We start from the raw sequence: 72089 nt of genomic DNA, 5'->3' as shown, positions 1-72089 counted from the left end.
TTGATTAGGCTAACTGATCCCCTCAGTGGTAAGAGACCCATAGCTGGATCCGGGAAACAAGTCAGAACCATATCCAAACATAAGCTCGCTCTCCATTATCAAGCAACCACCAATCTTGGGCTACAAGAGGGCCTACACCTATTAAATTCTCTACAAAAAAAGTAAGGGTTATCTCATTTGTCTGGTGCTAATTTACTCCCGTTGGATAATCTGCTTCTCTTTTTCAGATAGATGTAGATCCTAAGGAGAGAGCCATCCCATCATACCTCAAAAGGGCCCCAGCTGAAACTAAGAACAATTGGTGAAATAAGCAAGGATGCTGTTTTCTTGGTGAACCCGGTACCAGCACAAGGGTGAAGGAGATCAACACAGAGAATAATCAACTCCTACCAAATCAGAGATCTAGAGACCCAGAATCCCCCAAGACCTCATCACTGAAGCAGACCAAAAATGAACCCAACATGGCTGAGGGAAATTTTGCAAAAGAGAGGGAGGAAAGAATGTCAGAGCCACATGTTGGGTCATGATATGCAGAGACATTTGTCCTAACCATAACTGTGAGCTAACTCCACAATGCATGACCCATATACCTCAACAAGGAGGGGCCAGGGGGAGGAGGTAGGACATGGATGAGCCTAACAATGGTACCAAATTGACTATATTCGTTGAGTATAAGTCTAATTAATAATAAAGATATCAGTACTGCTTTAGGATTAAGCTTGTACAATAAAAATTCTTGTTATAATGCTCTGGATAAAACCAAAGACCTTGGGACATTTCAAACAAGGTCTCTTCCTTTGAGGTTTCTCCTTTGTATTGCAAAAGTGATATTTTTAGATGCTTTTATCCTTCACCTCAATTATTTTAAGGCCATAATACAAAGTTTCCTTTTGAAACTTTCTTTTCTTTTTAAATTTTTTAAAGTAGCATTTATAGATAATATGGGACAGAAGAAATATTTAAAATTGAATAAGTTGTCACTGTACCACTAACCATGTCAAAAATAAAAATATTTACAACTCTTCAAAGGTGTTCTCAGACTCTCTTTAGTTCACTGTCCTTCCCTTTCCTTTCGGAAATTTGTGGCATGCTGACACTCATAGCAATCATTTGATTGTTTATGTTTATAAATTTACGCCCTCTCTATACATCAACAAATAATGAAATAATTTTCTTATTTTTGATGAGTTATATGTTTATATATACATACATATATCTGTGTGGAAATGTAAATAATTTGACCTATATATGTACACAAACACATATATTATATAGCTATCTGTATAATACCTACATAATCATAGTCCTACTATAATATGTATGTATACTCACATGTCTGTAGATACAATACTATATAATATATAAAATATATGTAATACATAATGAAACCCTTTATAATCTATGATATACTAACATATATCCTACAGGTCTGCAACTCAGAACTTGAGTGAATGTCCCTTTATATGTTATTTTTTATTGATTATCATTCATGTCTTCTCATATCTTCATATACTCATGTCTATATTTCTTAGTACAGGTTTGATTGTGCACATGCAAAGCTATTTGTGGAAATAATTTGAAGCCTCATCTATTATGATTGTACTACAGACAGAATATACAGGTCCAGAGATCACTAATCCTAAAATTCTTCAACCACTACCATTCTGGGGTAGTCTTAATACAATCAAATAATTTAATTAATTTTAAAGTAGGAACTATTTCTGAGCACTTGCTGTTTTGGTTTAGTTTGACACATGAGAATTAGCATGGAGTCTGAAAGCAAATGCATGTGCCCAGCAGGGAAACTAGGATAGGTTTTTAAAATTTTACCATCAGGGCTGGAGAGATGGCTTAGTGGTTAAACGCTTGCCTGTGAAGCCTAAGGACCCTGGTTCGAGGCTCGGTTCCCCAGGTCCCACGTTAGCCAGATGCACAAGGGGGCACATGTGTCTGGAGTTCGTTTGCAGTGGCTGGAAGCCCTGGTGCGCCCATTCTCTCTCTCTCCCTCTATCTGTCTTTCTCTCTGTGTCTGTCACTCTCAAATAAATAAATAAAAATTAAAAAAAAATTACCATCAAAGATTCTCCATCTATGGTTTAGTATGGAAAAAATATTCTCTCTCCCTCTCTCTCTTTCTTTCTTTCTCCCTTTCCTTCTTCTTCCCCCAACAGCACTCTATGACAAGAGTTAGCTGCTGTGTTATGTTTATCGTGGTGTATACATACAAATGCAAAAAGCCCATACCAGGAATGACATCCTGTCAATTGAAATACAACTGTGAAACCTGTGAAAGATAGTGTTCTCAAAAACAGAAAATTGATCTCCTTCCTTTAGAGTTTTGACATGAATGTAGCTCTTCTTAATCACTTCATTTTTACATTATGAGACACTCTGCATCAGACGCATAGCTAAAATACATCTAACGTCTTGACAGTGTAAGGTCATAAGAGATTAGTTGCTGTAAATGTCTAATGTTATGGTAATTTACTGAATGGTAATATATAACTGGAAAAACCATGCTAATATTCTCATATCATGTCCCAGCAATTTGTGTATTTGTCAAAAGCACTATTCACCTCATGTTTGTTTCTCAGGAGTCAGTACAGTGATAAATAGGATGGAAACTCTATATATTCTGTTAATTTCCTCAGCTCTACAGATAGATTGTAGTTTATAAGTAGGTGGAAAGTTAGAGATATACAAGTAGATAGATAAATAGATAGACAATAGATAGAAAGATAGAAACATACACACATACATACATACATTCCTACATTTACACATATATAGCTACACACACAGGGAGAGAGAGAAGGAAATTATATAAAGTTCAGCTTTTTTATTTGTTATCAGGTGACATAGTTTTCTATTATCTGAGTTTTTTCTATTGCACAAAATAATTAATATTTTATCATCTCAATAATTATTTATATGCTTGAAATATACAATGCCAAAAAGTAAAATATAGTAGAATTATATCTATGATCACATATATTTCTAAATTGTAAATTTCTTAAATATAAATTATTCACATAAATGTTTATCTTTTTTCTTCATAATTTAATCTGACTGGAACTCATTAGGTGGAATAAGGATTTCTCAAAGAAATAAATTGCAAGTGGGTTTTCCTTTCTATTTATCTCTAAAGTTCATACAATAAACATCTAGCAAAGTAGAAACATCATGATTTGCTCAAGTAACGTTTCTTTTTGTACAACTATTGCCTATTCTTCTTTGCATATGTACTCAATGGAACTAACATTCAAATTTAAAGAACTTAATGTACTATTTTGTTTGTGCATATTCCATACAATTACATATTACTTTCTATTTAACATTAGCATGCACCTTGAAATTTTATATATGAATACATACTTTAAACTACTAGATATTTCATGCTTTAAAGTGTTCAAAAGACATTATATTTCTTTTTGTTTCAGCTAGTCTTTCTGTACATTAGAAGCATATGTAGCAAAATACAAATTCCAGGGCTGGAAAGATGGCTCAGTGGGAAGACCTGAGTTCAGATATTCATTATCTATACAAAATTAGCACACATTAGTAATCCCTGAATACATACAATGAGGTGGGGTTGGAGACAAGAGAATCCTGCAAAGCTCACAGACAATTTCAGTTAGAGAAGAGGAATAAACTCTAGTAATTTTTACACATCATGGTGAATATAGTTATCGATAATGTATATTAAGAAATTAGAAAGAAACAAAAAGAACAATCCAAAGAATTAATGAAACAAAGAGTTGGTTCTTTGAAAGGATAAACAAGATTGATAAACCCTTAGCAAATCTGACCAAAAGAAAGAGAGAAGAGACACAAATTAATAAAATCAGAAATGAACAAGGTAACATCACAACAGATTCCAGAGAAATTCAAAAAATCATAGGGACATACTATAAAAGCATATACTCCACAAAGTATGAAAATCTGAAAGAAATGGATGATTTCCTTGATTTATATGACCTACCTAAATTAAATCAAAATGAGATTAATCACTTAAATAGACCTATAACAAACATGGAGATCCGAAGAGTTATCAATAATCTCCTAACTAAAAAAAGCCCAGGCCCGGATGGATTCACTGCTGAATTTTACCAGACTTTTAAGGAAGAGCTAACACCATTGCTTCTTAAGCTTTTCCAGGAAATAGAAAAAGAAGGAATTCTAGCAAACTCCTTCTATGAGGCCAGCATCACCCTGATACCAAAACCAGTCAAAGATAGAACAACAAAAGAAAATTACAGACCAATCTCCCTCATGAACATAGATGCAAAAATTCTCAACAAAATATTGGCAAACAGAATACAAGAGTATATCAAAAAGATCATTCACCCTGACCAAGTAGGCTTTATCCCAGAGATGCAGGGATGGTTCAACATACGCAAATCTATAAATGTAATACATTACATAAACGGGTTGAAGGACAAAAATCACATGATCATCTCATTAGACGCAGAGAAAGCATTTGACAAAATCCAACATCCCTTCATGATAAAAGTCCTACAGAGACTGGGAATAGAAGGAACATATCTCAATATAATAAAGGCTATTTATGACAAGCCTACAGCCAACATATTACTAAATGGGGAAAAACTGGAAGCTTTTCCACTAAAATCAGGAACAAGACAAGGGTGCCCACTGTCCCCACTTCTATTTAATATAGTTTTGGAAGTCTTAGAGCCATAGCAATAAGGCAAGAGACACACATAAAAGGGATACAAATTGGAAAGGAAGAAATCAAGTTATCATTATTTGCAGATGACATGATTCTATACATAAAGGACCCTAAAGATTCTACTAGCAAGCTGTTAGAGCTGATCAAAACCTACAGCAATGTAGCAGGATACAAAATAAATACACAGAAATCAGTAGCCTTCATATATGCTAACAACAAACACACAGAGGATGAAATCAGAGAATCACTCCCATTCACAATTGCATCAAAAAAAAATAAAATACCTTGGAATAAACCTAACCAAGGAAGTAAAGAATCTATACAATGAGAACTTTAAAACACTCAAGCAAGAAATTGCAGAAGACACTAGAAAGTGGAGAAACATCCCTTGTTCCTGGATTGGAAGAATCAATATCGTGAAAATGGCAATCTTACCTAAAGCAATCTACACATTTAATGCAATCCCTATCAAAATTCCAAAGGCTTTCTTCATGGAAATAGAAAAAAACACCCAAAAATTCATTTGGAATCACAAAAAATCTCGAATATCTACAATAATACTGAGCAACAAAAAAGAGGCTGGTGGTATCACCATACCTGATTTTAACCTATACTACAGAGCCATAGTAACAAAAACAGCATGGTACTGGCACAAAAACAGACATGTAGATCAGTGGAACAGAATAGAGGACCCAGATGTAAGCCCAAGTAGCTATAGCCACCTGATATTCGATAAAAATGTCAAAAATACTCATTGGAGAAGAGAGCCTCTTCAGCAAATGGTGTTTTGAAAACTGGATAAATATCTGCAGAAGGATGAAAATAGATTCTTCTCTCTCGCCATGCACAAGAATTAAGTCCAAATGGATTAAAGACCTTAACATCAGACCGGAAACTTTGAAACTGCTAGAGGAAAAAGTAGGGGAAACCCTTCAACATATTGGTCTTGGCAAAGACTTTCTGAATACAACCCCAATTGCTCAGGCAATAAAACCACAGATTAACCACTGGGACCTAATGAAATTACAAAGATTTTGCACCGCAAAGGACACAGTGAAAAAAGCAAAGAGGCAACCTACAGAATGGGAAAAAATCTTCGCCAGCTATATATCCGATAGAGGATTAATATCTAGGATATACAAAGAACTCAAAAAGTTAAATAATAAGGAATCAAATAAGCCAATCAAAAAATGGGCTATGGAGCTAAATAGAGAGTTCTCAAAGGAAGAAATACGAATGGCATATAAGCATCTAAAAAAATGTTCTATGTCACTAGTCATCAGGGAAATGCAGATTAAAACTACATTGAGATTCCATCTCACTCCTGTCAGATTGGCCACCATCATGAAAACAAATGATCATAAATGTTGGCGGGGATGTGGAAAAAAAGGAACCCTTCTGCACTGCTGGTGGGAATGTAATCTGGTCCAGCCATTGTGGAAAACAGTGTGGAGGTTCCTAAAACAGCTAGAGATTGATCTACCATATGACCCAGCTATAGCACTCCTAGGCATATATCCAAAGGACTCATCTCATTTCCTTAGAAGTACATGCTCAACCATGTTTATTGCTGCTCAATTTATAATAGCTGGGAAATGGAACCAGCCTAGATGTCCCTCAACAGATGAGTGGATGATGAAGATGTGGTACATTTATACAATGGAGTTCTACTCAGCGGTAAAGAAAAATGAAGTTATGAAATTTGCAGAAAAATGGATGGACCTGGAAAGTATTATACTAAGTCAGGTAACCCAGGCCCAGAAAGCCAAGCACCACATGTTCTCTCTCATATGTGGATCCTAGCTACAGATGACTGGGCTTCTGTGTGAGAATGAAAATACTTAGTAGCAGAGGCCAGTAAGTTGAAAAGGAGACATAAAGGGTGGAGAAATGAAGGGAGGAAGATACTTAATAGGTTGATATTGTATATATGTAATTACAATGATTGTAATGGGGAGGTAATATGATGGAGAATGGAATTTCAAATGGGAAAGTGTGGGGGTGGGGAGGGAGGGAATTCCCATGGGATATATTTTATAATCATGGAAAATGTTAATAAAAATTAAAAAAAAAGAAATCAAACAACCCAATCAAAAAAAAAAAATTAGCACACATTAGTAATCCCTGAATACATACAATGAGGTGGGGTTGGAGACAAGAGAATCCTGCAAAGCTCACAGACAATTTCAGTTAGACAAGAGGAATAAACTCTAGTAATTTTTACACATCATGGTGAATATAGTTATCAATAATGTATATTTTGAGTTTGCTAAAAATGTAGCTTTAAGATGGTTATAGTGACACAATCCTTTAGTCCTAGCACTTTGGAGCTGAATAAAACATTCATTCTTCAATAACTATCTCACTTTTTAATATTTATCCCTTATTTTCAACTTATATTCACCATCATTTACCCTCTTCTGAAGAAAGAATACAAGCACACATTACCTGCATAAATTAATGGGTTTCATTATAATATTTTCATACATTGTTGTAATGTGCTTATATCATATTCTTCCTTACCCTTCACCTTACTGTGCCTTTTCCCCTTCCAAACTAATCCTCCACTACTATGACATACTTTTTTTTATTTTAAGTTTATAGTATGCATGTGAGAGAACAAAATATCATATTAGTCTTCTGAGTCAAGCTAATTTTGATTGACATGATGCTCTAGTTTTACATTTATTGAGATATTGTTTTTTTTTTTTAAATTTCTGTTATTCCAGTTTTCATACATTTCTGGAGAACAAGCCACAAAGATTATCCTGGTGATAAGTATATTCAGCTAGGTGGCCAAGCACCATACACAAGCAGAAGAGTATGTGATGTTTAAAAATAAGTAAAGTGTTTGCCAAGAAGAGTGTGAACCACCAATATAAAAATAATACAATTCACCAAATAAATTTAACATAAATATGTCTATAGAGCTTGATGAGATTAAACCTACTTTGTATTTTAATTAACATTATTATCTCTCAATAATTCTGGATGTTATAGTTATCCTGTTCATATTTTCTTTTGTGAATTTTTTTTTTTTTTTGAGGTAGGGTCTCACTCTGGTCCAGGCTGACCTGGAATTAACTCTGTAGTCTCAGGGTGGCCTGAACTCACGGCGATCCTCCTACCTCTGCCTCCCGAGTGCTGGGATCAAAGGCGTGCGCCACCACGCCCGGCCTGTTCATATTTTCTTTAAATTGTTTATGCAAAGGATCTTGACGTTGGGGTTGGAGGATAAAATGTTTCAGAGCATGTTGATATCTTAACATTATTCTGAAAAATGTTTTTGAGGAAAACTCACAATTTCATCACTAAAGTAAATTTACTAATAAAGGCTGTTAGGGCCTTCTCACATCACATGCTGTCTTTATGATATTAAAGGTGGAAGCTTTGCAAGCTCTGAATCCAAGGCTAATAAGCATACATGCTAGGTTTTTTTTTTGTTGTTTCTTTTGATTGCTAAACATTCAAAATTACTTTTATGTTCATGTTATTAATAATACCTCACACATATTTTTACTAATCTCACTGTAGAATATGGCTTCTGTTTTACTGCTATGAAAGTAAGTTTTTGAAAGCCAGTTTTCATCTCCTTTTTGCATCCACAACATGGGATAGTTGTGAGGACTTAACTCTTATTAAGTTATTCTTTTTCCTTACCTTCATACCTTCATATCCACCTGGATGTGTAGATTCTCAATTTTGTTTTGTCTGTTTGTGGGCTAACTGCTACACACACACACACACACACACACACGTATATATATATGCACATGCATATTCACTAGCATGTATGCTCTGTAACTCAGATATCTCCACAAAGGAAATCTAGATTTCTATAGTTCTGGCCTACTTATCTTTTAAGATATTATTATCCCCGATGAAAGAACATATCTATCTTGATAATTTCAATTCAATTGAAAATTTCTACTTTTTTATCCATGACAGCCAAGCATATTTGTACTTTGCTTGAATTGTTCTTCCATCTTAACTTCCTGGGCATCACACTGCATACAATTCAACAAATCCTGTAAAGTATGTGACTTATGAAGTAAATAGATACAAGGCTGCATTCGCTTAGTCTCATATTGCCAAACTTTAGAATACATCTAGTGCTATTCTTATAGAAGACAACTCTGAGATGATAACATAACATGAATATCCCTTCTTAAAAACCTCACCATATCTAATTCCTTAGCTTCTTTTCCAATTCTGTTTTCTTTGCTTAAGGGATTTTCATATATTTGACGAGAGTATATTGTTTAGAGAACATACATTACTTGATTATAAATTTTGTGAAGTTGTTCTTGGTTGATACCTAGAAAATAAATTGAGTCCTTGGCATTTTATAGATAAAAATATAAAATTTTACTGTTTTTATTTCCTGATTCTTCAGTGGCAGCGTCCCCAAAACAATGAATATCATTATTTCAGATTTATGAAAGTTAGAGTGCCATAGAATCCACAAGACTCTAGAAAAATATGCAATGTATATATAATGGCATTGTTCACAGGGTTCATTCATATATTATTTATTAAATAAATATTTAATAAAGCCTTTTCAGAAAAATATCCTACTTAATATCATTGGTCTTATTCTACTGAAATACTTGTATACACCATTGTGCTTAGAAAATATGATGGTGAATCTTGTCAAATTGATGGGATTGGAAAGCACAGTAGAAAATTCCTGCGGATATATCTATGAGGTAGTTTCTACATTAGGCTGATTGGTGTGGAAAGACCTACTCTAAAAGTTCTCTGAATCATTCCATGAGCTGGGTATCCTACACTGTATGAAAGTGAGCTTAGCCACAGCATTCATCTCTTTCTGAATTCTAACTGCAGATGCAATGCGACCAGCTACCCCCTACTCTCATACCACAATGATTTCTCTACCATGATAGCCTAGTCCCTCTAATTGTAAGCTTGAATAAACACTTCCTGCCATAAACTGATTTTGTTACAGTAACAAAAAAGTAATTAATGGGCTGGAGAGATGGCTTAGCAGTTAAGCGTTTGCCTGTGAAGCCTAAGGACCCCGGTTGGAGGCTCGATTCCACAGGACCCATGTTAGCCAGATGCACAAGGGGGCGCACGTGTCTGGAGTTCGTTTACAGGGGCTGGAGGCCCTGGTGGGCCCATTTTCTCTCTATCTGCATCTTTCTCTCTGACGCTCTCTAATAAATAAAAAATTAAAAAACAAAAAAAAAAAATTAAAAAGTAATTAATACAGAAAATAGGCATGAAGGAATAGTGCCATTGTTGTGACAAACCTGACCATGTAGTTCATAGGCATTGGAAATAGTTTGTGTAAAAAATGGGGGAAATTTTGAAAATTTGGGCTAGAAAAGCCTTACTGTGCTATATGTATAACTTATTGTGTTATTCTAGAGGGAAATTGGAAGACAAGAAGTTGAAATACAGGCAGTAGAGTCTTAGGAGGTTTCAGAGGTGACTAAAGACTCTATCAGAAGTTGGGTTTGAGGACACCCAAATTATATCCTGGCAAAGAATTGGGCTGCATTCTGCCATGTCCTGAGAATTTGAGTGAGGCTGAAATCAAAATCTGGTGGAATTTCTCTGATGGAGGAATTTAAATACAGCATAATCTTAAATCTGTGGCATGGTTGCTTCTCACTAATCTACAGCTATAAATAGCAAACAAATATGATAAACAGGAAGTTTGAGGGGAGAAGGTTATAAACAAGTTAAAAACTGTGGACAGGAGCTTGAAAAGGACAAATCATATGTAATTACTAAAGTGTAGAGCACATTAAAGAGAAACTTCACTCTCCTCTCTGTACAGTTGAGAATGCAAATACACTTGACAGGAGAGAGTCTAAACTGAGAATTCCAAGGGAGAAGTTCTCTGCTTGAAAACAATGGCCTGGAAAGAAAGAGATAATTCTATTATAATTGAAGGAAGGGCAGATGCATCTCATGCTGGCAACAGAACTTGGCAGCATCATATATGTGGTACTGATTTTGGAGGCATGAAAGATGCAGGATTAAAGAAGTCATGGAGTATGTCTCATTCTATGATGTTGCTGAGGTCCCACAATCTGTGTGATGTCAAAGTGCCTGGAAGGAAGCCCTGGCAGGCTACTGTGGAAAGCTATGAAGGTATAACCTCCATTGCAAGTTAGACCACTGAATATTGGAGGTGTCAGAACCATGAGATGTCCACTGAGAAAAGCATCAGACTGGCTTAAGAGAGGCTCTGTGTGCTGCAAGGAGTGAGGCTACCCAGGCCTTTAAAAGTTAGATGAAGCCGGGTGTGGTTGCGCACGTCTTTAATCCCAGCACTTGGGAGGCAGAGGTAGGAGGATCACCGTGAGTTCGAGGCCACCCTGAGACTACATAGTGAATTTCCGGTCAGCCTGGGCTAGAGTGAGACCCTACCTCAAAAAACAAAAACAACAACAACAACAAAAAGTTAGATGATTCCATTAAGAGCCTCAGATAGAGCTGCAGGATTTCATACTTTCCTGTCTGGATTTCAGTCTTGCTTTAGTCTATTTTTTCCTTGCTATATCCCCATTCATCCCTTTGGAATGCAAAAGTTAATTTTGTACCCTTGCATTTTGAAAATATGCATCATGTTGACATTAAAAGAGCTCACAAGTAAGAGATTGCTTGAAGCTTAGAAGAGAATCTGCATTTAGACATTTGAAAAGTTTTAGAACTGGTAAAGATTGGGGGGCATTTTTTTAAGTTTTATTTTTATTTACTTCAGAGAGAAGAAGAAAGATGAAGATAGAGAAAGAGAGAGAAAATGGGTGCTCCAGGGCCTTCAGCCATTGGAAAAAAAAATCTTCAGATGCATGTGCCACCTTGTGCACCTGAGTTATATGGGTTCTGGGGAAATGAACCTGGGTCATTAGGCTTACAGGCAAGTGCCTTAGTGGCTAAGTCGTCTCTCTAGCCTTGTGGTGACTTAATGGTTGGTCTGAATGCATAACAAGGAGAAGGCTGTGAATTGAAGAGAATATTTTCAATTTCTAATAATTTAATAATACACAAACTAGCTAATTAAAACTATGTCTGGGGCTGGAGAGGTGGCTTAGCGGTTAAGTGCTTGCCTGTGAAGCCTAAGGACCCCAGTTCAAGGCTCAGTTTCCCAGGACCCACGTTAGCCAGATGCACAAGGAGGGGCACGTGTCTGGAGTTCGTTTGCAGTGGCTGGAAGCCCTGGCGCACCCATCCTCTCTCTCTCCCTCTATCTGTCTTTCTCTCTGTGTCTGTCATTCTCAAATAAATAAATAAATAAATGAACAAAAAATATTAAAAAATAAAATAAAATAAAATAAAATTATGTCTGGTATTTTATTATAGTAAAAGTTGTTTTGAATTATCCATTACTGGTCTAGCTAGTATAGAAAACTATATAAAAGTTTCTCAAAAATTACAATTAGAACTATTATATGATCCATAAATCTCACAACAGTTTATGTATCCAAAGGAAAATGATGTCAGCATTTAGGAATCTTGACTGCCAATTTTATTGGATAACTAGTCATAATAGCCAATAAAAATCAAAACACATATCCATAAACTGATGAATGCATAAAGAAAATGAGACACATGTATGCAATGGAACAATATGGAGGCAGAACATGAATGAAATCTTATCTTTTGTACTCAGGTAGTTATAAATGGAGACCATTGCACTGAGTGAAATAAACCAGGCACAAAAACCCAAGTACGCATGATTTCACACATATATACAGTATTCAACAGTTATTCTCATAGAAGTTGAGAGTATAGTTGTATTTTTCAGTGTATAGAAATGGATGGGGAGGGATGAAGAGATAGCCTAGTGGTTAAGCGCTTGCCTGCGAAGCCTGAGGACCCCAGTTCAAGGCTCGATTCCCCAGGACCCATGTTAGCCAGATGCACAAAGGGGCACACTCATCTGGAGTTTGTTTGCAGTGGCTGGAGGCCCTGGCGTGCCCAATCTCTCTCTATTTCTCTCTGCCTCTTTCTCTGTTGCTCTGAAATAAATAAATAAAAATAAACAACAGAAATTTTTTTTTAAAAAAAGAAAGGGACCGGGAAAAGTTAATAAATGAGTGCTGCATTCCAATTATATAAGCTCAGATGTTCTGCTCTGCTATTATGCAGTAGCATAACTACAGTTGGAATAATATAGAATACATTTCAAAAATCATGAAAGTAGGCTGGAGAGATTGCTTAGTGGTTGTGGTGCTTGATTGTGAAGCCTAAGGACCCATGTTTCACTCCCCAGGACCCATATAAGCCAGATACACAAGCTGGCGCATGTGTCTGGAGTTAATTTGCAGTCACTTATGGCCTTGAAACATCCATTCCCTATCTGTCCCTTTCTCTCTTAAAATAAATCAATAAAATATATTTTCTAAAAATCATGAAAGCTTATGAAAATTTTCACCAAAAAACAGTGACATTTTACACCATAAACAAAGACATGCTTTAAATATTGCACACTGTATGTATATATTAAAGAGTTACATGGTTGGGCATGTAATATCACATTTTGTCAACTTGATTGGGTTAAGCATACTTTCAGGGATGTTTTTATGGCATTTCTAGGGACAATATGATTCTGAGGGCTTTGACCTAATCAATGAATTAATTCCCTGATACAGTCATATAATATGATTCCATTAATGGGAGGTAGTGAAAGGTAGGAATTGGAGCATTGTAAAGGGGCTATTTCCTTTAAAGCTTGATCTTTTTCAGGTCCATGTCTGCATTCAACATTTGTTTGCTTCCAGTCTGAATAAAAGTGAAGTGTACCCTGTGTCATATACTCCCACTGTCACCCTATTCTTCTCAAGCACATGGAGCCAAAAATCATGGACTGAACCTTCTAAAACTGTGACACAAAGTCTTTATTTTCCTTTTAATAGTGTCTATCAGATATTTTGGCCACAATGGTACAAAATTAATAATAAAATTTCTCATTAATGTGTATATCAGTCAAAATAAATTTATATGAAAAAGTACCCAAGGTTTTAAATAGTTTGCTAACTGAACATTTATATAATTATATGATCACATTACCTTTGCTAGAAGTGATTAAACATGATTAAGTTCAGGGCTGGAGGGATGGCTTAGTTAAGGTGTTTGCCTGCAAAGCCAAAGGATCCAGGTTCGGTTCCCCAGGACCCATGTTAGCCAGATGCACAAGGTGGTGCATGTGTCTGGAGTTCCTTTGCAATGGCAGAAGGCCCTAGTGTGCCATCTCTCTTTCTCCCTCTCTCTCTGTTTCTATCAAACAAAGAAATAAAAATACAATATTAAAAAAATGATTAAGTTCAGCCAGGCGTGGTGGCACACATCCTTAATTAAGCCTAGCACTCGGGAGGCATTTGTAGGAGGATTGCCATGAGTTCAAGGCCACTCTGAGACTATGTAGTGAATTCCAGGTCAACCTGAGCGAGATTGAGACTCTACTGTGAAAAAAAAAAAAACAAAAAAACTGATCAAGTTCAAAAGCAAAAGATAATTTCAAAACTGGAAGGCTGAAAAACAGAATCAAGTATATAATTAAGTCTCTTTAGAGATGTTATATTTCACTATGCTAATTTATATTCATAACTACATAGCTCAAACAAATATTATCTTAATATGTTCTAAACTGTTTTTGAAAACCCCAAAGGTGGTGTAAGTCTTATGATAATAGCAAAAAAATTACATAGATATATAGTGGACAGTATATCATTGCAGTCTAGGGAAAAATAGATACCAATCAAGCAATAGCACAAATGTTTACTCAAAACTATGAGAACTACAAATTACTTATAAAATGTTTACCCAATTAGAATAATTTTAATAGCACAACTTCAAATTGAATTACAAATGTTATGTTCATTTTTCATATTTAGAAGATTATGAATATATACTCCATGATTAGTCCTAAAATTGAAATGTCCCTTTCCTTTTTCTTGGTATCATTAATATCATGAAATCCCCTAAATTTCCTTTCCCAAGTTGATGCTTGTCTAATTTGGATGGGTTATATTTTGACCTGCTACCTTAAGTCAGTCCCTGTTCTCTGTTGTACAACAAATCATATTTTCCCACAACACATGTTTTCTTGTGAGTCAGTTTTACTATTTCAGCATTTCTTTTGTCTCTGAAAATTTATATTACTCATATATTTTCTTGCTGATTATGAAAGTAAATGATTAGAAAGAGCACTTGAGAAGGAGTGTGGACTTTTACCATGTATATCATGTTATTTTTCTTAAGATGCCTGAAAATTTTGGCATTTTTTGGAGATTGTACTATGAATAAGCAGGTTGAGTGGAATAGATTGTAGAAAACAATGCTTAAAGTTGACACTAGAAGTCTCTAGCATGAGTCCATAATAAATATTCATTATTTCTTGATTCATGCCATGCATATTTGCATCTATGTAATTCTGTGGATGACCTATCTGTATCCATCCATTTATGAAACCACTGATAGAAGACATTCTAAACTTAAATAGTAATAAACAGTAATTATGAGAAATTGTAAATTCACATATTAATTCTAATTATTATCTTCCCCATTATTAACTTTTCCTAGAGCAGGGAAGTCTTGAAAATGAAATCTATCCTTATGGATTTCTTTTTCTAAAACTCACTGTGAGAACTTTTAAAATTATATACAATTATGAATGTCTTTGTATTTCTATGCAAGTCCATCTTTCTTCTATTAGTGGGGTGGTGTCATCTTCCAACTTTGTTTTTTTTTTTGATCCAGGATATTGTCATACTTGTGTTAACAAGAAATACATGAGAAGTATTTCAATTCCTACTTAGTTTAAAGTTTCATAGCTTAGACATTTCCAGAGGATATGGTAATACTGAATGATACTAGATATTTTAACTCTTCAAGTTAAGATGTGGCAATAGTCTTCTCCAAGTACAATTTAAATTTTTTTGATAATCATTACACTCTATGAAAGTGAATTGTGTTAAAAAAGATAATAATACTCTTGTGACTTCTGTCACTGTACTATGCTTTAGTTGACCAGGAAATAGAAAACAAACTAATAAAAATGCAAAAGTAGTGAAAATAATTACATCCAGACTATCTTGAAAAATTTCATGAAATAATACTTTCTTTTTTTAATTAAGAACATACTTAGGATGTATACATTATGCATCAGTACCATCTTTTCCCTCCTCTCTACCCCCATTCCACTGGGAGCCCTCCTCAGTATGGTTGCTGGTATTTGCCATGGGGTTGTGGGTTATGTATTGTGACAGCAGTAGTCAGTTATTGGGGGCAGGGTGCCTCTGGGTATGACATCCCAACCTGTGGCTCTTAGAATCTTTCCACTCTCCTCTTCCTCAAAATCCCCTGAACCGTGGTGGGTGAGTTTTAAATCTACTTCAATGATGAGCTCTCAGGAGCCTCTGGAATGAAATGATATTTTCTAAGATTATAAGTCCATCTTTCAGATAGCCCTCAACATTAAATTCAGAGAAATTGCTTTTCAGATATATGAACATCAAGACCACATAAATCCAATCCTCTCTTAATTTTGGAAAGCATGTAATTGTTGCTTACCTTCAGAGTAAAACATCCCAATAGTTAAGCTACAATTTGGTACTAAATGATATATCCAAATCATAATGAGAATCATAACTGGAAGGGCAAAGAAAAGCCAATTTAATAAACCCTGAAGTCCATGAAACTAAGAAGATGATTTCAAAGGAAATGAAAAATGTTTGAGTGATCAGGAAATGTTTCCCCAGTAATTTAAATCTGAGCTCATATTTGAAAAATAGTTTACATCAAATACTCATTGTGCTGAGGTAAGAGCTACAGAGGATTCATATATCGTAATATTACTGTATATAACATGCTTTTATATCATGTATCATGTGTATTCTCCTCTGATAGTCAAATCATATGTGGCATCTTTTGGTTAGTTGGGAATTTATTCTTTATTTATTGTTTAGGAAGAGGCAATTAATTTATGTGGGGCTTTGTTTGGTCTGTGCTATGGATCAAACCCAGAGCCTACTGTATGCTACACATGTGCACTCTACTACAAAGCTACATCCAGAGAACTTCTTTTCTCAAGACAGTGTGTAGTTCAGCTAGGCTTGAGCTTCTGATGCAGCCTCAGACCACAGAGTTCTGAAATTATAGGAAGTGCCAATATGCCTAGCTCCATGCACATTTTCATATAATGAACCTCCAATGACAATCAAATGTGTGTTTGTGTAAAACATACTACATGTATTACAATCATGCCTATATAAATATAGAATTTTACAAAGTTCTCAATTATGTAAAAGAAAAATCCATTTTCGTTTCAACCTGTTGAAAGTGTGCAGATATTTTAGTTTGCATAGTATCTTGTACTTTTTAGTTATATATCAATAGTTTTCTGTGTAATATAGTTTGAGGTATATGTCATGTATGGTATTAAGAATAGAATTAAAATAAAGAAACTAGACTATTAAATGCATTAAATATGTATAAAGGATTTTCAACAAATCTAGAATTATTAATAAATAGTTGCTATCCAAATTGGGTGAAAGGTAACCTCTGGAGTAGTGGAATATGGATATTGAATAAGCACTTATCTTTTTTTTCTACCATTATTCATTTTTCTTCAAAGAGGCTTCTTATATTGATGAGAGCTAATACAACTCACCATGAGCTTAAAGTGTCTTTAAAACCCCCTTATTGAAGAAAATGTCTTATCTTGGATTTATCATGTTGACAGAAGTAACTTTCATGTAAAAGACAATAGCCAACGGCAATGATTTCAATGTAAGTACTTTCATTCCCTAAATAAAATTATAATATGTATAGTTACTTGCAAAATATCCAGAACCTATGTCCTTAAATTTCAAGGATCTGTATTAACACAATAATATTAGAACACCTAGTATTAGAACACATTAAAAATATATTAGTGGGCTGGAGAGATGGCTTAGCGGTTAAGCGCTTGCCTGTGAAGCCTAAGGACCCCGGTTCGAGGCTCGGTTCCCCAGGTCCCACGTTAGCCAGATGCACAAGGGGGCGCACGCATCTGGAGTTCATTTGCAGAGGCTGGAAGCCCTGGCGTGCCCATTCTCTCTTTCTCCCTCTATCTGTCTTTCTCTCTGTGTCTGTTGCTCTCAAATAAATAAAAAAAATTAAAAAAAAATATTAGTAAGGACAAGTTTTTTTGATATGGGTAGCATTTATAAATTTCACTATTGCATTTATAAAGAAAATAATAGAGAAATGTTTTGTTTTGTTTTGTTTTTCGAGGTAGGGTTTCACTCTGGTCCAGGCTGACCTGGAATTAACTCTACTCTCAGGGTGGCCTTGAACCCATGGAGATCCTCCTACCTCTGCCTCCCGAGTGCTGGGATTAAAGGCGTGCGCCATCACACCCGGCTCGAGAAATATTTAATAAATTCTTTCCAGAAGGAGAGCTACAGGAAAAAGAGATACAGCCAGAGACAGACAGATGTAGGGGGATAAGGATATGGGTTTCTGTAGGGGTATGTGTATATAATCAGTGGATACCATTACCTATGATTGCTTATGTTAATACATTTTTACCATAAAGACATGTCAGAGTAATGTTAATAAACTGGTGAAGAATCCTTTCAGAGTTGGTTTACATAGTGTTACTAGAGACATTTATGTGTGAGCTCATCCTGGGGGAAAGAATATAGAACATATCAAGGCTTATAGATAGAAGTGATGGTAATTTTGAAGAAACCATTAGGAATGACCCTTTAGTTTATTACCTGTTTAATACAATTTTAAAAGTCTAGATTATATAAACAACAAATATATTGAAAATACAAATTAAAACATATTTTCATGGGCAAAGATGTATTGTTATTCATTTGACCCTAGAACCCTGTAAACTTTTGGCCCCATCCGGGTCATGATAAATGAATGCTGGTAGCTTAATGTCCATGGGCTTCTATGTGCTGTGAAGATGCAAGACATAATTAGCTACATGGAACAATGAGCAAGAAAACTCATGCCACATAATCCTTCATAAGACTCTGAGAGTCTTAAGAGCCACAGCTAACACCTTAAGCTCCTACCCTAAAAATATATAACCTCAAATCAATTGATACAGCTAAGAATACCCAGCTCGCTAGAAAATCCAAGCATTAACTTAATCCAAGATGAAAAAATATATACATTATAACACAAGAAACACTAAAAAGCAAGACGATATAAATCCACCTAAAAGTGTTAATGCATCAGAAATGACCGCCAGTGAGAATGAGTTAGAAGAAATGCCTGAGAAATATTTCAAAAGAATGATTGTAAATATGTTCAAAGAAGTCAAAGAATAAATCAAAGGAATCAAAGAGGAAATAAAAGGAATCAAAGAGGAAATAAAAGGAATCAAAGAAGACACAGGACACCAATTTAGCGAAATAAGGAAGTCAATACAAGACGAAAATAAGGAAATAGAAATAATAAAGAAAAACCAGTCAGAAACTATCTGATTGTCAGTTAGTTAAAATATCTACAAAACCCCTACAAAAATAATTGTATTTGTAAAGACAATGAATTTCTTCTAAGCTTGGCAATAAGGGAAAGATACTCAGTTTCATCCAATTAGAAAGTACTGAGAGGGGACATCTGGTCAAGATGGCATCCACCTAACCTCACCTCAGCCCATGGGAAAGAAAAGGTATGACCCTTAAAGTGGTGGGGGGGGCGTATTTTTGTTTAGTGGTTTACTGATTCTAGTAGCCTTATAGTTGGATGTTGTGGAGAAGCAAAATAGGGAATCTACTGATTCCCACACCTTGGGTAGACCACCAGTCCCCCAATGCCATAAAACAGCTATCCTAGCCTCATTCCCAGTAGGAGGTGCCTCATGCACTAACTTCAGGCTAAGTGGACCCAAGCAAGCAGGCTAGGTCCTCTGCCCTAGGCTTTCCCACCACCAAGCAGAGCTCCATGGGCATGATTGGTGTCCCAGTTGCTGTTCCCACTTATCCTTGTTGACTCCCATGTGCAATCACTGTTCCCACCGAGCCTTGTGCACCCCTGCCATCATGTGCACTGCAGTTCCCACCCAGCCCTGCAGACCACAGTGGGCATGCACAATTGCCATTCCTGCCCAGCCTTGCTGTCCCCCTGCCCACAGGTGATTGGGAAGCCCCAGTCACTGTTCTGGCCCAGCCTTGCTGAACCCCATGCATGATCACCAGCCCAGTTGCTGTTCCTGCCTAGACCATGTGAGCCCAGTGCACAATGGCCTTCCCACTTGTAGCTGCCCCCTTCCATCCCTGAACAGGGACAATGGCTAGTGTCTCTGACCTACACTTTCTGAATGCACTGCTGCCCCCAACCCCCCGGCCAGCAGGCTAGTATTCCACATCCCAGGCTTTCTGAGACATTGTGATGGACAGACCACAACAAAAAAAGGAATAGCATGAAAAATAAGGTGCAAGTAAATCCAGCTATATTTCCTGGTCCCACAGTGGATGTCTCCAATCAAAACAGAAGAGAAAATAGGATCAGAACCCCAAAATGAAGAAACAAGCTAAGCAACAATCATAAATCTTTTTTTAAAGCATCAAAAATGAGTATATTTAATCATGCTCAGCACATAATAGAGCAAATGGATGAAGATAATGATTAATGCTTAATGACCAGCACCAGAGAAAGCTGGTGCAAGGAAAGCAGGGTAATTTCACCTTGTAAGAATTAGAATTGAGGGGCTCCATAATCATCTGGCATCCGCTGGATGTTGTACCTATGGTTAGAAATGTACATGATAGGAACTCCAGGGATCTTCTGGATTCTTCGCTTAAGGTCCCAGTCGACTGTGGCCAGAATGTAATACTTGTGCTGAGTTACTCTCTGTACCAAGCAGTCATCTGCATAGGTTTCTTTGTGAGTACAGGGCAATTGGTCAAATTGCGGATTCTTAGCAATTCATAGTGCTACTCGATACTTCTGTCCCAGTTTCTCAATTTCAGCCATTACACAATCAGGTATGCAAGGGACATACTTGGCATACAGATAGTCCATCATTGACTGCACTAAATCCAGTTTAGCTTTAATAGAAAAGTTGATAAAGTTGGTATCGACCCAGATGTGGTAAGGTGGACCCAGCTGTGTATTGTACTGGAAGAACAAGCAGGAAGGGTGTTGGGGGACTTCTCTTTCCTCAAGTACACTGGAATCTTTCTTTACTCCCCTCTTTTTAGGCTTTAATCTGTCCTTTCCTTTATTTCTCTCATCTCTGAGACTAAACATTCGCTTCATAGTCACATATTTCCTTGCTTTCTTTTGTTTCCCCTTAAAACAGAAATTTCAGAGAGTTAACAGCATTGAGAATATGTGTCATCTTTTAATGTCGATTCTTTTTTTTTTCTTATTCATTCCCTTTCCTCCTTTCCTCAAACACCCAGTCCCTCTTCTCGTTCTCCAATACAGTGTCCCCATTCAAAGCCGCTAGCGCGCTAAGATGAGAATGGGGGGGGGGAACATAAGAGGAACTCAGAGGACATTTGGTCACTCGCTGAGCTCCCACACATTCCCCCACAGGGCTCTGATGGCATTTCTTCTGAGGCTCCTTCTCACCATCACAATCATAAATATTGATGCACCAAACACAGGGGCACCACAATTTATAACACAAAACCTACTTGACAGTAAAACAGAAGTAACCACCAACACCATGATAGTTGGGACTTCAACACTCCACTCTCAGCAACAGATCAACCAAACAGGAAATTAACAGGAAGTAAGAGAGTTCAACCACACCAATGAGCAATTAGACCTAACAAACATCTACAGAACATTCTACCCAAATCCACAGATTACACTCTCTTCTCAGCATCCCATGGAATATTCTCTAAAATATATCATATACTGAGTCACAAAGCCTGCCTCTATATATTTAAGAAGATTGACATAATTTCCTGCTTGATATAAGATCACAATAATGTATTGTTAGAGATCAACATCAAAAGATGTGTCTGGAGCCCAACAAATTCATGGAAACTGAACAACACACTCTTAAACAATCAGTGGGTAGTCAACAAAATTAAAAGTGAAATTTCACAATTTATATAAATGAATGACAATAAGAACACAAAAAACCAAATCTTATAGGACACAATGAAGGGAGTCCTCAGGGGAAAATTTATTGCACTAAGTGCCTTCATAACAAAGGCAGAGAGATCCCAAATCAATAACTTAAAAATGCACCTAAAGTCATTGGAAAAACAAGAACAATCCAAACAAACAAACAAACAAAAAACCCTCCAGATGGAAAGAAATCATTAAGATCAGAACAGAAATTAGTAAATTGGAAACTAAGAAAATAATTAAGAAAATTGATGAAACAAAGAGCTGGTTCTTTTTTTAAAAAATTTAGTTTATTAGTTTTCTTTTCAGCAAATAAAGGCAGTTTGGTACTATTGTTTAGGCTCATCTATGATCTACCCCCTCCCATTGGACCCTCCTTGTTGATGTAAATGGGACATGCATTGTGGAGTTAGCCCACAGTTATTGGTATGATAAATGTCTCTGCATATCATGACCCAACATGTGACTCTGACATTCTTTCCGCCCCCTCTTCCTCAAGATTTCCCTGAGCCATTTTGGGTTCATTTTTGGTCTGCTTCAGTGCTGCGGTGTTGGGGGCCTCTGAGGCTCTGGCTCTCTGATTTGGTAGGAGCTGATTTTTCTCTGTGTTGGTAAAGAGCTGGTTCTTTGAAAAAATGAACAAGAATGATATACCCTTGGCTAATCTCTTGAAGCAAAAATTAAAAAAAAAAGAAAGAAAGAAATGCTTCAAATTAACAAAATTAGAAATGAAAAAAAGAGAGATCACAACAGACATAAGTGAAATTGGGAGAATCATCAAAACTCTTAAATGTGATTAACTCCTTGAGCAATTAGCAGGATATAAAATTATTGCATAAAAATAAGTAGTCTTTCTATATGTAAAAAAAAAAAAAAAGATACAGAGAAAGAAATTAGTGGCATAGTCCACTTTCAATAGCAACAAGAGCAATAACCTTAGAATAATATTAACCAGGAAAGTGAAAGACTTACATAATGAAAATGGAGAAACACTCAAGAAAGAAATTAAGGAGGACTTGAGAAAATTGAAAGACCTCCAATGCTCTTGGATAGGCAGAAATAACATTTTTTTTAAATGGTGATCTTACCAAAAGCAATATATAGTTTTAATGCAATACCAATAAAAATATCAACATCTTTCTTCACCAAGATAGAAAAAATAATCTCAAAATTTTTATGGAATGGCAGAAGGCCTCAGATATCCAAGCATATCGTCAGCAAAAGAAATACTTTTTAAGCATCACCATACCTCATCTAAAGCTATACTCCAAAGCCACAGTAAGAAAAACAGCATGGTACTGGCATAAAAACAGGAACATAGACCAATGGAACAGAATTGAGGACCCAGACATTGGGTCAAGTAATTACAGCTACTTGATATTTTTCAAAGTCCCTATCAATGTAGACTGGGAAAAAGACAGCATCTTTCAACAAATGGTACTGGTCAAACTGGATAACCACATGCAGATAAATGAAACTTGATCCTCACATTTCACCATACACAGAAATCAAGTCCAAATGGATCAAAGACCTCAAAATAAGAACTGAAAATCTGCTACTAATGGAAGAAAAAATAGGAGGAACTTTCAATGATATAGGAGTGGGAAAAGACTTCCTAAACAAAACCCCAGTAGCTCAGGAAATTAAACAATTACTCAACCATTGGGATCTCAGGAAGCTGAAAAGCTTTTTTCCAGACTAACAAACAAAATCAGGGCCAATAGATTTAGCGCAGAATGGGAGAAACTTTTTGCCAGATATATATTGGACAGGGGCTGAATTTCTAGAATCTACAAAGGACTTAAAAACCTAAGCAATAGAAAGTCAAACAACCCACTCATAAAATGGGGCAGTGAATTGCACAGGGAGTTCTCAAGAAAAGAAATAGAAATGTCAAACACATACTTACAAAAAGTTCAACACCCATAATCATCAGAGAAATGAAAATTTAAACAACTATGAGATTCCAGCTTACCCCAGTAAGGATAGCAAACATTACAAAATCTAATGGTGACAAATGCTGGCAAGATTGTGGAGAAGTAGGAACCCTCATTCACTGTTGGTGGGAATGCCAGATAGTACAACCATTATGGAAAGAAATATGGAGACTCCTGAACAGGATGATTATAGAGGCATCAACAGACCCAGTTTCTCCCTTACTGGGCATTTATCCTCAAAGCTCCAAACTTCAGCTCAGAGATATTTGTTCAACCATGTTTATACCTGTTCAATTCATAATAGCTAATAGCTGGAATCAACACAGATGCCCATCATTAGATGAATGGGTAACTAACATGTGGTATATCTACATGATGGAATTCTATGCAGTGGTAAGAAAAAATGACACAATGAAATTTGAAGAAAAATGGTCAAATGTGAAACAGATCATTCTCATCAAACTCACCCAATCACAGAAAGTAATCATCACATAGTCTCACTCATCTGTTGCTCCTAAACTGAATCTGACTGTGATACTGACATACCTAATAAACATCTTGAGGACTGGACAATAGGGATAGTAGGGTAAGAGGGGAGGGTAAGTGTGGGGGAGGGACAAAAATTTTGGAAATGGTACCATGAAATCCAACATCTTGAAAGACATAATAAAATGTCAAAACTTCATTTGGTGCTTAGGGAGAATACCTGATTCACAGGGGCCTAGAGAGGGTATAATAAAAACTATCCTCAATCTTCTCCTGTTTCTCTCTTTTTTCTCTTTTTCTCTTTTATATTACCTATATTTTTCTTCCTTCTCCATTTTCACTGACTTGCAACTCCCAGTACTAGCATGTGGTTAACATCCACAATGAGCTGTTGATCAGAGACCTACAAGTTTTCCCCAAAGAAGACAGAATTCTGTCTGAGTATTTCATGACCCACCAAAGGTTTGTGGTAAGACCCTACTGCTGAAGACCCCATATGCTATTGGAACGGACAATAGAGTGACCTTGGTGGAAACTGGAAGAGAGTCAATCCCCAGACAGGTTGTCTAGTGACAGAAGATGTTATATGAGCGACTGGGGGAAAATGACCAACATCTGCCTAAGAAACTCGTGGTCCAAGCTACTCAATAGCATGCAAGCTGATGTGATGCTCACACAGGTGCAATAGTGGCACACAGCCATGGTGGGTTACCAACTGCTCTTGATTTGGCTAATGTATACACTCAGTGGAATGGAACTCATACCTGGAATGGAGAAACAAGTGAGAACCATATCCAAAATTGAGCCTGCTCTCCAACATCAAGCACCCACCAATTGTGGGCTGCAAGAAGGCCTGCACTTATTAAATTCTCTGTAGAATTAGAATGGGTATCCATGTATCTTGCACTGACCCCACTCTCTACTAGAGAATTTGCTTCTCTTCTTCAGATGGACACTGAACCTGAGGAGAGAACTAGCCCATCACACCTTATCTGGGCACCAGCTGAAGCCATATAGTTAGTGGGGTAGTGAGCAAGAGATATTTCTTGGTGAACTTGGTATCAGCACAAGGGTGGAGGATACAGACACAAGAACACTCAATTCCTACCAAATCAGATATCCAGAGACTCCTAAGACCTCATGTCACTGAAATTGATCTAAAATGAACACAATATGGCTCAGGGAAATTCGTGGAAGAGGGGCAGAAGATTGTTAAAGCCATAAGTTGAGCCATTATGCACAGAAACATTGCTTCTCCCAGAACTGAAGGCCACCCCCACAATGCAACACCCACAATCTGTACTGTGGGGACAACAGGGGAAGGCTAATGGTGGCACCATCATAGCTGTGTACACACTATATACATAACTGAAAAAAAAAAGAAATGTACTGACACAGCAATTTATAACCAGAAGTTCAAAACATTTTTTGAATATATGTGTAAATTAAAAAGAAAACTTTTGCACAGATGACCAACAGTCTAGCTTTAAGGTATGGGCTGGGCCACACAACCCCAGATGGGGAAGTTAAAACTGGAGCTGGTCAGTGATATGGAGGAGCTGAGGCCCATGGCATGTGCTAAACGCTTCCACATCCCTGGATGCACAGACCCTGAGGAGCTCTTGGTGAGCCCTAGGTTCAGAGTGCACAGGGCCCTGTGAGGGAGACTTTGGCCTCAGCATGAGGGAGCCAGCAGTGAGGGATGCTTAGGAGCTCATCATCATTTCTCAGAGGACTCAGCGATTGCCAAGTGTGTCAGTGGTCAGGTTATCCATTCATGCTTTTAGCCAGGTGCTTTCTGGGATCCAGCCTTGTTGCTGTTAAAATTACAACATCTGCCCAGAGGACATGAGAAGGTTTTTGTTACTGTATGCTACACAGCGAGGACAGGCAAAGGCCATAGCAGAATAATTGACCAAGCTGTGTTACAGGGGTTTTCTGCAGATCTTCAATGTATCAGTGAGTCAGATAATTATGATTTGAAGGCAGAAATTGCTCCTCTGTTGGTGGTGGTTTCCATCACAGGCCCTGGAGACCCACCTGACAGTATGCAAGTTTATTAAGTAAATACAGGACAGGATACTTCTTTGCTCACTTGAACTATGGATTGTTGGGTCTGGGTGACTCAGAATATATGTACTTCTGCAATGTGGGAAACAACTGATAAATGACTTCAGAAGCATGAAGCCCAGTATTTATATGACACAGGACATGTAGATAACTGTGTTAGTTTAGAGCTTGTGGTGGAACCTTGGATTGCTGGACTCTAGGCTGCTCTCCAGAATCACTTCATGTCAAGCAGAGGACAAGAGGAGGTGAGCATGCTTCTCCCAAGGCCACCAAGTGTCTCTTTGGATACAGATCCCACGAGGCCTGAGTTACTTCATATCAAGTCACAGTTGAGATTCTGAGAGTAAATGACTCAGTAAGAAAGGCTTCTGAGCCTTCAGATCAAAATGAAGGAAATAGGAGTCCATCAAATAGTTTGATTGAAGCCTTTGAATCATCACTTGTCCACTCAGCAGCCCCACTGTCACAAGCCCCATGTAGTGCTTCTGCTCTGCCCCCAGACTATCTGCAGGTACATTGACAGGAGTCTCTTTGCCAGGAGGAGAGCTATGAATCTGAGGTTTTGGTGGGTCCAATTTTTTGAGTCTCAATTTCCAAAGCTGTTCAACATACTTCATATGAGGCTATAAAGACCACTCTCATGCTGGAGCTGAACAATTCAGGAATCAGAGCCACCTTGCCCCAGCATGTACCCAAGAAATGTTCTCTCAAGTTCCTTCTTACCTGGTGTCTTGAAATATGAGCAATTCCTAAAAAGGTGTTTCTGTGAGCCCTTGTGGACTGCACCAGTAAAGCTGCTGAAAATCAGAGGCTGCAGGAGCTGTGCAGTAAACAGGGAGTGGCTAACTACAACTGCTTCATCTGAGACACCAGTGCCTGCCTCTTGGACTTCTTTCACTCTTTACCATCCTGTCAGCCACCACTTGGGCTCCTGCTTTAACATCTTCCTAAACTCCAGCCCAGACCATATTCATGTGCAAGCTCAAGTTTACTTCATCAAGACAAGTTTCATTTAGTTTTTAACATTGTGGTGTTTACATCTAACTCAGCAGAGGTTTTACAAAATGTGTGTGCACAGGCTAGCTGGTGATATTGGCTGTGGGTTCTGGATCCTTGGGGGTACGGTTCCCTGAAGGTGTCCAGGCAACTGTGGAGAGCGGGGTCTTGAGGGGATGTGAGTGCATCAAAAGAACCACTTCTGGGAGGCAATCTCAGTGAAAAGCTCATTTTATTTGTCAGGGAAATGGGTTTATAAGCAGCTGAGAGTGGGAAGTGGGTCCTGACGATATTTGTGGGTTCAAAGTTTGCTAGCTGATGCCTCGGGACAGTCATTCCAGCACATAGGGAAAGAGTCAGGTGATGTACATAGTGGTGTGAAGAGGGTTGCAGGGGATGGGCTGTGTGAAGGCTTCTGGCTAATAAGGATTTTCCTAGGCAACTGGCCAAAAGTCACAGGGATATGGGCATAGCCTAATTTCAGGTGTGCAGGACTTGGAGAGGGAGTGCCTTCCTGTAGCCCAGGGGTACTTAGCCATGCATGAAAGCTCAGGTCTGTCTTCTGAAGGCTTCAGCAAGTGCCTGGAAGTGCCCAAAAATTGCTTGCATCATTTCTTTAGCTAATAATGCAATTATCATCATCTGTAGACAGTGGAAATTCTTACTACTTACCAGACGACCCTTCATGCCCCATCATAATGGTGGGTCCAGGAACCAGCATAGCTCCCTTCATTGGCTATCTCCATCACCAAAGCTTCAGGAACAGCACCTAAATGGAAATTTTGGAGCAATGTGAGTGTTCTATGGCTGTAGACATCAGTACAGAGATTACTTATTCAGAGGAGAGCTCAGGTGTTTTTCCAAGCATGGGATCTTGACTCACCTAAAGTTCTCCTTGTCAAGAGATGCCCACTTGAGGGAGGAGGAAGCCCCAGAAAAGTGTGTGCAGAACAACCTCCAACTTCACAGCCAGCAGGTAGCCTGGATCCTCCTTCAGAAGAATGACTATGTCTATGTGTGTGGAGATACCAAGAATATGGCCAAGGATGTAAGCGGCACACTCATAGAAATCATAAGCAGAGAGACTATAGTTGACAAGCTGGAAGCAATAAGAACACTGGCTACTATAAAAGAGGGAAAATGTTGGGCTGGAGAGATGGCTTAGCGGTTAAGAGCTTGCCTATGAAGCCTAAGGACCCCAGTTCAAGGCTCGATTCTCCAGGATGCACAAGGGGGTCACACATCTGGAGTTCGTTTGCAGTGGCTGGAGGCCCTGGTGCACCCATTCCCTCTCTCTCTCTCTCTATCTGCCTCTTTCTCTCTCTGTCACTCTCAAATAAATAAATAAAAATGAACAAAAAAAATTTTTTAAAAAAAGAGGAAAAATGTTATCTTCATGATATTTGGTCATAAAACTGGAATTTTGAAGATTTTTTTATGACAAAATGTAACTAAAAGACAATTTTACTAAATTTGAGCAAATATTATTGGTGAGAAGCAGATCACATAGAGCAAGATCACATAGAGCAAAGGGAATGTCCAACCCATTTCTTCCTGTGCCTATGACCATCACTCAGGGCCGATTGTGTGTGCTCCCCAAGATGACAGGCAGCTCTTGCCAGCTCAGTTGTACCTTTGCACATGGTGGAAAGCTTGTGAAAGAGTAAAAAAAAAAAAAACAAAAAAAACCTGTTCTTCTATAAAGTGTACACATAAATAATATTCATACTAATGCCTTTAAATTATACATGTAATATGTATGTTCACATTTATGTATTTATCCAGTGGTTTATTATAAAAATAGCTGTTTCTGATATATATTATTTTTAAAGTAGTCCTTACATAATAAGTGCTTTTAAAATAGTATTAGAAGTATATTTTGAAATGCTGTTTTGACATTTTTATCATTATTTTCTTGTAAGTTGGAAAATGAAATTATTTTTATTTCAACATAAATGTAAGTTTTATATAAAAGACCATATTAGAACTATTAGAACTGATGGCCTGTTTTTTTTTTTTAGCCCTTTTTAAATTTAATTAATGTTTACCATAGGTTGTACTATGTCCCCCACTCCAGTCCTTATTTCCCTAAGATTCTTCTTCAGTAGGATTATTAGTATTCACTGTGAGGTACTTGGAGCCTCTGTCACAGGGGCAGCTATTATTCAGGTTGTTTCTACCAACCTTGTGGTTCTGAAAATACTCCTGCCTCCTCTTCCACTACAGTCTATGAGCTACAGTTACTCATAATATCCCAGTATTTTGTAGCCATTTACATTCAGTTTACAGATGCCAATATGTGTAGATCTTAGTAATATCACAGGCTTGTTTTCTCTTTCTCCATGACTTAGTTCTGTTCTTTAGTGGTACATCTTTGAATTACTTTATGAAACCACTCACATGGTATCCTGACCTTAAATACTCACTGCGGTAGTTTGAATAAATCCCCCCTACACACACACCAAATAGATTCAGGAGTTTATTAAAACAGATTGGATTTTCAGCCACCTGGATGGAGGAGGTGGAACTGGGTAGATCTTAGGGTACAGACCAAAGGTGTGGTGGTGATTTTGAAATTCCAATCTAAAGATATGCAAAGTGTCTGGAGTTCCTGATGTGTGCTTGTTTTTGTCATGGTTTTAGGGATTTGACTTGTGGCTTCTCTCCCTCTGCTTGGTCCTGTGAAAGCAGGCCAGCTTCTTCTGCCATTATAAAACTTCCCCTGGATCTGTAAACTTCAATAATCCCTTCCTTTATGACTGTGCCTGGTTTGGAAGTTCATCTCAGCAACCTGAACCTATGTAATACAGAAATTGGTACCAGGAATGGGGTAAGAAGAACCCAACACGGCTCAGGGAAATTTTGTGGAAGACGGGGTGGAAAGAATGTCAGAGCCACATGTTGGGGCATGATATGCAGAGACATTTATCATACCAATAACTGTGGGCTAACTCCACAATGCACGACCCATATACATCAACAGGAGGGGCCATTGGGGAAGGGGTAGGTTAAGGATGAGCCTAATAATGGTACCAAACTGCCTGTATTTGCTGAATAGAAAACTAATTTTAAAAAAAAAAAAACACTAAAAAAAAATCTGTCCGTGTGAATTTTGGTCTTTTGGATTTTTTTTTTTTTTTTTTTTTTTTTGAGGAACAGGCTTACAACTGAAGATGCCTTCTGGAGTGGTAAACCAAGTATTATGAACTAGTATTGTGAGAGTTTGAAAATGCTAAGTGCATGGAGAATTTCACTCTGCAGCTTGATTTATGAACTTTCTAAGGGGAAGGAAGACTGCAGAAGACTTTGTTGAGACTGGACTATTAGCATAAAGACTGTCTGTATTCTGCTGCTCAGGCCAGAGAGTTTGATCAAGGTTAATTTTTTAATGTATTTATGTGCTTCACTAAAGATATTGGACTGAAAGATTTTAAGTTGGAAATCTGCAAGCAAGTTAAAATTACAGGCACTGAGACTGGTTTGAGGTTACTGAAGCTGCTGTTGTCAACACATGGGCAATTTAAAGAAATATGGCCCAAATATTTTACATTAAAAAAATGGAGAGCTGGAAAGACCGCTTAGCTGTTAAGGCATTTGCCTACAAAGCCAGAGGATCCTGGTTTGACTCTCCAGGTCTCCATGTATGCCAGATGCACAAGGGAGTGCATGAACCTGGAGTTTTTGCAGTGGATGGAGCCCCTGGTGCACCAATTTTTTGTTCTCTCTCTCCCACTTTCTCTGTCAAATAAATAAATAAGAAAAAAAATATGTGTCTTGCATACCTGATACTGGTTTCAGAAGCAATAAAAATGCATGTACTCATCATGAATTGCATATGGTTCCAGTAGCCACTGCTGAGCAGAAGCATGAGGCAGGGCGTGATGGCCCTACTAAGCTGGCAAAGTCATTGGAAGATGGACTGTGCTTTGCATGGTGACCTGGAGATATGTTGGATATACCAGAACTGTGAAAGGACTACCATGGAGGCTGTTGGCCTGGGATGGCAGTTTTCCTATCTATTCAACTGGAGGGACAGAATGAAAAATTCAGAGACTGTCAATGCTTATATCAAGTTTGAACTACAATAGTTTGATGTTTACTTGATGGCTGTTGAGTTTGCTTGCTTTTGGTCACTCCTTGCTATTCCTTATACCAGTTAAAGATGTTTTCCTTTATATGTGGAAAGTATATAACTTGTATGAATTTATAGGCCTCACAGCTAAGAGACAATCTTACATTTCAGTTGAGACTTGGGACTTTGCAACTATCTTAAGTTGGTAATGACTATGGGGAACTTTGAAACTTGACTGAGTACAATTTACAATGTGAGGTGTTTTTGAATCTATTAGGAGCCAGAACTGGAAAGTGGTAATTTGAAAAAATGCAACCCCCCCAATAGATTCAGATGTTTATTAAATCTTCTTGGATTTCTAGCCTCTTGGCTGGCGGAGGTGGCACTGGGTACATCTTAGGGTCCAGCCCTAAGGTATGGTGTTTGGTCTGAATTTCCAATCTAAAGATATATAAGTGCCCATAGTTCCTGAAGTGTGCTTGTTTGTGGTATGGTTTTAGGGATTTGGCTTGTGGCTTTTCTCTCTCTCTCTGCTTGGCCCTGTGAAAGCAGGTCAGCTTCTTCTGCCATAATTAAACTTCCCCTTTTTATTCAGTCTCAGACTTGAGCCTGTGGAATGGTGCTGCACACATTTAAGAAAGGTCTCACCACCTCATTTAACCTAATCTTGACACTTCCTCAGAGATTTGTCTCTCCCAACAAGATTTGTCTCCTAGGTGATTCAAGATTAAATCAAGTTGACAACCAAGATTAACCATCACAGATAGATAAAATAAGAATGTCAGAGTAATTCCTTTTAGCGAGGATTTAGACACATAATCCTCATATGCATTGTTAATGTGAGTTCAAAATATTATAGCCTCTTGGAAAGCAATTTAACAATTCTTCAAAATGTTATTGTAATAATTTGATCTCAATCCAGAAACAGATGATTTTCCCAGGGACTGATGTATGAGGGGACAAGGTATGACTGGTAATAAGAATGGGTTGTTCTACTTTTGTGTTTAAATAAAGATAATGTTCACAAATTACATAATTAGCATGGAAATAGAGTAAAATTATGTAATTGTGCTCTCTAAAATGATTTTCTATAATGCAAAATTGATCTCAATAAATCTATTACGAAATCCAAATGTCAAAAAGATACCTACATTCTTGTTTAACACAGAAATATCCATAATAACCAAACTGTAGAATCTAAATTAGTGTTAGTATTCATTTGTGGATGAAGGAAAAAGTTCAATTATATGTGTGTGTGTGTGTGTGTGTGTGTGTGTGTGTGTGTGTGTACACATACACAATAAAATAGAATTAAGTTATAAACAATTAAATCCTGCCATTTGTGTAACATGGATTAACACTGAGAGTATTGCAGGTAAAATAAGCTGGACACATAAAGAAAAATGCTGTATAATCTTATTAATGTTGACCCTAAAAGAGTTGACCTCATACCTAGACACTAAGGATACCATATTATCTGAGTGTCCATGGATATATACCACAAATATACCAATAGGAAACTGTAGTGATACCAAATATCAAAACTCTGTAATCTTTATGAATTGTCAAGGAGAAATGAAGAATCTAATTCATGATGAGAAGAACTAAGGAAAGGAATATAGTGAAAAATGACAACACATTAATATGAACTACATTTTTTATTGTAAAGGAAATACAATACTACAATTGATGAATGTTGAATAAGGTCTTGCAAGTTGTGAGGGGGCCAGAACCACAGCTCTACATTGTCACCCTCAGTAGCCTTGGCAGTTTCCTTAATATGATAGGGATCCCAACCCAGCTTTCATGGCTTCAATGCAAAAAAACAATTTCAATACTAGCTAGTATGAAACAGAGTTGGAGTTTATTAAAGATACTTTAATATAGATTTGAAGCATGAGTTGTAAGAAAGAAAGTACTCTGAAAAGTAAGAAACATTCAAGTATCAATATGGGCTTCTCAAAGGATAGCAACATTTCCTTTGTACCAGAGATGAAGACTACGTGTAGAATTTGGTAAGAGTATTGGAATTTTATTGCTCAATGTGTTCCTAGGGAACCCTTTCCTCTACTTCTGTTCTCTCTTTGTAATTTGTGATTACAGAGTATCCCTAGAGTCAGCTTACATGGTACTATCATCTGACAAACGTTTTAAGCCATATCTTTTTCCTCTAAATATGATTTCTGGTTAGATCCCTATTTTATAGGTTTACAACTGAGAAGGGGGAAAGATTTTAAGCATTTGTTATTTGTGTTGGAATTCTTGATTCTCAGATGGGGAGTGGTTACAACCAGACTCCAGAGTAAGGGGGTTCTTTTCCTAGTCATATCTATACATTTTCCCTGTCTTTGTACCCTCTTTTTTTTCCTTCTGAGTCTGTGATTCTTAGGGTTAGTGAGGTTGAATGTACATTTTCTATAGCATCTTCCATGCTAAGCATTGAGGTAGACTCTGCCTATCCAGGGAACCAAGAATCTTAATCTTTCTGATCTAAAGTGAAGGGAGCCTATGAAAATCTCCAAACTTACACATTTTAGGGTCATAATTTTGTAGGAATCTGGACCAGATGTCATTCTCAAGATATCAAAACTATGTAAGCAGTAAAGCATAGAGTACACTGTTATACTAAGATTGGCACAAAAAATACCAGGATTTCTTTATTGTAAGTTGCTTGGTAACCATTAAGTTAGTAAATAATTAAAGCCAAAGGAAGAATGTGACATAGATTTAACTTTGTTATGTAATACTTAGAGGTCTGAGAATAGATTGTCTCTATTTGTACACAGCATTCTAATACTGACACTGGTTTCCCTTGTGTTGTCAGAATATTCATAACCTTCAATTTTTTGAGATTAGGAACAAGATTTCACAGAAAAAAAAATGTAAAAATAATGTTGTTCTTATCATCTTAACATTTGAGTTTAGGAGGAGTAAGATTTCACAGACTATAAAGGAAAAATAATGTTTGATACTTACATAACAATTTTAAAAGGAAAGAAATGATGGTTTAAAAATAAAAGGAAATTAGAATAAGGTTGTAATCATTGAGTATTTGTTATGCTAACAGTGTCAAATGAAAAGCAATAAAGCAAAACAAAGCAAAATAAAGTTTGAACTACTGGTAAGTTTAGAAATAGAAGGCATCCTTCATTTTATGAAGCCACTTTGTTTCGTGTTTGAAGAGAACTTCCAAGTATTTTAATGGCTCACAGGTATAAACCATCTTGTTTCTTCAGGCTGTGGAGACTCAAGCAAGAAGTTTTATGCTAAAAATAGCTTCATGAGTTCTTTTAGTTAGGTTGTGAAACCCCTTTATCCACCCTGAGGAAGTTTCAGCATATATCAGAGAATATTTGTATTCTTGACAGGGAAGCATTTGAATAAAAGTTACTTGTCCATCTTGTTTTTTATTTTTATTTTTATTTTCTTGGAATGTATTTGTGCTAGTTTAAGGCTGAGATTCACCTCCCAGATTGTTATAGAGAAAGAACAGGTAGACTTTTAGGACTTTTTTTTTTTTCGCACTTTATAGTCCTTTTTTTTAAAAAAAAAATTTCTAAATCTGTGAGGGTCTAGAGAGTATAGTTCTATTTTTCCAGGCAACATAAGTAAAGTTCATGTATATATATATATATATATATATATATATATATATATATATATGAATTAGGATAACAGAATGTTATTGAATCTATTACCCATATGTTTGGTGAGAGGCTTCCAATTCCTATTGTTTTTGTTTCTATGCATGGGTAAGACATTTAAAGCTATGCCAGTAGCTTTAAATCACTACTGGAAGCTACCACAATTTGTGAATATTTTGCTTATCTTAGCTACAATTTTAATCAGAAAATTTCAAGGCTAATGTTAAAAACAATAATATTTTATCTTTTTAATTAATTATTTTTTATTAGTTTTGTACTCAGTGAATACAGTCAAGTTGGTACCATTGTTAGGCTCATCCATGTCCTACCTCCTTCCCCTGGCCCCTCCTTGTTGAGGTATATGGCTCATGCGTTGTGGAGTTAGCCCACAGTTATGGGTAGGAGAAATGTCTCTGCATCAGCACGTCTAGTGCCAGAAGGTGCTACATTGGCAACTGGGGGAAAATCACCAACATCTGTGCAAGCAACTCATGGTCTAACCTACTTAGCAGCAAATAACCTTTCGTGATGCTCACACAAGTGCAATAGTAACACCCAGCCATGGTGGGAAACCAACTGCTCTTTATTTGGCTAACTAATATTTTATCTTTTAAAAATATTTTCTTTATTTATATGTTAGGAAAGAGGGAGAGAGAGAAACGGACACACAGAGAGAATGGGCAAACCAGGGCCTCTAACCACAGCAAATGGTCTCCATATGCATGTACCACTTCTGTATTTATGTGGGTACTGGGGAATTGAAAATTGTTCATTTTCACACTTCTTTCCAGAATTTCCCAAAGCACCTAATGATTATCTGAAGTTGTTCCAATGGGGCTGTTTTCATGGACTCTTGGTCAGCATTTGTAAGAGTAGCCATCATTGGAGCTGAAGGCTCATACTCCCTTAAGATGGTAGACAATTGTACCTCACAGCGATTTCCCTCTTCACAGAGGGGCCAAAAAGAGCCCCTTCAACCCCACTGAAGAACATTCTTTTATACGTCCTTGGTTTTCCATAGCATTTTTCTCTTTGGAATCTTCTCTTTAGGCTGAGATTTCTTTGTGGCAGTAGGTACTTATCTCTTTGGGGAAATATATCATTCTCCATAGTCAATGTAATTGATTGGGCTTCCTCTCCTTTTGATAAGTTGTTCTGTTTTTTTCTGAGACCTTTGGACTGCCTTTGTTTTATCTCTGTGGTTGAGAACCTATAATTCTCCATTCATATAACTTCGATTGTCTGAGGTCTCACCACCTGCTTTTGCTGTATTTTTCTCTTACTGTCTTGAAAAGATTGACAAAATAAGATAAGTACCTAGATATAATCTAACTTTGGGAAACATATCCTCCAATTACAGTAAAGTTAATCATATGCATATCATGTTTTTTCTTATTTTTTAATTTTTATTATTATTGTGAACATATTTTCTATGGATACATCATTGTTGGTACCATCTTTTCCCTCCTTCCTGTCCCCTTTCCCCAGATGACCCTCCTCAGTGGGGATGCTGATATTCCCTATGGGGTTGTGGGTTATGCATTATGAGAACAGTAGTCAGTTATTTTGGGGGGCTGTGTGTTACCATTGCACTGGTGTGTACTTCTTGTCAGGCTGGTTGCTTCTGAATAGCTTATACACCTGCTTGCTTACACCTTTGTTGCCCACTTTCCACCAGTACCTCATGTAGCACTTTCCAGCACTAGTGTTCTGTTTGAGGACTGGCTGTCTTTGGGATTCCAGCCATATTCAGTTCCAGCAGCATATGTTGTTTTATCAAGTGCTTTGAAGGAAACCTCCCTCGTTTGGGGGACCTCATATGTCTCTCTGAGCAACAGCTCAGTGTGAGTAGCACCTGTTTCTGGGACTGTGACTTACAGTTCAGAGCCAAAGTTTTTTTTTTGTTTGTTTGTTTTTGTTTTTAAGATTAAGTTTCATTTTCCAATATTTAGGGCCATTCTTTTCAGGTATTACCCATATGCTCCTTTTGAGGGTTGTAACTTTTAGTCTACCTTCAAGGAGAAAGTTTACTATGGTACCAATTCATTTGGGTTAAGTTTTGTGTTTATTCCCCTCAGCCCTTCTATTCCTCCCCGCCAAACCCTTCCAACCCTTTTGTCTGGGCCTCAAGTTGCCAATCCAGTATGCTCCAATTCAAGGTCATTGAGGATAGGAACCACAAATGAGTGGAACATGCAGCATTTGTCTTTCTGTAATTGGGTATATTTGCTGAGTTTGATCTGTTTTAAGTCCATCCATTTTCATAAACTTTGTTGTATCATTTTTTTTCCTTACTCTTGAGTAGAATTCCATTTTGTACTCCTACCACAACTTCATTATCCATTCATCCAGTGATGGAGCACCTGAGTTGATTCCAGTTCTTACCTAGCTGTTGATCAGAGAGATGTATGAGGTCCTCCAAATGAGGGAGGTTTTTAATCCATTTGGAGTTGATTTTTGTGTATGGTGAAATGAGTAGGTCTAGTTTTAGTTATTTATTTTTATTTTTATTTTTATTTATTTGAGAGCGGCAGGCACAGAGAGAAAGACAGATAGAGGGAGAGAGAGAGAATGGGCACGCTAGGGCCTCCAGCCTCTACAAACGAACTCCAGATGCGTGCGCCCCCTTGTGCATCTGGCTAACGTGGGACCTAGGGAACCGAGCCTCAAACCGGGGTCCTTAGGCTTCACAGGCAAGCGCTTAACCGCTAAGCCATCTCTCCAGCCCTAGTTTTAGTTTTTTACATTTAGTTATCTAACCTATCCAGTACAGTTCTTTCAAAATGCTGTCTTTTCTCTACGCTACATTATTAGCATCATTGTCAAAGACCAAGTAGGTACAGCTACCTGACTTATGGTTTGGGTCTTCAATTATATTCCATTGTTCTAAATTTCTGTTTTTATGCAAGTATCATGCTGTTTTATTTTCCTTTTAAACTATGGCTTTGTAGTATAGATTTTAACTGGGTATGTAGATACCTGCACATATGTTTCTTTGCTGAGGATATGTTAAGATATTGAAGGCCTGCTGCCATTCCATATGAATTTTGAGTTAATTTTTCTATCTCTATGATGAATGATGTTGGAATTTTTAGTAGTATTGTATTAAATCTGTATATTGCTTTTGGTAGAATTTCCATTGCTGCAATATTAATTCTACCTATCCAGGAGCATGGGAAGTCCTTTCATATTCTCAAGTCATACTCTGTTTCTTTCTTGAGTGTTTTTATGTTTTCATTATATAGATCTTTCACATCTTTGGTTAGTGTTATCCCAAGGTTTTTCATATATTTTAATATATTTTATTTATTTATTGAGGGAGAGAGAGAGAGAGGGAATGGACCCACCAGGGCCTCCAGCCACTGCAAACGAACTCCAGATGCATGAGCCTCTTTGTGTATCTGGTTTGTGTGTAACCTGGGGAATTGAACCTGGGTCCTTTGGCTTTGCATGCAAATGCCTTAACAGCTAAGCTATCTTCTCCAGCCTGGTCTTTCATATTTTTATTGCTATTAAAAATGCAACTGCCTAACTCACTTCTTTTGCTGAATATTTGTCCTTTTCATAAAGAAAGGGTACTAATTTTTCTGTGTTGATTTTGTATCCTGCCACTTTACTGAAATAATTGATCATGTTTAGAAGTTTTTAGATGGAGACATTTGGGTCACTTATGTATAGGATCATGTCATCTGCTTATAGGGATAACTTGATTTCTTCCTTTCCAGTTTGTGTTCCTTTTATTTCTTTCTCCTGTCATATTGTGTGGGCTAGGACTTCCAGTACTAATTTGAAAAGCAGTGTTGAGAGTGGGCACCCTGTCTTGTTCCCAATCTCAATAGAAATTCCTTGAGTCTTCCTCCATTAACTATTATTTGGATTTTACGTGCCATACACGCACACACAAACACACACACACACACACACACTTTTTATTGGGTTGAACCTTGTGCATTCTCTCCAGTGTTTTAATCAAGAATTGATGTTGTATTTTGTCAAAGCCATTCTCTGCATCTATTGAAATGATCATGTAGTTTGTATGAATAAATTTATTGATGTGGTTTATCATGTTGAATGATTTCAAGTATGTTGAACTATCGCTGCAACCATGGGATGAATCCTAATTGATCAAGGTGGATAATGCTTTTGATATGTTGTTGGATTCAGTCTTCAAGGACTTTGTTCAGAGTCTATGTATCTAAATTCATCAGGGATATAGGCCTATAGTTTTATTTTCTTGTTCAATCTCTGTCTGGTATTGGTATTAGGATAATGCTAACTTCATCAAAGGAGTTAGGGAGGATTTCCAGTTCTCTCATTATGTGAAAAAGTTTGAGAAAAAATAATTTCAGTTCTTCAGTGAATGTTTGATAGAATTTGGGCATGAAGGTATCTAGTCCTGGATTTTTCTTTTTGGGGAGGTTTTTGATTACCTTTCCAATCTCAATGAATGTAATTGGTTTGTGTAGGAGATTTATATGCTCTGAGTTTGGTTTTGGTAGGTAGTATGTGTCTAGGAATTCACCCATTTGTCCCAGATTACCCAATTTTGTGGTGTAGAGATTTTGGAAATATGTCCAGATGATTCTTCCAATTGATGTCTGTTGTGACCTCTCCATTTTCCTTTCTGATTTTGTTAATTTGAAACATCTCTGTTTTTTTTTTTTTTTTTGCTTGATTAAATTGTCCAAGGGCTTATAAGTCTTGTTTATTTTTCCAAATAATTAACTCTTTGTTTCATTAATTTTCTTAATGTGTTCTTAGTTCCCAATTCATTAATTTCTATTCTTTTCTTTATTATTTTTCCCTGTGTGGAGCTTTTAGGTTTGGATTCCTCTTGTTATTCCAATGCTTTTATGTATGGTTATGTTATTAATTTGAGATCTGTCTGTCTTCTTTATGTAGACATTTAGTGCTATGAATTTTCCACTTAGGACTGCCTTAATTGTATTCCATAAGTTTTGGTAGGATATATTTTCATTATCATTAAATTCTAGAAAATTTACAATTTCCTTTTTTTAAAATTTCTTCTACAACTGATTAATTGGTTAAGTGTATTGTTCAGACTCCAGGAATTCCTGATGTGTTCCTTGTTAATTTCTAGCTTTGAAGCATTGTGATCTTATATGATACAGGAAGTTTCTTCAATTTTCCAGAATTTATGGAGGCATGCTTTATGACTTAATATATGATCTATTTTGGAGCAGGTTACATTGGCTGCTGAGAAGAATGTGTATTCTGCAGAATTGGGTGGAGTGTTCTGTAGATATCAGGTAGGTCTAGTTGATCTATGGTTTTATTGAGCTCTATTATTTCCTTGTTGATTTTCCACTTGTAAGATCTGTCTATTGATGATAGTGGAGTATTGAAGTCCCCAACTCTGATAGTGTTGGTGTTTATTTCTGTTTTGTTTTCAAGTAGGTTTTCTTTAATAGATTGTGGTGCATATATGTTTACAATTGTGATGACTTCATGTTGGCTCTTTCTCTTGAGGAGTACAATGTAGCCTTCTGTTTCCTTTGTGATTAGTTTTGGTTTGAAGTCTATTTCATGTGATATTAATATAGCAACACTTGCTTAGTTCTTATTCCCAATTGCTTGGAATATCATTTTCCATTCTTTCACCATGAAGAGGTGTCTGTCTTTAGTTGTGAGGTTGGTTTCTTAAAGACAGCAGATAGAAGGTTCTCTTTATCTTATCCATCCCATAACTTGTGTCTTTTGATGGGCAAATTATGACCATTAATATTTTAGGTTATAATTGTGATGTTCAATTTAATTCCTACCATGATGGGTGCCTTATGGAGTTTGGTGCTTTCCTGGGCTTTGTACTTTTTAGATCATGCTTTAATTTTGGTTATTGTAATCTTATTTTTGTAGGTTCTTGAGATTAGTTTTTTGACTCTTCTGTGTGGAGTATTCCCTGTAGTATTTTCTGTAGGTTTGGCTTTGTGCTCATAGAATCATAGAGTTGACTTATTCATGGAAAGTTTTCCTTTCACCATCTATTATGAGGGATACTTTTGCTGAGTAGAGTACCTTGGGTTTGAATGCATGAATTTTTTTTTAGACATGAAGTATTCTATTCCAGGCCATTCTGGCTTTCAGGGTTTCCATTGAGAAATCTATGGTAATTTTGATGGGATTGCCTTTATATGTATGAGTTATTTCTCTCATGCTGCTTTTAGCACTCTCTCTTTGCTTATATTATGAAGAGATTCAACTGTGATGTCCCTTAGCAAATTTTTTCTTTGACTCTGTCTGTTTGATTCCTCTGTGAGCTTTTTGTACCTGGATAGGCCATTCTTTTTTGAGATTGGGACATTTTTCATCAATTATTTTGTTGAATATGTTCTCTATGCCTCTGGCATGGATGTATTCCCATTCAGGTATACCCATGATCCTGATTGTCAGACATTTTAAGGTACTGAATAGTTCCCTCATGCTCTGTTTGCTTAATTTTTTTTTTTTTCACCTAGGAAAGTTTTTTGGGTCTCATGGTCATTTTTTTTTTCTTTTTTCTGTTCTATTTTCCAGCTCCAAGGTTCTGTACTCCACATGAGTGACTCTATTAGTGAAGGGTACTAGAGAGGTTTTTAATTCCTTATTTGACTTTTGTTTTATGTTGTCTTATTTTGCATCATGTCCATCTCTTTTTTGAGGTATGATTTTAGGTAAAGTTCTGATTTTCTTGATGTATCCTGGAATTCATTCTTGCATTTGATCATGTCTTCATTAAACTTAATCAGCTGGTTATTGAGATGTTCTACTTGTTGACTCACTGTTAATTCATTTATATCTCTTTTGAAGGTTCTAATGCTTTCTTCAATTAAGGTAAGCATATTGATAAAAACTGAGTGCTCTAAGAGAGGATTCTACTTAATTTAGTTTATGTGATTGTTGGTTTTTTAGTCCTTTGCTTCCAGTTCAGGAATTCATTTGATAAGCTTGTTGAGTATTCATTTTGGTATTCAGTTTCTATAGCTTTCTCTATGATTTCATTGGTGACTTCCATTGTGGGACTAGGCACCTTTGGTGGAGATCACTCAATTTTCTGACTTACTTTTGTCCTTCCTTCCTTCCTTCCTTCCTTCCTTCCTTCCTTCCTTCCTTCCTTCCTTCCTTCCTTCCTTCCTTCCTTTCCTTCCTTCTTTCTTTCTTTTTTTCTTTTTGTATTGTAGTCTACATATAACAGGAAAAAAAAGGCTTATTTTAATGAGGAGGTAGCACATATTTGTCTTTGTAGCGTCTTCATGAGTGTGCTTTTCTAAGTGTGAAGTAGATTGGTGTAAAATGGGATTATAACCACAGATGCATGTGGAGAATAATGCAAGTACATCAAAGCTACATGGAGAACTGGGAGCTCTGGTTTACTCACTCCACTGGTGTGTTCTATCTTTGGCTGGTTTTGGTATCATGGTGATGATGGCTTCATAGAAGGAGTTTGGTAGAATTCCTTCTTTTTCTATTTCCTGGAAATGCTTAAGAAGCAATGGTGTTAGCTCTTCCTTAAAGGTCAGGTAAAATTCATCAGTGAATCCATATGGGCCTGGGATTTTTTTAGTTGGGAGATTTTTAATAACTGTTCAGATGTCCATGCTTGTTATAGGTCTATTTAAGTGATTAATCTCATCTTGATTTAATCTAGGTAGGTCATATAAATCAAGGAAATCATCCATTTATTGCAGATTTTCACACTTTGCAGAGTGTATGTGTTTATAGTATGTCCATATGATTTTTTGAATTTTTCTGGCATCTGTTGTGATGTTACCTTTTTCATCTCTAATTTTATTAATTTGTGTCTCTTCTCTCTTTCTTTTGGTCAGATTTGCTAAGGGTTTATCAATATTGTTTATCCTTTCAAAGAACCAACTCTTTGTTTCATTAATTCTTTGGATTTTTGTTGTTGTTGTTGTTGTTTCTATTTCATTAATTTCTGCCCTAATCTTTATTATTTCTTCCCGCCTACTGATTTTTGGTTTGCCTTGTTCATCTTTTTCCAAGCCTTTCCGGTGAACCATTAGGTCATTTACTTGTAACCTATCTAGTTTCTTAATATAGACACTTAAAGCTATAAATTTACCTCTTAGGACTGCCTTCATTGTGACCCAGAGGTTTGGTATGTTGTGTTCTCAATATCATTTGACTCTATAAATTTTTTGATTAACTTCTTGATTTCTTCATTGATCCACTTATAATTTAGTAGTGTATTGTTTAGTTTCCATGATTTTGTGTATGCTCTATAGCCTTTCTTGCTATTGACTTGTAGTTTGATTCCATTGTGGTCAGATAAAATGCAAGGAATTATTTCAGTTTTCCTGAATTTGTTAAGATTTGCTTTGTGTCCTAATATATGGTCTATCTTAGAAAATGTTCCATGTGCTGCTGTAAAGAATGTATACCCTCAGCATTTAGATGAAATGCCCTGTATATATCTGTTAGGTCCATTCCTTCTATGACCTCATTTAGTCCAGATGCCTCTCTGTTTATTTTTTTCCTGGGATGACCTGTCAATTGATAAGAGTAGGGTGTTGAAGTCCCTTACTACCACTGTGTTTGGTGTATCTGTGTTCTTACTTCCAATAGTGTTTGTTTGATGAATTTGGGAGCCCCCATGTTAGGTGCATATATGTTTAGGATTGTAGTGTCCTCCTGTTGGATTGTGCCCTTAATCAATATAAAGTGACCTTCCTTATCTTTCTTGACTAAGTTTGGACTGAAGTCTACCTTGTCAGATATTAAGATAGCAACTTCTGCTTGTTTTTTAGGCCCATTTGCTTGAAACACCATTTTCCAACATTTCCGCCTAAGATAATGTCCATCCTTTGTGGAAAGGTGTGTTTCTTGGTGACAACAAATTATAGGATCCTGCTTTTTAGCCCATTCTGCAAACCTATGTCTTTTTGTTTTTGCATTGAGGCCATTGATGTTAAGAGATATTATTGAAAGGTGTGTTTTTATGTTTGCCATTTTTTTTAAATTGTGGATGTAGTTCTACCTTTGCTCTCTTCTGTTAACTAGTATTTGAGTATTGCTTGTTTTTTCCAGGTTCCTTATACGTGTTCTTTTCCTTCTCTTCGACATGGAGGATTCCTTCAAGTATTTTCTGTAGGGCTGGTTTTTTCTTCAAATTTTCCTTTAGCCTGTTTTTGTCATGGAATGTCCTTATTTCTCCATCTATTTGAATGGGTAGCTTTTCAGGATAAAGTAACCTTGGTTGACCGTTGTTATCTTTCAGAATTTGGAATACATTACTCCAAGCCCTTCTGACTTTTAAAAATTGTGTTGAGTAATTTGCTGTAATCCTGATGGGCTTGCCTTTGTAGATAACTTGATTTTTCTCTCTAACTGCTTTCAATTTTTTTTTTTTTTTTTTTTTTTTGGTTTATGTGTTTGGTAGTTTGATTATAATATGGCAAGGAGAAGTTTATTCCAGGTTTTGTGTGACTGGTGTTCTAAAGGATTGCTGTATCTGCATTGGCAACTCTTTCCCAATTTGGGGGAAGTTTTCTTCTCTGATATTTTTGAAAATGTCTACTATGCCTTTATAGTGAAATTATTCTCCTTCTACTATGCCCTTTATTCTTATGTTTGATCTTTACATAGTACATAGTGTCCCAAATATCTTGATATTCCCATTCATACTTTTCTGGTAGTTTGTCTTTCTCTTGGTTGGACTGTATTAGATCTGCCACCTGGTCTTTTAGCTTAGATATTCTGTCCTCTTCTTCATCCATTGTACTGGTGAGATTTTCTACAGATTTTTTTTTTTATTTCATTAACTGTGTTCTTCATTGCTAGTAATTCTGACTGGTTTTTCTTTGTTATTTCTATTTCTTTTTTTAAATTTAATTTATTAGTTTTCTTTTCAGTAAATACAGACCGTTTGGTACCATTATTTAGGCTCATCTGTGATCTAACCCCTCCCATTAGACCCTCCTTGTTAATGAAAATGGGTCGTGCATTGTGGAGTTAGCCCCCAGTTATTGGTATCATAAATGTCTCTGCAAATCATGACCCAACATGTAACTCTGACATTCTTTCCGCCCCCTCTTCCACAAGATTTCTCTGAGCCATGTTGGGTTCATTTTTGGTCTGCTTCAGTGCTGAGGTGTTGGGGGCCTCTGAGGTTTTGGCTCTCTGATTTGGTAGGAGTTGATTTTTCTCTGCGTCGATCTCCTTCCCCTTTGTGCTGGTATCCGGTTCACAGGAAAACATCACCCTTCCTTGTGTTGCCAATTGTCCTTAGTTTCAGTTGGGCCCCTTTTGAGGTATGTTGGGGCAGCTCTCTTCTTAGGATCTGCATCTATCTTTTTTTTCCCTTGTTGTTTGTAGTGCAGCTAGGCGGTCGCCATCTTAACCGGAAGTCCTCTATTTCTTTATTTATGTCTTGTATTGACATTTCTTTTTTTATTTCATTAAATTGGTGTCCTGTGTCTTCTTTTATTCCTTTGATTTCCTCTTTGATTCCTTTGACTTCCTCTTTGATTCCTTTGTTTTCTTCTTTGACTTCTTTGAACATATTTACAGTCATTATTTTGCAATCTTTCTCAGGCATTTCCTCTAACTCGTTCCCACTGGCGGTCATTTCTGATGCATTAATAATTTTTGGTGGATTTATATTGTCTTGATTTTTGGTGTTTCTTGTGTTATATAGTATATATTTTTGCATCTTGCATTAAGTTAATGCTTGGATTTTCTAGTTAGCTGGATATTTTTAGCTGTATAAATCGATCTGATGTTATATATCTTCAATGTAGGAGATTAAGATGTTCGGTGTGGCTCTCAGAGTATCTAGAAAAGTGTTCCTAGTGTTTGACTTTGCCTGCTATTGGAGTATTCAAGTAGGCCGAGTGAAAAAAAATACAGGTAGATTCTGAAATTTAACTAAACCCTGTATACATTCAATCAAAAACAACACTGAGTATTTATGCAAGAGTAGGTATTATAACAACCAGTTAATTTATCAGCAAAGAGGTTAATATTTCTGGCTTTTGGAGGGTTCTATGTCAGCTTTTGACCAAGTGAGACCCTTCCCTGGTGCAATCCCAGCTACTTTTTTGGATGATTTGGTCTCAGTCAAGTAGGCTAGCTGGGTTGCTGGACCACTGTTCTGTTTTCTGGAGCTGGGCACTGGCTTTTCCTGAGAAGTAAACTGAGTCTGGCAACTGTGACCCTGCAGATCAGCACCAGAGCCACTGGAACCACCGCTGCTTCTGCTTAATCCACCACTGCTGGATCTTCTGCAGCTGCTGCTGAAGCTGATGCTGTTGGATTTGCCACTGCTGCTGAAGCTGCCACTGCTGCTGAAGCTTCCACTTCTGGATCCACTGCTGCTGCTGCTGAAGCTACTGCTGCTGGATCTGCTATAGCTGCCACTGCTGATGCTGCTGGAGATGCTGCTGCCGCTGCTGGATTCACTACTGCTGGAGTTGCTGTTGCTGATGCCGGAGCCACTGCTTTTGCTGCTGGAGCTGCTGCCACCACTGCCGGAGCTGCTTCAGCCTGCCTGTGTGGGCTCTGGATGCTCTCCTACTTCTCTGCTGCAGTTTTAATTTCTTATACACCTCACTTTTTAGTAAAAGTGTGTATTTTGTTGGGTTTTCTTTGGCTTTTTCTCCCCTAGGGTGCTTTGGCATGGCTCCTATGCCACTATCTTAACCAGAAGTCTCTATATCTCTTTTATTGATGGTTCCTTTTCGTTTTTTTTTTTATAAAACTTAGAAAACATTTATTATTGATAAACAATTTGCTTTTATGAAACATAGGATGTTGTATCTGAAGCATGTTAACAGTGCCAAAAATTATTGGTAAATCTATCTTGTGACAAGCCCTTGGAAACTGCTTTATTTAATATAATTCATTACTTATTTAGCTCATATGACAATGAAAAGAGCTAAGTGGGGCAATCTGAAAGGAGATGAGAGGTCAGATGGGTGATTCTCAGTGTGAGGACCAAGACAGCCAGGACAACCTGCATTCCCATTTGGAGGCAGTTGCCTGGCACCAATTATACATAACTCTTATATATTTCAGTTATTTGTTAAAACTTATTGCTCAAGTTAGCACCACAAAAATGAGCCTCAGAACATCAGAACATTCTCTTTAGTTGTTCAATATAGCCACTTGGACAATACTCTATTTAATTGTCCCAGTCTGTTGAGCTTTTGTAGTATCCCCAGCTTAAAACCCTAGGTAAACTATGCACAGAAAGGAATTTATGATAGGCTATCAATTTTAATTTACATGAGCATTAACTTATAAGGCAATTTAGTAACATGCATATGGTATGGAAAATATATATAGTCATGGATAGAGATAGATGTTTTTTTTTGTTGTTGTTTTTTGAGCAAGGTCTCACTCTAGCTCAAACTGACCTGAAATACTCTATGTAATCTCAGGGTGGCCTCAAACTCATGGTGATCCTCCTACCTCTGCCTTCAGAGTGCAGGGATTAATGGCATGAGCCACCACATCAGGCCAGATAAAGATCAGATTTTCAAAACAAAAATCTATAGCTTTCATTTAGATCTATCATTTCTTTGTTTTAAGTTAAAGTGCTATCTGATTCATTTCTCCTCAACACTAAGTGTTGGGTTCTAGCCCGGGCTTGAAGAAGGGTCCCCGAAGAGAGGTGTGAAAGGGAGCAGTGAAATAACTACTCAAACTCAAGTTCTGGTGCAAGCTGACAGGCTAATGCTGAAACAGATTAGTTTTTCCATCTTTCTCTTTCTGCTTCTCTGTTTCTATTTTTTTCTTTTTCTTTTTCTTTTTTTTTTTGTCTTTTTCTCTGTTTTCTGTTTTCCCCTGCTTCTGTACTTCTATGCTTCTTTGCTGCCACAGCTCTTAGCCTCAGTCTTATTTTCTGATCATGTCATGCAAGAGGAATCTTCAAGAAAGGTATAGCTTCACAAAATTCATGGAAACTTTTTGTTTTTCCTTTTCATCAAGCAATCCCATAATTATTCACCTCAAGTAAAGTCATCAGGCCTCTATAATGATTAACTGTTTTCACATTTTCCCCATGTATGTGTGGTCAAGCACTTTTGATTTACTGAACTTCTACTTTCAATTACTATATTAAAGGTGAGAGACAAAACAACCACAAATGGGGCTTCCCATCATTAATCACTGATCAAATAGATCCATTTATCCTTCAATAATTTATTTTGAATTTTCCTTTTCATGTCCCTCCAATACTTAGACTAAGGTAGTATTCACAGCATGTATGTCTCATAAGCAGGAAGAAAGAACAGAGATGCCTCTAGGATTTCAAAGTCAAGACAGAGTACATAGGGGTGGCCATTATTAATGTGTTTTGAATTGGCAATGAGCTACTTTGGGTAGTAGTTCTGCTGGTTCTCCCCTGAGCAGGACCAGTTCCCATATCTGTGTCTCAGAGATGGTCTATTAGAAGTAAAACAATGGCTTCAGACATCTGGAAGCCAAGCCTTTATCATGATGCCCTTCATAAAAGCAATATACTGTTTCAGCTGACCCATAACCATGGTGTATATGGGTCTAGAGGATTTCTTTCTCTTTTCTTGGTGCTAATTATGCTCATTAAACTCTATATGGCTTTCTGTCTGGAAAACAGAAACAATGAAACTAAGGAATGATGCAAACAGAGAGTAGAAAAGACAAGCTAGGTGACAGGGAAATTTATGAAAAATGCTTCAGCTGAACCCCAGATGAGCACTCTAGATATCAGAGGAGGAGAGATATATTGTTCCAGAATTTCACCCTTAGCAACCTAAGAAATTCATTTAATGTTTTAAGAGCCTTGATTCAGGCAAACCAAGGATGTGCTGCTTAAATGCATAAAAGAATTTGAGTACTAGCTAGTATGAAGCAGAGTTGAAGGGTATTAAAGATATTTTAATACAGAGTTTTAAGTGTGAAGGTTAAACAAAGATACTCTGAAAGAGCATAAGAAACATCCAAGTGTGGTTATGTGCTTCTTAAGGAAGGGTCACATTTCATGTACCCTACTGGAGACTGCATATAAGATTTGGGAGAATTTTTTTTTTCAAATAATTGTTAAATATGTTTCTAGGCCAACATTTCCTCTAGCCATGTTTCCTTCTGAGATATCTGAGGTTACAGGGTGGCTTTATAGGAACCTTGGAAAGATAACAGTCTGCTAAGATAAACCTAAGGGTCACTGTTGTAAGGTTCAGGAGTGACCAAGACTGTGGAGACCACTCTGAGGCAAAGATAGAAGCTCTTATTTCAGGAAAAACATGAGCTGCCTGGACTGACTCTCAAGAACAGAGACATATAAACATACAAATTTTCTTTCCAGTTTATCTTCTTTAGTCAGTTCATGTCATAACTATCAACAAAAAAACTTTTATTGTCCTTACCATAACACTTTTAATATGACCATTTTTTCCTCACAAGGCCTTTTAAAATAACATTTTTTAAAAGAAAAAGTAGATCAGATTTGACTTATCCTATTTACACAGAATAAATATATAGATTTTATCATTTATTGATTTTGGAACTTTGTTTCTTATAACTTTCCTTTAAAAACATGAGCAGTCAGGACTGACTCTCAAGAACAGAGCATAGCCAACTTTGAGATTACAGGCTATGTAAGTTCTTCAGTTGGGGGAAGTTGAGGAAGGGAAATAGCTAGGGTGTAAGAGCAGAACAGTGACCAGGTGGGAGACAAGGAAGCAGGAATCATAGACCTGGGGCATTGTTAGGCAAGGAAGGGATAATGGCTGGGTGGGTCCATAAGGGTTGTGGATGACCCAATTCCTTATATCTCTGTTGCCATCTACTGACTCCATTTTTTCCCTGACCTAACATTCCAGCTTTTGTTAATGGTAAGAGAGGAAGGTTAGTTTTTCATGCTGACCATAAGGGCAATGACTTTATATGGGAGAGGCTGGATAATGGAGTTGGTGGTGTCTATTCAAGACAGGTGATGAGAAAGTAGTTTCATGGTAGCTAGAAGTGGCAGAGTGGTTAGATCAATAGTGCCAGTGTAGCATGTTGTTATATGACTTGGTCCTGAGAAAAGCAAAGACTTCTCTCATACCATCCCTGTATTGAACTGGCTTCAGGGCAGTTGCTGAAAGACACCTGTTATAGAGAAGGTGAAGGAGATGGGCTTTGTGCACCCCATGACAAGAGAGAAGGGAGAAAAAGGAAGCTTGTTACTCTTGTGAAAGTGGCATGTGTAAAGGAAGGATGAGCATCCAGAGGCAAAGAGATAGAGGGCTTGGGGCAAGAGGAGGCAGAGGGGCATTTGGGGATCAGGGGAAGAGTAGGAAAGAAAGAGTTTAAGTTTGATCCTGCCCATTGGGGTGGCAGTGTACTGATCCCTGGATGAGATAGGGTAAGGGCTAAGCAAAGATGGGGCCCGAGGAATAGTTCTGGCTAAGGAAAATGAGAGGAGCTGGGTCAGGATAGGTGAAGTTAATCAGGGACAAGCAGAGGCAGAAGGCATAAGTTATTGTTAGAGTTTATTATTGTAAGTCATCATCAGACAGGATCTCCTATTATTCTGACTCATTGTTCATATGGTAGTTACATTTTTTTCTCCTTGGGCGAGTAAGACCATGTAGGCTGTCAGAATTAACTGTATATTTTGGAGGTCACTAATGGAACTGTAGGAGAGACTTTCAGGGATCTGTGAGGAGTTCTATGACTCTCAGCATTGTCATCTGCTAGGATAAGTAAAGGTCAGGTGGACCAGGTGGCCCTCCCTCTTTTGGGAAGCCTGGAGGACAGATTTTCCTCCAATGTGACATTCCTATCACAGATACACTGACTTGGAATTCATTTCTGGGACTCTGTACCCTCTCTGATCAAGAAGACAGGAAGTCAGTACTGCCCCATCATTTCCTGTGGCCTTCTGACCTGGAAGCAGGAACCAAAATATTGGTTTTTCTTTTAACACCAATGTTTCCAATTGATTGTGGCTTCTGAATATGGTTATTACTCACTCAGAGAGACTGTACATCTTATTAGCAAAACATATTAGTAAAAAGGGTGCATAACATATCTGGTTCCCAAAGCACATCTGGTTAGAGAATGACAAAAAAAGTTTTAAATAAACAAACTATATTAAAATTGTTTGTATGCAGTGGATTTTTTCTAAGATATGGTGAGCTGTTTTAGTTTCTTTTTAAGAACAAAATCACAATAAGTCACTTTTACATTTGATCTTATCCAAAAGGCTGAGAAGTGTTATAAGTTGCTTTTTATAGGATTTAGATTATAACCTCAGTGACAATCATCTAGCAAAATCAGCATGAATAAGTCAAGAACCATCTTAAAATTACAGAGTTTTAGCTAGGTATGGTGATGCCTGCTTATTGATAGCTAAACACCATGGACTTTGTATAAACCAAATTACAATATTATGATATCTGGAAAAGTATGATATTAACAGAAAGTAGAGTTTGCATATTTAAGGCACATGAGACTACAGAGAGTAAACCATGAACAAGAGATCTTCTGACAGAATTTAAAATAAATTAACTCTATTTTATATAGCAACATTTTTGACTCCAATATGAAAAAAAATATAGTTTTTAAAGTTAATCAAAACTGGGATACTTTTATATATATAAATATAGATATAGGTATAGATATAGATAGATAGATAGATAGATAGATAGATAGATAGATAGATAGATAGATATGTTTATGAGGAGATTTAGCACTTTGAAAAGCTAAATAAGATGTCCATCCAATCTATAACTCAGTTTCTGAAATTAATTTAGCTATATTTAACATACCCAAAGAATAGAGAAACTAGATAAAACTGGCATTATCTAATGCAAAAATGAGAGATGTTGCATAGAAAAGAGAGAAATGGGTATATCAGAGGCACTTATCACTGCAAACAATTTGCAAATGTATGCTCCACTATGTCTATTTGGATTTATAAATAAACACCTTTAACTGCTGAGCCAAAAATAAATATTTTTTATCTCTTAACATACACAAAATTTTATGACATAATCTTTAACTATTCTAACCTTAACCAACTCTATAATTCTGTCAGTGGTACTTTAGTAAACTTGTTCAGTAATGATATAAGATAAAATTAAAGTATTGAGACTGATTGTTGGAGGAATTACATCTTAAATCACAGCAAAACTTAGTTTAGAATATTTTTTTTTATTATTCCCAATGAAGTAAATAGTTCTTTAAGTGTGTGACAGATAAAGACTGTTTAATGTTTCAAATATAGTCTATTTACCTTATAAGATAGTAAAAGAGAGTAAATAATTCCTCTGAGATTTTTTTTTTGAGGCAAGGATTCAGATATAATAACCTTAAGAAAGAATACTAATGAGTCAATTTTAATCTTAAGATTTAGATAAAAGGTTAACAAATAGAGGAACACAGTTAATTTGGTTGAGTATTCTAAATTCAGTTTTTTAAAACCATTATTATGACCAGATTAACATCAATCAGTTAAAGTTAAGTTTATAATTTGAATACCATAGCAACCTGTGATCATCCAGGACCATACTTTGTTAGTCTAATGAAAGCCCTAAGCTAATAGTCATTTTATAACTCAAGAAGTCTTGGGCTAGAGAGATGGCTTAGCTGTTAAGCACTTGCCTGTGAAGCCTAAGGACACTGGTTCAAGGCTCAATTTCCCAGGACCCACGTTAGCCAGATGCACAAGGGGGTGTATGCTTCTGGAGTTCATTTGCAGTGGCTAGAAGCCCTGGCACTCCCATTCTCTCTCTCTCTCTCTCTCTCTCTCTCTCTCTCTCTCTCTCTCTCTCTCTCTATCTGCCTCTTTCTCTGTCTGTCACTCTCAAATAAATAAAGAATAAAAAATAAATAAAGTCTGTAATCTGATTAATTGCTTTGTCTTTAACCTTCTGTTTAAGGTTACTCATATCTTCATCTATATACTTTACTCACACTTTCATCTACATACTTTTGTTTTATAATCTATGTAACCATGCCATAATAATCTTTTTCATTAAGCATTACACATCGAACATATAAATTTTCTTTCCAGTTTATCTTCTTTAGTCAGTTCATCTCATAACTATCAACAACAAACTTTTATTGTCCTTACCATAACACTTTTAATATGACCATTTTTTTCCTCACAAGGCCTTTAAAAATAACTTTTTTTAAAAAAGAAAGAATAGATCAGATTTGACTTATCCTATTTACCCAGAATAAATATATAGATTTTATCATTTATTGATTTTGGAACTTTGTTTCTTATAACTTTCCTTTATAAACATGAGCAGCCAGGACTGTCTCTGAAGAAGAGAGCATAGTCAACTTTGAGATTACAGATAGTGGGCTATGTAGAGTTCTTCAGTTGGGGAAAGGTGAGGAAGGGAAATAGCTAGGGCGTGAGAGCAGAATAGTGACGAGGTGGGAGACAAGGAGGCAGGAAACCTAGACCTGGGGCATTGTTAGGCAAGGAAGGGATAATGGCTGGGTGTGTCCCTGAGGAATGTGGATGACCCACTTCCTTATGTCTTCATCCACATCCTGCTGACTCCATTTTGTCCTGACCTAACAAATGGGATTGTGCAATGTAGTTCAGGTATGTCTCACCACAAAGAGAATAAGAGATAGTTTATTCTAGAGCCAAATGTGAGTGACCATGGACTGAGAACACTGATTTAGAAGATCACCCCAAATTCCATGTTCCAACCTGTTAACAATTTCCTGAAGATTTTATAGTTACAGAACAAAAGAAAGTCATAAATCAAATCACTTTTCAAATACATTGGCTGACCATCAGGTAGATGGGTTACAGAGAAGTGGAGAAATCTCCACCATAGGCCTCAAATGCAATCTGATGACATTATTAGCCCTTGGGTTGGTAGAAGCTGGGGTCTGTTCTTGCATTTTAAAAAGAATTACACTTGATCAATTTATGGTCACATGGTGGATGCTAGGTCAGACACTGAGGTGGACAATAAATGGCTTTTAAGGGGCTAAAGGCATCCCATGTTAATTTGGGTATTACTTGCAGTGTTCCATCTCTCTGTGATCACAGGGGCTTTATCAGTCCTTTCAGTCTTGCTAGACATAGTTGCAGCAGATAGTACTGTTTTCTGTGAACTTTAGTTCATAATTGTAAATGTGGTTTCTGGTTAGATTCCTAGAAAATTGCATATTCATAGCTCAGAAGTAAGAAAGCCTTTAAATAGTTGCTAATTGTGCTGGAATTCTTGATTTTTAACTGGGAAGAGGCTTCAAGCAGAGTCTAGATGGGTTTCTTTCTTATTTCATGTCCCTATATGTTTTATGTCTTTCTTACCTTCCTCAGTCTGAGGATTATGAGTTTGTGTTGTTTACATATTAATGTTCTATTTATAATATACTTATATTGATGTTTTCCAGAATCACTGCATCAATATTTAATAGCACATTATTAAATGTTTTAAGAAAAAAATAGATTATATTGGTCTTTTCACTTATCTTTAAGCTTCAGATTGTTTCAACATAAAAAAAATAAAAATGCTTAAAGGTCAGAAAATTTTAAATTTTAATATGTTAATGTCCATTCAAATCAAAATTACCAGTTAACAGAAATTTAATTAGTTTTCTAGTTCATTCAAAGTCAAATACAGCAAAAAAGTACTTTCTCAAAGTCAAACTATTAAATATGAAGAAATTCTAAATGGATTGAGGGAAAATATATCCAACTCTTATACCAATTATATTAATTTACTGTTACTATATATCATACCAATGTTATTTGTGTACTACAAGTCATGAGTTTGTGTGTGTGTGTGTCTGTGTGAGAGAGAGAGAGAGAGGGAGAGAGAGGTTTATGCCTATGCAAATGTACTCACAGGTATGTAGTTGCCACAGGAGAATGTCAGATGACCTTTCACCAAAATTTACCTGCATATTTCTTTGAATGGAAGTCTCTATGAACATACATGTACAATTTTGTAAGCCCCACAGATACTTAAGTTCCCCCTCTTTACAAGACAAGTTTTACAGACATACATGGCCATACCCATCTATTTATTTGTGTCCTTAGGACTCAAACTCAGGTGGCCTCAGGCCCAATCTGGCCTTTATGTTTATGATTAACAGTCTTACCTACTAATCCACCTCCCCAGTCCATATGAATAATTTCTGAATTGTCTATATTTTTAGAGACAGTATCATACTATATTGTTTAGGCAGATCTCAAGTGACCATGTTGTCTCTATGTCCATAATACCTGGGATAATAAAATAAGCCACCATCCATACATAGCATAATTATCTACATTTTTGACATATTGTGTACTTTTAGTTAAATTATAACTAACAAAGTGTGTTGTGAATCACCAGGATCATCTTGTATATGAGTAGAATTTTACCTCAAAGTTTATGTACACAGCATTCCCTCTGCTAGACTATATTCCATTCATGTAGCAAAATGCCATACTCATCTAACATTAACATTTCTTTGCAAAGGCTTCTTCCTTTTGGGATTTCTCTGAGTAATCATCATGGAAATATTTCTATGCAGGTTCATTTTTCTTTGTACAATTCATAATGACATGATAATTTAATTAGTTATTTTATTATTTATCATATATATCTTTTAAAAAATATTTTTTTATAAATGAAATGAAAACATTTATTACTAGAGAGGAGAAAAATACATACAAGAAATCTAGATTACTTCTCTTCATGCACTAGTTTTATAATAAAGTCCAAATACCAACTTTGAAGATATTTACAGGTAAATTTTTCTTACCATGTGACCATTTACTTGGTGGATTTTTCTTTACAGAACCCATGCATTGCAGAATAAATATTCTCATAGTTTACAAGAAGCCTGGAGCAATTATGTATTAACAGAGAAGACATTTTACTGCAAAATATTATAAAAATGCTATAATTGTTTGGCTCTTAAGTGTTTATTTAATTTGAACAGGGAAAGAAAAAAATTATCAAGATAGGCCTGGCTTTAAAATTTTTTTGTATTTGATTCGTTCTACTTTCACATCATCTCCAATTAGCTGATAGACATAAGTGACCACTGTGGAAGCTTGGATGTCCATCAACACAAAGGATGGAATAATACTTGTTTCCAAGGAATTATATGCCCCAGTGGCAGAACCTGGGTTGATGTAGAATTTCTTTTCATGCTCAAATGCTTCAAATTTGTGTGTGTGTCCTGAGATAAGAATGTCCACATCAAACTGCCTCTGCAAAAGGGCTAAACTGCCCTTATCTCCCCACGGAATAACTTGATGTCCATGGATCAAACTAATTTTGAACTGTCCCACAGTCACAACTTTTTGTTCTGGATAATTCAGATTCTCATCAAAGTCTCCTCTCACAATGTGAACATCACCAGCCAAAGTCTTGAGATAGTCATAACTCTCTTTGGTGCAAAGGTTTCCAGTGCAAAGAATGTGTTGAATCTTTCCTGGCACTAGGTGTTTTTTGAATTTAGCTGGCAAACTGTTACAGCGGTGTGGGATGTGCAGATCTCCTAATACCAATACCAACATCCTGTCACCGGTCTCCCCAACAGCGTCCAGGAATGCTACCACCCTCTTCCCTAAAAATATTTATTTATTTATTTATTTATTTATTTATTTGTTTGTTTGAGAGAGAGAAAGAGGCAGAGAGAGAGGGAGAGAGAGAGAATGGGTACAACAGGGCCTCCAGCCAGTGCATTCAAACTTCAGAAGCATGTGCCACATTGTGCATGTGGCTTACATGGTTCCTAGGGAATTGAACCTGGTTCCTGAGCTTTCTCAGGCATGCAACATTTTCTAAAGCTCTCTTTCCAGCCCTATCATCCACTACTTAAATTCTTGTGTGTAGAAACTCATTTGGACTATTGTATTCCTTTATCAAAAATAGTATCACAAACTGTGTTCAATATTTATTTGTGGTATAAATGATTTATTAAGTATTACTGTGGATCCAGTAATCATAGAAGTGTCAAAAGAATTATTACAAATTATCATTAAGTAATATGTTTAGAAGTAGACATTATTTGCAAACTGTGAATTGAATTTCCATGGCAGGTTATGAAACAAATATCTCTAGTATTTATAATAGTAACAATGAGCCTGAAATGAAACTGAATTATTCTCAGGAGTTAGGATGATATTTATATTTCAGACAGCAATTTACTTTCATCAAAGGCAGATGGTATGACTGATTAAATTAAGTTACAATATATTTTGCATCAATTTTCCTGTTTTCTCTCAGCTTAATTTATGATTTTTAATTACAATGTCATTTAATGTTTTCTACATAAATCTTGGTGTGATCCTACTCTGAATGTTTATATATTAACCACATTCAAAAACCAAGTAGACAAAATGAAAATGACAATAAGTTCTATAAAGTATAAATATCATAAAACATTTTAACTATAGTGTAATAAGTCTAGACTTTAATAACCTGATATTTAGTATAACTTCTACTAAGTAACATAAAAACTCTGTATGTAAAATATTTAAGACAAAAGAATATAAATATAATGGAAAAAGATATTTAAACTTTGATATCAGAGTTTTAGGACATACTGCCTTGCTCTAGAATCTCAAGAAGCTAGTTTGTGTCATTTGTCTTAATATGCCAATGAAAAAGATGAATAGTAGTAACAGGTAGAGCATAGAGATTGAAGCAGTGTGGCCATAGTGGAAAGAGGAACACCTAAGAGTTTCAGTGACCCAAAGTCTGACTTTAAGGAACTGACATCAGCTTTAATTTTAAATGGGAAAAGCACTGAGGCATGAGAAGTGAGAGGCATGTATAATTAAGTGAGTTTAGTTATAGTATAGTGTGGTCTGGATCATCATTTTGTCAGTTATGCAAGAAGTCATTATTGCTTCAGTGAAAATCAGGCTACCTTGAGAGGATTGTTCCTCTTTGTGAGACTCTACTTTTCATGGACTAGAGGCCCAGGAAAGTAACCAGTGATCTCCAAGGACTTTTGGAGGTCTGTGGCAGGATATTGTAAAACTTGGCCATAAAATGCCCTAGTTACACTTACCAGTGTGCCTTCACCCTTGAAGGAGAATGAGCTAGATTAGGTCTCACTACATTCTTTATACAGTTCTTGAGTGAATAACATGCCTTTGAACACATTGAAGCAACTGAATGACTCAAAGGAGACAGGAACAAAATCAAGAAACAGATGCTAGGCTTTTATACTGTTTCTGATAGCTTGTAGACCCAAGAAAGGAGTCAACACATTTGGTCAAAAACATCTTTTAAGTATTTATTATTATACTATATTTCAATTTGGGGGGGGGGGTTGGATAGAAAAAAATGATAAGAGAAAAAAGTACATGGTCATAAATACTTATATCTTTAAAATTGGGAAATTAAATGTCCAACCCCAAACCAAAGGACAAACATTGAAGTTAGCTAAAGAACAAAAATACAAGGGAGAATATAAGAAAAAGCAGAAATTTTATGACATGTAAAAAAAAAAAACACTAAGTCTGAGCCTTTACAATATATATACATATAATATAATATACACAGGTAAACTTTTTAATGTCCCAGTTCGAATAACAATTTTAAAAAGCATAAAATGTGAGTAAAATGTAATAAATAACACAACTGGAGAAATTATTTAAGTAAAACCGCTTTGGGTAAGATAAAAATAATTTTAAAATGTACCTGAAATAGATAACTTTGAGATAACTCATTTTGTCATCAATAAAGTTTGAAGCTATAAATGAATCTATATCTGTAGAGGAGAGTATGTAGTAAAATGTCAGCAATAAATAATTTTTTTAAAGTTGATTTAACAAAATAGTTGTTCTAAATTTTGAAGTTCAATTAATTTTTAAATTATTTTTAAATTTCAAAGGTTTTAATTTTTCAGAGTCTGGAAAACTTTTCATTTTTAAAAAAATATATTATTTATTTACAAGAGAAAGATACAGAAAAGAGAGACAGAGGGAATGAATGCAAGAAGTCCTCCAGCCACTGCAAATGAACCCCAGATGCATATGCCATTTTGCACATCTGGCTTTATGTGGGTACTGGAGAATTGAACCAGATTGTTAGGGTTTGCAGGAAAGCATCTTAAACACTGACCCATCTCTCTGCTGCCTTTTAAATTTCTATGAAGAAGTTATAACTTTAATTTAGATTCAATTAGAACCACTTATTCTGGGGAAGGAGAATACTCAAAATTATAAGGAAATGGCACCTTTTACTGACTAGAGATCATTAAGAAGACTTTTTTGAAAGGTATATGATATTTCTCCCAAGTTCCTTCTTTTCCCTCTTTCAGCTTCTACATCAGTAACTAAGGTCAAATCCTATGAAAGAAAGTAAAATGCACACACACACACACACACACACACACACACACACACAGCCCATAGTCAATGTTCTACCTCATATGTACCAGGGGATATTAAAAAGCACACCTTGCAGTGATGCTGGTCTAATAAGTGAGGGCCTTAGAGTACAAGGCTGGGTGTGATGCAGTATTTGACGCTGGGGAACATCTCTATGAATCCAGAAAAAAAAAATCTGAGCAAGGACACTACAATTATTAATTAACATCACTCAGATATTTCCTTGAATCTTAGAAATGAAATAATAGCCTGCAATGATTAAGACTAATTGGAGGAATGTAGCTAAAAATTGGTGGACATGTTAGGATATAGTTATTATGTGAGAGCATAGAATGGGGCCTGAAGAGATTGCTTAGCAGTTAGGGAGCTTGCTTGCAAAGCCTATCAGCCTGGGTTAGATTCCCAAGTACCTGCAGAAAGCCAGATGCACAAAATGGTGCACACATCTAACGTTGGTTTGCTTTGGCAAGCGGCCCTGGAATGCTATTCTCTCTCTCTCTCTCTCTCTCTCTCTCTCTCTCTCTCTTTCTCTCTCTCTCTGTAGGTCTCTCTCTGCTATATTATAAAAGAACACAGGGGCTGGTGAAATTGCTTAGTGGTTAAGGCACTTTCTTGGGTAGCCAAAGGACCCAGGTTCGATTCCCCCATGATCCACGTAAGCCAGATGCACAAGATGATGCATGTGTCTGGAGTTTGTTTGCAGTGGCTAATGGCCCTGGAATGCCCATTCTCTCTATCTGCCTGCTTCTCTCAAATAAATAAATAAGTTTTTTTTTTTTTAAAGAACACAGAATAGCCAGACTATGTGCCAGACCTTAATGGTTAAAGTAAGATGAATATAATCATGACAAGCCTCAAACTTAAATACAAACCAAACACATAATGATGATGAAAGAATCACAGTGGTGGCTAGAGAGATGGCTCAGTGGTTAAAGGTGCTTACTTCCAAAGCCTGATGGCCTATGCTCAATTCCTCAATACCCACATAAATCCAGATGCACAAAGTCGCATATGCATCTGGAGTTCATATGTAGTGTCAGGAGACCCTGACATGGCAGTTCACTCTCACCTTTGTCTGCTTGAAAATAAATAACTTTTAAAAATCATAATGTTAATAATTGGAAAGCAGTAAGTGAGGACTTGCCAATTATTTGATGCACATAAACCTCCCACTACATTATCACAAAAGAAATCAATAAGTATAACAAAGATCTATGCCATATACCAAATTAGTGATGTATGGTATCTCAACTTGTTTCTGGATTTGAGGTAGTTCTCTTCTCCATAACCTATTGGTTGAAGGACAATTATTTCTTGTTTAGAGAAGATCCTGTAATGTCATTGTATTTACCACTTACTTAAAGAAGTGCAAATGGTGAAAGAGAAATATCCAAATATTTCCCACAACTGTTGAATACTGGATCTGAATTTTTAAATAATAATGTTCCATGTCAGTTTCACAGTAGGTTCAGTTCTTTTCATGTTTGGTATTTCATTGATTTTTTAAAATTTCCTATGAACTTTACTACGTTAGCAAATTGTGCGTTGGTTCTATTACCCTCATGTTATCCTCGTATATCTCCTACCCATGTCCATCCACTGAGGACCTTCCTCATTGTGGTTATTAGTATTCACAATGCCTCAGGATACTCCTTCTCACCATGTGGTTTTTATAATCATTCTGCCCCCTCTTCCTCATTGTTCCCAGAGTCTTGGCAGCTACATTAAAAGTCTACTTTAGTTTTGAGCTGTCTGTATCTCTGGATTCCTATGTTGATGAGTTTTCAATGTCTTTAGTGTTTCTTGACATATTCCTTCAAATAAAATCAAATATAATTAATAGGGGATGGAAAGATTGTTCAGTGGTTAAGGTACTCACCTGCAAAGCCTGATGAACTGGGTTCTAATAACCCATACCCATGTAAATCCAGATGCACAGGGTGGGGGACACATGCACCTGGAGTTCGTTTATGGTGGCTAGAGGCCCTGGCCTGCCCATTCTCTATCTCTCTCTCTTTCACTCTCCCCTGCCTCTGTTTTTGCAAATAAACAAAAGGTTATAAAACAAAATAATTATTCAGACAGAAATTCTTCAAATTAACTATTTTTTTTCAAAGTCAATTAAATGGTTCAGGAGGAAGTAGAGAACGCCATTTTAATCAATGAAGATCTGTAACAACTGCTCTAGATTCACACCTATATCTCAAGAGCCTAGTAGTCACCTTGTTTCAAAATTATAAAAATCCATGATTAGAATATTCTTTTAAAAAAAGTGTTTATTTATTATTATTATTTTGATATTTTATTAATAATTATTATGATTGTAAAAATATTCCATGGTAATGCCCTCCCTCCCCCCATTTTCTCCTTTGGAACTCCATCCTCCATCATATCCCCACCCCTCTAAATCAGTATCTTTAATTATGCTTTCATGATCTTTTCCTCCCATTATGATGGTCTTGTGTAGGTAGTGTCAGGCACTGTGAGGTCACAAATATCCAGGCCATTTTGTGTCTGGAGGGAGAATATTGTAAGGAGTCCAATTATTCCTTTGGCTCTTACATTCTTTCTGGCAACTATTCCTCAATAGACACTGAGCCTTGGAAGGTGTAATAGAAATATTGCAGTTACTTCTTTCCAGCCTCATGATGCCTATGAGTCATCCCAAGGTCACTGCCATTTGAAAAGAGAAGGTTCTCTACCAAAAGTGAGAGTAGCATTAATATATGGATATGAACATTAAGAGAAGTGCCTAATGGGCAGTTTGATAAGCATAGTATATAAATTTATCCAGACATTACACCCCTAGGACTCATGACTACTCCTGTTTTAAGTTTTCAGTATCAGGGATGTATTTCCTCCCATGGAGCAGGCTTCCAGTACAATTAGAGGGTAGTTGGTTTCTACCATGACAGCCATGCCACTATTGCACCCATTGGCTCATTTGGCCTGGCTGGCCAAATATAAGGCTTGCAGTGTCTGCTGTTGAGTATCTTCACTGGTGATTTCTCTCTCCCATTGAACTACATGCAGAATAGCTTTCTCCAGCTTTCTGTCAGCAGGTCTCCATGGAGGAGGTTATCAGCTCAGTTCCAGCAAGATTTCTCAGTGGTCTTGTAGCCCAAGTATATGGAGTCTTCAGCAATTGGATCTCACCATCTATTCCTGGTGGAAAACCAAGGGCTTTGGAAATGGCTTATAATGTTTTGGGGGCATCAGGGACCTCTCTGGTCAACAACTCACTGGAAGGTATCCCATACTTGGTACAAAAATTTTCTAGCAACAATCTATAGCCCCTGAGTGTTCCATTGTCCAAAAATGTATGATTTATTTATATCCTGTAAATGTCATATTTTCTCTCTATCCTAGCTACAGATGACTGAACTTCTGTGTCAGTAGAAAGAAAACTCAGTAGCAAAGGCTAGTATGCTAGAAAAGAGATATAAAGGGAAGAGAAAGGAAGGGAGGGGGATAGTTAATAGGATGGTATCATATATATGTAAGTAGAAGAATAGATTAATGGGAGTGAAAATGCCCAAGTGAGGTCATGGGAAGAGATTGAGTTAAGGAAAGGTGGAGTGAGGTCTAATCAAAATCTAAAATATTCTTATAATTATATGGAGTATCCAGTGGGACTTTATATGTTTTCATTGTTTGTGGAAATTTTAATTCCAACATAATCTACACAGAAAACAGAAAATAAAATTCTTAACATGATTGCTGATTCTAACCAACACCTTCTTAGATGTATGTTTAAAGAAATAATTTTCCTGGAATGCATATATTTTATTATCTGATATCAGACAGTCATGCTTTGTAACAAATCTTTATGATATCTAGAATTTTTGATTAACTGTCTCCTAAATCAAATGCTTAAATTGTAAGACAGATGTGCAGTAGAAATAAAGCAAATATGATTATCATAATATATTATGTAAATAGACAATAATGTGCCTAAAACATCTGCTGTACAAAATAACAACAAAATGCATGGTATTTTATGGAAATTTAATTCAGGAGAAAAGTATCCAAAATTATTCTTTGGAAAGTTTTTCTCTCTTTCATTTTGAGATCTAATAGGATCCTTTCCTTATTATACCATAAAATATATCCTAAAGTCTTTCTCACCCAAACTGAAGTCTAAATTTTGGTATATAAATTTTTGTTCTTCAAATTATCAAATGCAATTAGATTTGAAAATTATATGTATTTTAATAAAATGCTATAAGTACAGTTAAATTTAATTTAAAATTGAACATTTTGGGCTAGAAATATAGCTTAGTTGGCAAAGTTCTCTGTAACATGCAAAAACCCCTGAGTTTGTTCAAGGTGTATTGGTACAAGCTTGTAATCTCAGCACTTGAGGGGCAGAGGCAGGAGGATCAGATGTTCAAAGTCCTTTTAGGCAAAATAGAAAGTTTGAGCCACCATGAATTACATTAAATCCTGTCTAAAAATCTGACCAAATAACTGAACATTTTCTCCTCTTAAAGATGTTTTTCATCTTTAATTTTGGCTGGAATTACTGGTTCATACATTAATTGGTGAAGTTGGAGAATCAACATGTATTTGTGGCTAGCCTGGGCCAACAGAATAAGTTCAAAGTCATCATGGTATAGAATGGCATGCTATCTTAAAACAACAAGAAATCAAAGATAACTTTAATTTGTCCTTTGTTACATATTGACAATTTTATTTATGTATATAAGATACATCCTGGTTAGATGGGAACATAGCTGACAGGACAATTTAATTCATGACCTCACAGTGAATATCATAACTTAAACAAGACTTACAAAATACTGGGACCATCAACATTCCACAATGATGATGGAAGAGGACATGAGACCCCAATCCCTTCCTGAGGAGTGATAGGCAATTAGTTGTGGACTTTGAAGTGGAAGATATTTTAATGTGTGGTATAGACACTAGAAATACCCACTTGATCTGTTAAATAATCCCTAAAGTGTAACTGTGCAGGCAAGCTTAAATGAACTAAGTGAGTCATACCCACACACAAGGACCAAGAGATAACCTAAAATAGAAGAGGGACTAGATGAGATGAAGAAATTCTGTGTAAGGGGGACAAAAGGGGGACCAAGTCAAAAATCTATGGCTGTTTTTTCACATGCCAGAAGGGAATTGCTGAAGAGGCAGGGCAAAAAGGTCAGAAATTGAAATCCAGAAAATAAGAAGTCTATGGCTTGGTAGGTTATAGCCCTAAAGGGAAGCTACTACTATTATTTAGATAAGTGTGTACCCATTCAATTTCTCTCTAACTATATAAGACTTTATCTATAGATTAGTATCATTCTTCCTATTGCTAGAAAAGCTTTTCCTTGCAGAGGATTCTCAAAATTCTTGTAAGTTTTAATTCTACTTTTTCTCATCCACTTTTGTGGTGAAATCAGCATGAGATGTTTGCATGATAGTCATAAGAATCTATAGATAAAATATACTATAGTGGTTGTACCATCCTACATTCCCACCAACAGTGAATGAGTGTTCCTGCTTCTCCACATCCTTGCCAGCATTTATTTTCATTTGATTTTTTGATGTTGGCTATCCTTATTGGGGTAAGGTGGAATCTCATAGTTGTTTTAATTTGCATTTCTCTGATGATTAGGGATGATGAACATTTTCTTAAGTGTGTGTTTGCCATTTGTATATCTTCCTCTGTGAACTGCCTGATCAACTCTGTGCCCCATTTTGTGAGTGGGGTGTTTGTCTTCTTATTGTTTAGAATATTGAGTTATTTGTAGATTCTAGAGATTAGGCCTCTATCAGTTGGATAACCCACAAATATTTTCCCCCATTCTGTGGGTATTCTATTGGCTTTGCTTATTATATGCTTCTCTGTAAAGAAACACTTCAGCTTCATATGATCCCAATGGTTGAGTGACTGTTTAAAAACTTGAGCCACTGGGGTTTTGTTCAGGAAGTCTTTCTCCATTCCTATATCATGGAAAGTACTTCCTAAATTTTCTTCCAATAGTATTCGAATTTCTGGTCTTATGTTGAGGTCTTTGATCCACAACCACTTTGGAAAGCAATATGGAGACTCCTGAAAAAGCTGACTATAGAGATGCCAACAGACCCAGTTATACCCTTACTGGGCATCTACCCTAAAACCTTCAAACCACAGGACAGAGAGATTTGCTCAACCATGTTTGTAGTGGCTCAATTAGTAATAGCTAAAAGCTGGATTCAACCCAGATGTCCATCACTAGAAGATGGATAACTAAGATGTGGTATATCTACACAATGGAATTCTATACAGCAGTAAGAAAAAACGACACAAAGAAATTTGAGGAAAAATGGTTGAACCTGGAACAGATCATTCTCAGTGAACTTACCCAATCACAGAAAAAAAAAAAATTGAGACATAGTCTCACTCATCTATAACACCTAACCTGAATCTACCCAAGATACCTTACACACCCAGCAAGCACCTCATGGACTAGATAAAAGGATGGATGGGGAGGGCATCGAAGGGTGGAAAGCAGTAATCTGGACCCAAACGGCAATGGTACCATAAAATTCTACTTCCTAAAAGACAGACCAAATGGCCGAACCTTCACTAGACCCTTACAGGAAACACCTGAACCACAAGACACTGTAGAGGGTAGGATCTAGACTAACCTAAATCTTCTACATCTTCCCTCCCTCCCTCTCCCCCTCTCCCCTCTATCTCTCTCCTCTCTAACTCTTGTATATTAGATAAGATTTTCTTCAGTTTCTTAGTGGGCACTGACCTGTAACCCCAACTTCCAGCTTGGGGCTACCATCCACAATGAGCTTTTGATCAGAGAAACCTATAAGGTTTCCTAAAACAATGACAGACTTCTGTCAGAGTATTTGATGACCCACCAAAGGCCTATTCAACTCTCTGTCAAAAAAGTAAGTGTTATCTCAATTTTCCGGGTGCTAACTTACTCTCCATTGGAGAATCTGCTTCTCTTTTTCAGATAGATGCAGATCCTAAGGAGAGAGCTGCCCCAACATACCTCAAAAGGGGCCCGACTGAAACTAAGGAAAATTGACGAAACAAGCAAGGGTGCTGTTTTCCTGATGAACCGGATACCAGCACAAAGGGGAAGGAGACCAACACAGAGAAAAATCAATGCCTACCAAATCAGAGAGCCAGAGCCTCAGAGGCCCCCAACACCTCATCACTGAAGCAGACCAAAAATGAACCCAACATGGCTCAGGGAAATTTTGAGGAAGAGGGGGCGGAAAGAATGTAAGAGTCACATGTTGGGTCATGATATGCAGAGACATTTATCGTACCAATAACTGTGGACTAACTCCACGGTGCACGACCCATTTAAATCAACAAGTAGGGTCCATTTTGAGGGGGTAGATCATGGATGAACCTAAACAATGGTACCAAACTGCCTATATTTGCTGAAAAGAAAACTAATAACTTAAATTTAAAAAATATCCTATAGCAGTTGCTAAAGGACTTAATTACACTTCTAAGTATTAAGAATAGGAATTTTTAATTATTTTTTTCTCAGCTAGTACATATTATGGTACCTCTTGACATTTAGTGTATTTTGATCTCTTTCTCTCTTTTTAAATTTAAAAAAAAAACAAATTCAGGGTAGGGTTTCACTCTATCCTAGGCTGACCTGGAACTTGGAAATCATTATGTGGTCTCAGGGTAGCCTTTAACTCACATTTATCCTCCTACCTCTGCTCTCTCAAATGCTTGGATTGAAGGCATGTGCCACCATGTCTGGCATATTTTATTCTCTTTATGTTCATCTGTATAGTTAATAATTTTTCATATCTCTGAAAATAATCATAAGATCAATGTGCCTTGATATCTAACAGGTTTTTTTCAATTTATAGTTGTAAGAAAATTGTTTCCAATATATTTTATGATGCATTAATCTTATTTGCAAGGGACTTCTCCATTTGTTTTAATAAGTTATCACTTAATGATTTTTAGTATTTTCACCATAATAATAGATATAATTTTTTTATTGTTTTTAGGGTTTTTTATCCTATGGACACACTAAATACAGACTAGATTTCAGTCTGCACAAATTTGGGCAGTAGATTTTCATATATATAAAGTAATATATGAATAATTTATAAATATGTAACTTATAACTATGTGGAGTGGTCCATCTATTCCTATTTTTTCCAGGTCTTTTAACTTTATTTACTTTTAGAAATTCTTTATTTATTTGAGAAAGAGAAAGAGAGGGGTGAGGTGGGAAGGAGACAATGAACATATCAAGGCTTCTAGCCACTGAAATTGAACTCCAGATACATGTACCATCTTGTGCATTGACTTATGTGTGTCCTAGGGAATCTAATCTGGGTGCTTTGACTTTGTAGGCAAGTGTCTTAACCACCAAGCCATCTCCCCAGCCCTTCTCTAGGAATTTTTACATGAAGGCATGCTGAACTTTTTCAAATGCCCTTTCACATTTATTGAAATAAAGAATCTTTACCCTTAAGTTTTTATATGGTATATTATATCTGTTGATTTTTGTCTGCTGAAACAACCTCATATTTGATGTGATTAAAGAATTTATAGTAATTACTTTTAAACACCAATGGTATAAAACAAAAGAAATTAAGAGAACATGTTACAGACATAAGGACAGATATGAATCAATGCAATAGAACCAAATTATATTCTTTCTTTATTTATGAAAACAAGATTTTTTTTTTTGAGGTAGGTTCTCACTCTGGTCCAGGCTGTCCTGGAATTAACTCTGTAGTCTCAGGGTGGCCTTGAACTCACAGCAATCCTCCTACCTTTGCCTCCCGAGTGCTGGGATTAAAGGCGTGCACCACCACGCCCGGCTTGAAAACAAGATTTTTATTGAAAACTTCCACAAATATGACCATAATCATTTTCAAACATCCTTGCTTTTCCCCCTCTGGAATAATTCCTTCCAAGGATTTCCTTCCTCTCTCCTTTTTACCAAATCTGAATTATATATTTTTATTAGTTATGGACATACACAGTATGTAAACAGCACATGTTGGTACTATCCTTACCCACATCACCTGTCCCTCCTCCAAAGGTACACTTCAGGTTGGGGATGCCAGTTATCTCCATGGGCACTGTGGGTCGTGAATTGTGGGGGTAGTTATCAGCTATGGGGAAGATGCAATATCTCTGTGCATATTGTCCCAACTTGTGGCTCTAACAATCTTTCCACCCTCCTCTTACACGAATTTCCCTGAACCATGTTTGGTTCATTTTAGGTCTACTTCAATGGTGGGCTCTTAGGTGCCTCTAGATCTCTGGTTCTCTGATTTGGTAGAAGTTTAGTGCCTATCTTCCTTCACCCTTGCACTGATAACAGGTTCACAGAGAAAGCACTACTCTTGCTCTTTTCCCCAATTCCACTGTGAAGTGCTATGGGTCATTTCTTTCCTCAGGCCCTGCTTCTATCCGAAAAATAGAAGCAGATTCTACAAGGGAGAGTGAAGTCAGCACAGGTTAACTGGAATTACCATGGTTCTTTTAGAGATAATTTAATGGGTGCAGGCCCTCTTGTAGCCCAAGATTGGTTTGATATTAGAGAGCAAACCTGTTATCTGGATATGATTCTGAGTTATTTTACAGTTCCAGATATGGGTTCCGTTCCACTGAGCATATCTGCTAACAAATCCAAGAGCAGTTGGTTACCTACCATGGTTGTGTGCCACAATTGCACTTGTGTGAGCATCATATCAGGTTGTTTGCTTCTGATTAGCTTAGAGCTTGAGTTGCTCAGACAGATGTTGGAGACTTCCCTCCAATAGCTCATGTAGCACTTAACAAAACTCTTAAAAGCAAAACTGCATGCAATTTTGAAGACCTCATCATTCTCCATTATACATATATCCATATTTGGCATAGTTTGTGTGTGGAGGTCAGACCTTGGATGGCATCCTCACCTTCCACCTTGTTTTGAATAATGGTCTTTCTTGTTATTTACTGCTGCATTTTCTAGAATAGCCAGCCAGTGAGTTTCAGGATTGCCTTTTCCCAACCTCCCTTCTTGACATAGGTGCTTTGGGTTTATAGTCACTCTGACTATGCATTAGGCTTTTTGTTGGTTCTGCTGCTAAGAAACCTGTCTCTGTTTTCCATGTCATGAAAATATGAGGCAAAATTAACCTTTCCTCCATTCACTAGTTGCTTTTAATAAATTATCAGAATTTATATTAAAAATGCCATTTTTTCTTCCATTAAGATTGACTCTTAGGTCTGACAAATTATAGAGGATTCAAGATTCTAAGCTTCATTTTGTTACGAATCTTAGTTAAATTGGCACATAACTGAAACATAAATTTCTCAGTGGATTATATGTAAATAAGCTTAGAAAAGAAAAGTTATTTAGAGATATTATCTTTTAACTTTCAATGGACTAACTCAGTGGTGTTGTGTAGGTAGTGTTAGGCACTGTGAGGTCATGGATATCCAAGCCATTTTGTGTCTGGAGAAGGACGTTGTAAGGAGTCTGACCCTTCCTTTGGCTCTGACACTCTTTCTGCCACCACTTTCACAATGGACAGTGAGCCATGGAAGTTTTGATTGAGATATTTCAGTGCTGAGCACTCCTCTGTCACTTCTCAACATCATGGTGTCTTCTGAGTCATCCCAAGATCACTGCCATCTGAAAAGAGAAGACTCTCTAATCAAAAGTGAGAGAAGCATTAATATATGGGTATGAATATTAAGAGAAGTGCTTACTGGGCAGTTTGGTGAGCATAGTATATACATTTCGCCAGAAGGCAGCAGATGTTACACTCCTAGGGCTCATGACTACCCCTGTTGTAGGTTTTCAGTATCAGGGATTTATTCCCTCCCATAGAGCATACCACCAGCCAAATTATATGGCAGTTGGTTTCCCCCATAACAGACTTGCCACTATTGCACCAGTTGGCTCATTTGGCCTGGGTGGCCAAATATTAGGCTTGTAGTATCCACTATTGGGTATCTTCATTGGTGATTTCTCTCTCTACCATTGAACTGCATGCAGTGTGGCTTTCACCAGTTTTCTAACAGCTTCTCTACATGGAGGAGGTTTTCAGCTCAGATCCAGCAGGATTTCTCAGTGACCTTGCAGCCCAAGTATTTGGAGTCTTCAGCAATGCCATCTCTTCCTGGTGTTAAAGCAAGGGCCTTGGCAATGCTCTGTAATGTTTTGGGGGCTTCAGGGGCCTCCCTGGCCAACAACCCACTGGAAGGTATCTCATCTCTGGCACTGAGAATTTTCTAGTTACAATCTATGGAGCCTGTGTGTTCCATTGTCCAAAAAAGATGTTTTCCATGTGACTTATTTATATCCTTTTAGATTTTGATTAGCCCTCCCTCCACCTTTCCTTTACTCAATCTCTTCCTCTGACTTCACTTAGGCCTTTCCACCCCATTAATCTGTTCTTATACTTACATATATACAATACCATCCTATTAGGGCCCCCCTCCCTTCCTTTCTATTCCTTTTATATCTCCTTTCTAGCTTACTGGCCTATGCTGCTGAGATTTTTTCTTTTTCTATTCACACAGATGTCCAGTCATTTGTAGCTAGGATCCACATATGAGAGAGAAGATGTGTCATTTGGCTTTCTGGGCCTGGGTTACCTCACTTAGTATAGTAATTTCCAGATCCATCCATTTGCCTGTAAATTTCATAACTTCATTTCATTTTGAGGTTTATAATAAAATGCATTTGCCTATTTAAAAGAGTTATGAACTATGGGGCTGGAGAAATGGCTTAGTGATTAAGGCATTTGCCTGAAAAGCCAAAGGACCTGGTTTGATTCTCCAGAACTCATATAAGCCAGATGCTCAAGGAAGTGCATGTGCCTGGAGTTCATTTGCAGTGGCTGGCAGCCCTGGCATGCTCATTCTCTCTCTCTCTCTCTCTCTCTGTCTCTCTCTCTCTCTCTCTCTGTCCCTCTCTAATACATAAATAAAATATATTAGAGATAAAACTGTAATGAACTATAGGTGAAGGGTAGTGAAAGCAGAAAGACAAGAGCAGGGGGGTTATTGCATATGTTTGAGATAAATATATCCTGGGCCAGGTTAGTGGTATACTTTAAGTGTCAAGTAGATAGCTCTATTTTATCATCATCTGAAAACTTACTCTCATGATTCCTATTCCATTTTATTATAATTTTCTTCCTGCTTTAGAGTTTCTTTCATTAAAGTGGAGATTACATGGTATAACTGCTATATTAGTGTTTATGAATCCTGAAATATTTGTCCACATAAGTACACACGTTATATAGATTAATGCATATGAACTCTGACATTCAATATTTTTTTACTAATCTGTCAATAAATCTCATTAGGTAAAAAATGCAGGCAGACAGGACGTGAATCTGCTTTTGTGATGGTATGAATATAAATGACCCACATAGTCTCATGTGCTTCATTCCTAGCTCGGGGTCTGTTCTGAAAGATTGTGGAATCTTTGGGAGGTTAAGCCTTTGTGAGGAAAGTTTGTCACTGGGGGAGGACATTAAGGTGTTATGACTGGTTCTTGTAGACTGTTATCATGGGCTACTCTATTTTCCTGCTTCTTGTCTGCCAATGTGAGAGTGTGACACTGGGTGCTTTCAACACCATCCTACCATACCTGTCTTACTATGCTTTCCACAAATGATGCACTCTACTCTTTGAAAGTGTAAGCTCAGTTAAAACCCTATAAGGTCCTTCTGCTCAGACATTTTTATCCCAGCAATAAGAATGTAGGTGATATAGAAAATTGTTGAGATAAATGGGATGATTGCTGAAATAAACCTGACCTTGTAGTTCCTAGTCTTTTATAACCAGTTTGCAGGATTGTGTCTT

The 72089-nt window shown here is 36.8% G+C and overlaps 1 protein-coding gene and 2 pseudogenes across 1 annotated transcript; 1 reads left to right on the top strand and 2 right to left on the bottom strand.

The window, feature by feature from the left end:
- Positions 1-20368: 20368 nt before the first annotated feature.
- On the bottom strand, positions 20369-20959 carry LOC101594882 (annotated as a pseudogene).
- Positions 20960-26031: 5072 nt separating this feature from the next.
- Positions 26032-42978, top strand: LOC101595177 (annotated as a pseudogene).
- A 7340-nt stretch (positions 42979-50318) lies between these two features.
- Positions 50319-56445, bottom strand: LOC101595474 (vacuolar protein sorting-associated protein 29-like). The gene is made up of 2 exons (XM_045139896.1): positions 55890-56445; positions 50319-50352 (listed from the first exon to the last, which is right to left on the bottom strand). Exons 1-2 carry the CDS (start codon positions 56438-56440, stop codon positions 50319-50321), a joined length of 585 nt encoding a protein of 194 aa, XP_044995831.1. The 5' UTR covers positions 56441-56445.
- Between the last annotated feature and the right edge of the window lie 15644 nt (positions 56446-72089).

This window comes from Jaculus jaculus, chromosome X, assembly GCF_020740685.1.
Source record: "Jaculus jaculus isolate mJacJac1 chromosome X, mJacJac1.mat.Y.cur, whole genome shotgun sequence".
Lineage (NCBI taxonomy): Eukaryota > Metazoa > Chordata > Mammalia > Rodentia > Dipodidae > Jaculus > Jaculus jaculus.
Note: the sequence above shows the minus strand (reverse complement) of the source record. Positions and strands in the feature narration are given on the sequence as shown.

Coding starts and splice junctions, on each gene's coding strand:
- LOC101595474 (XM_045139896.1), bottom strand. CDS start 56,440: ATGTTGGTATTGGTATTAGGAGATCTGCACATCCCACACCGCTGTAAC. Junction 50,353..55,889: donor AAATACAAAAAAATTTTAAA/GCCAGGCCTATC, acceptor CATTTTCCTTAG/CCAGAACTATTCCTCGGGCC.